This window comes from Micromys minutus, assembly GCF_963924665.1.
Source record: "Micromys minutus genome assembly, chromosome: 29".
Lineage (NCBI taxonomy): Eukaryota > Metazoa > Chordata > Mammalia > Rodentia > Muridae > Micromys > Micromys minutus.
In genome coordinates, this window is record NC_137964.1 from 7767718 (window position 1) to 7839806 (window position 72089).

The following is a 72089-nucleotide window of genomic DNA, read 5'->3' on the forward strand; positions in this document are numbered from 1 at the left end:
TATTTCTTTGTAAAAACAATAAACCAAATCAGTATTAGCCTCCAGGAAACCACAGCCCCATGACCTTGATAATATAATGATTAACAAGAGATTTTCCCATCTTACATTGAAACATTTTTATCTGGGTCATGGCTGCTGAGAACGGATGTTTATCTGAGTCACTAAATTCTGACTAAGGGCAGCAAGTGGAAATACCATGTTACACCTTCACAATACCTACCCAAGTGTGTGGATGATATATGTTTACCCCTCACGCCCCAAGCCTGTCTCTACCCAGGTACCTGGAATGCAAATCCTACAGTGTCTAGACAGGAGTTTGAGGCCAAGGACAGCACAGCAGCAAGACAGAAAGGTCTGTTTCCCTGACATTATTTGGTACAGTAACAGGTTTATATCACATCAAACCCAGTCTTATGTGGTCAGAGAAACAGATTTCCAGCTTGGAAAGGGGCTACCCAGAACTGTATCCATTTCTAATCTACCTACGTTCCAAGCTCCACTGTAGCTGGTTTGTCACAAACGTCTAACAACCACCTCAAAGCAGATACACTTTCATGGGACGAGCAACTGTCCAGACAGACAAGATCGAGGTCCAGTGAGAGAAGAGTTACTAGCACTTAGGTTTTAAATGGTGCCACCTTATTGTATCTGGCCCTAACGCTGGCTACCTTTTATTTTGAGGGTTGGAGGCTGAACCTGTGGTCTCAGGATGTGGGCTCATCTGTGTTATCCCAGTGAGTTTCATCTGCAGCCCACTTTTGGTTCATAATGACTAGAGAAGCACTTCATGAAATGTGGCTGAAATGAATCCTCCGTATTTTTATTATACATTCCACACTGTCTCATACTTCAAGCGGTCCTCTCTGCCTGACACTGCCCCATCCTTCCCTCTTTCCTTGTTTTGTGTTTGTTTGTAATAAATAGGATATCATGCTATGTTAGCCAAGTTTGCTCCAACTTTCCCAGGCTGGCCTTAAAACCATAATCCAGCCCAACAAGTGATAGACTACGTACATGGGCCACCACAGACAGACCCTTCCTTCTTTTAATTTATACTCTGAGGTAGGAGAGTGTTCTTTATTTATGCTCTTATAATACAACACACACTTCTAGGCACACCAAGCCTACCTGGTTTAGCCTCAATTTAAAATAACTAGCTTTTAATTAAAAAAAAAAAACAAAAACAAAAACAAAAAAACAACTTAGATTTAGGGTCAAGAGTTCAAACTGAGAAACCTGCCCACTGTTGGTTGTTGTTGTTATTGTTTTGAGACAGGGTTTCTCTGTGTAGCCTTGGCTGTCTGGAACTTACTCTGTAGAGGGGCTGGCCTTGAACTCAGAGATCAGCCTGTCTCTGCTTCCCAAGTGCTGGTACTGAAGGTGTATGTCATCACTGACCAGCAAAACCTGTTCTTTCATTTATGGCTTAACAGATTTACAGAAAGTCAAATTTTCTAAATCGGCATTTCCTCATTTCTAAGATAGGGATTCCAGCTGCCTGGTAACACTGTTTACTTTGTACCTAGTGCTGTGGTTCAGTAAGCTACAAGCTCATCATCCAAGCCAAAACTGTGCATTAGAAACATTCAGCTTTCTAAATTTAATTATTTAATTAACTAATTATTACTGGATGCATGTGGGTGATGTGTATGTCAGGGCATGCATGTTCCCTGGCTTGTATGTGGAGATCAGGGTACAATCTCTGTGGGGTCAGTGAGCAACAGGCCCTTTTACCCTCTGTGATGGTTTGAATATCCGTGACCCAGGGAGTGGCACTATTAGGATGTGTGGCCTTGCTAGAGTAGGTATGTCACTGTGGCTTTAAAACCCTCATCCTGGGTTGGAGAGGTGGCTCGGTAGTTGAGAGCACTGACTGCTCTTCAAGAGGTCCTGAGTTCAAATCCCAGCAACCACATGGTGGCTCACAACCATCTGTAATAGGATCGATGGCTTCTTCTGGTGTGTCTGAAGACAGCTACAGTGTGCTCATACACATGAAATAAATAAATCTACTTTAAAAAAAATAAAAATAAAACCCTCATCCTAGTTGCCTGGAAGCCAGTCTTCTCCTGGTTGCCTTCAGAATCAGTTGTAGAACTCTGAGCTTCTCCTGCCCCATGTTTGCCTGGACACTGCCATGCCTCACCTTCATGATAATGAACTGAACCAATGAACTAGTAAGCCAGCCCCAATTAAATGCTGTCATTTATAAGAGTTGCCTTGGTTATGGTTCCCGTTCACAGCAGTAAAACCCTAAGACACCCTCTGAGTCCTCTTGCTGACCCAGCCTTCCAATTTCTTATTATATCAGACTGTTGCGATCCTCAAATAAATTCACACTATTCTTAGTCATTTATTAAATCAGTGGACTTACAGTTCCCAGAATGTTCTTTGGGATGTAGGTTTATCTTTTACATCTCCTAATAGAGTTAATTATAATGGTGATAATAGGAAATGATGCTGTATGCCATAGACAGACAGAAAAGCCCAAACCCTCTATTTATCCATATAGAGCTATTAAAGTATCAGCTCTTATATCACTCAGTCATAGAACAAAATGAAAGAACTTCCCTTTACCTTGAAGAGTCTAGAAAAATACTAACGGAAAGATATTTCTGAGGAATAAACTGACGAGAGCTATCCAGAGCCCAGTACTACACCCTTCCCGGAAGTACAGGAAGTATGGCTCATCTCTCAAAAGCAAGAGTGAGTGAGTGCGAGGTTAGTCCCAAACCATGCGAAGCAAACCAACCGGCAGAGACTATCAGCTACGAGCAAACCAAAGGCCCCTGAAAAATCACCATTGTGTGCTACCATGCATGTCTGCCATTCTAGCCATCATAAATACTATTTAACAAACAAATATTCATTAAATATTTATCGTGTTCTCAGCACTGGCACAAAAAGAGGAAAGTTGTGTATCTATTATTACAAGATAACATTAGCACCAGTTAGAAAATGGAAAGTCAGAGACATATTTAAAATACACAGCAACACAAAGTATAACTGCAGATACATATTCAAGCAAAGACAATTCATAAATTATGAGGGATGAAAAGCTAGATTCTGGAAGCTAATATAGCCATATAATTTATTTATCACCATCACCATCGCTGTTGGCACTTCAATCCCATGGCCTTATGCTTGCAAGGTGAGTGTTCTACCATTGAGCTATAGCCCCACACCCAAGTCAGGCTTTAAGGGACAGAAAGGCAAAACATCTGTAAGAGAGGAAAGGAAGACAGGCTTGGCTGGTGGCTTATGTCTGTAATTCCAGTAATGGGGAGCTGTGGCAGGACACTGTGAGGTCAACCTGGGTTACATAGCAAGGCCCTGTCTCAAAAATGATCAAAGAAATTGAGAACTAATCTATTTTTGCGTGTCTGAGAGGTATTCGCATGTGTGTATGACTGTGGGTGTGTGGGTGCCAAAGTACACACGTGCAGGTCACAGGGTACTTTCAGGGGTTAGTTTTGTCCTTCCACTGTGGGTTCTAGGGACTGAACTCAGGTCAACAGGCTTGTGTGGCAAGTGCCTGTACCCACTGAGCCATCTCATGGACAGATAGTAGTTCAATACGGACTTTTAAAAAATAAATCAGAAGAAAAACTAGGTCTTATTCTTATGTATTTCTTCCCTTTGCTGCCTGTTTTGTCCTTTGTGTCTGGCATATGTGTGTGCTCCTGCTCTTGTGTGCAGAGGTCAGAGGTGGAGTTAGAAGTCTTCCTCTGCTCCTCTCAACATTGTTTTCTTAAGACAAGGTCTCTCACGGGACCTTCAGCTCACTGGCCGACATACTGGCCACTGAGCTCTCAGGACCTTTCTGTCTCTGCTTCCAGTGCTGTGGCTACAGGATCATGCAGCCATATCCAGCTTTTATATGGGTGACACTCATTCTCACACAGCAAGCACTTTATCCACTGAGTCTTCTCCCCAGCTCCCAACCCATAGCTTAAAAAAAATGTTGCTCATTGGTAATTAGAGGAATCTGACCAATGACATATTAGAAAACTAAGGCTTATCAACACTAAAGCTGTCTGGAGTAATAAAGACAGTAAGAGGAGGGACCAGAATTCAAACTATTCCTGCATCCTTTTTGTCTGTGTTTGAGACAGGGTCTCTCTCTATAGCCCAGACTGGCCTGAAACTTGCTATGTAGACCAAGCTGGCTGTGAACTCCCAGAGATCCACCTACCTCTGCTTTTTAAGTACTGGTAGTAAAGGTCTGTGTCACCATGCCAGGTTGGTATTTTTGAATCTTAAGTTGTCCTATTTCTTTTATATGTAGAGGAAAGTGGTTGGCAGAAGGTAGCAGAAAGTGTCCTGTCTCAAAGTTAGATAGACATCAACCTAAATCTTCACATAAGATCAATAATGAAAGTTCAAAACTGCTATGGTTAGGGTGTTTGTGTTTCCCCAAGTTCCTGTGTTGAATTTCTCATCATTGATAGTTCTGGGCCGTCCTGAGGAGGGATGGCCCGCACAAGAGGCCAGAGGAACTGGTTTGTCCTTTTACCACAGGGTATGATAGCATCAGAAGCAGATGAGGCCTAATGAAATCTGCTGGTGTTTTTGTTTGTCTAGGATTTATATCTAGTGACTTAACAATATAAAAACTATTTCCTATCTTTGACTAAATTCATGGTTCCTTTTAAATTCCTTTAGGGTATCTTAGAGCCTTTTAAACTCATAGTTCTGAAGACATAAACCACAGCTTCACACAGAACCTGCCCAGCATGTGTAAGCTTGGGATCAATCTCTAACACTATTTTTAAAAATCAAAGCTGATTTGTTCAGGTAATGTATTTAGATCTAGTTACTGTGTTAAGAGAATAGTAAACATCTTTAACCCCAACACTTAGTGGGGTAGAGGCAGATGGAACGCCATGAGTTTGAATTCAGCTTGGTCTACATAGCAAGTTCCAGGCCAGGGAGGGATTCAAAGTAAGACCCTATCTTCAAAACATGAAAGTAAAAATAAAATATACAATATAAAGTTTAGACAGGTAACTATTACATCTTCTCTATTCTTATATTGAGAATGCCATGAAACATATCAATATTTCCAGCCAATACAATTTTATTTGAAGATTAACAAATAGTTATTCTGTACTCCTTTGGTGATGCTATGCTTACAGAGACACATAGATTTTAGCTGTATTCTTCTCAGCATATTATTAGTTTCTTAAGCCCAGCCTAAGTTTTAGTATTTTCAGAAGCAGTGATATTCCCAGCAGGAATCAGTCTCATGAGGGAATGGAGGATGAAATGAACTCTGCAAGACCCTGCCACATGGAAGAATCTAGAATAAAATCATCAACGCATCAGAGGTTGCCAGATGGCTGGAGGGGTGGCTAGTACTTAAGAGTTTTTGCTTCTCTTGCAGAGGACCAGGATTTAGTTCCTAGCACCACCGTGGTGACTCAGGACCATCAGTTCTAGAGATCTGACACCATCTTCAGGTCCTGTGGGCCCAGGCTTGTGCATACTGCATACATACACGTGTGCAGGCAAAAACTCATTCACATAAAATAAGTAAATCTTCAAACTGAGTTAGTTTCTTCCCTTCCTCCCTCCCTCCTTCCCTTCCTCCTTTCTTTCTTTCTGTTGCCTAGTGCTCAGATTTAAATTTTTGAGACCAGAGAGATGGCTCAATGTCTCCAACCGAGCCTCCTAACTTTCGTTTGACTGCCAGGACTGTAGAACGAGAGGTTCAACTCCTGCAAGCTGTCCTCTGGCCTCCAAACATGTACACACAAAATAAATAGGAATGCGATTTAAAACTGTTTCCTATCTTAAAATAACATTTACACACTGATCCAGGACACTATTGGGAAAGGCGAATAAGTAAATAGACAAACTCAAATTCATGGCTGCTATTTCTCTTTTAAAAGTGAATCCCCTGGGCAGATCATTTTGTACAAAAATAAGTGCAAAAGCTCAAACCTTCAAGAACTAGGAGAAATCCATTGCATGCACCATCTCTGAGAAAGACTGCCACACTAAAGAGTACTCAGTGTGGTTTAGTCATTTTTAATGCACCAGACCAGGAAAAATGCCAAGTCCACATTTTTCTTACAGATGGATGTTCCTCTTATAGCAACCACGGGGACAGCCTTCTTTGGCTGGAAAGGCATTTAGGCCATTTCCCCCAACAGCATAGCTGCAGAGCATCCTCAGTGGAAACGCCTGTGTTCTGTGGCATGTCCGCCACTCTGACTGCCTTTACTATAGACTGTGGAATCCAGAGTCTGTTGTATACTCCGCTGTATTCTCAGTGCCCACCCGGTGTCTGGCAGATAATGTGAACTTTTGTTTGTTGAATACGTTCAGCAAAGTTGGAAGCAAACCTCCTACTGTTTTCTCAGGAAGGTACTGATGGCTTTCTGGGAAGCAGAGTTCATGATGAAGCTAAATAGAACCAGTTAAGGTCACATAAATGCCATGAATTTCCGTGATTTTTTTAAAAAACATTCAGGTGCTGAATCAAACATGTATAATAATTGGAAAGAGTGAATATCTCTGCATTCTAAATATTTTCTTGGAAGTTGATCTATAGCACATTTTTATTTCTCATTTCAACTTGTACTAATTTTCTCAACTTTGCTTGACCTGAATTTTATTTAAATTGGTCTTTTAGATAGGATACTATTTTCACATTTCTAGAACATTTAGAGGAATGTTTTTAGACCATATAATTCTACCCTCGTTGCAAGGAAACAAATCCGAATTATATTTAAAAGGAGGAAGAAGTATGTCCCTGTTCTTCCAAGAATAGCAGGACTGTGGAAGTCAGAGAGAGGCTGTAGTCTAGAGCATCTTAGGGAAGGGACCCATGCAGGAGCCTGTGCTAGAAGAAGGAAGATGGCCCAAAGGTCATCTCTGGATCTGCTGACAAAGTTGGATAATAAAAAGTGAAGGTTCAGTATTGAATACTGAGCTCAGCCATGGCACACCTGAGGATTTAGGGGTATGAGGGTATAATATATTGGAATTATGCTCAGACTGAAGGTCTTACATAGGAACACATATTATAGGTATATATGCATGCACTGAAGGAGCAAGTACGTGTTCTCACAAGCCTAGGGCATAAGGCAACTAAGCCTGAGTGACACGGGAATCTGGGCAGAAGATGTATAGTGTTCCTTGCACGTTTTCCTTTCTCTCTTATGTTTTAAAATGTATTTGTATTTTATATCCATTGTGTTTTGCCTACATGTATGTCCATGTGAAAGTCAGAAGCACTGGAATTGGAGTTATAGACAGGTGTGAGCTCCCATGTAGAACCTAGGGATTGAAATCAGGTCCACTGGAAATGCAGCCAGTGCTCTTAGCCACTGAGCTATCTTTCCAGCAGCTTCTCAAAATGATTTTTCAAACTTGAAGGTGTTAAGTTATTTCTAAGTAGAACAAAAAATTAAACAAAACTTGTCCAATTTTCCTGATTCTACTATACATATGTTAAGATTCATATTAATTTTTGTTTCATTTACATAATACAAATACTCAAATTTATCTTAATGAAAGTCACTAAAAATTCTGATTCTCCTGGTTCCTCTGCAGATGGTGCCTATGGCCTCTGTGTGTATGCAGCCAAGCACACACCAGAACATGTCTTAGGTTGCATGAGCTATAGGAAGTCTTTCACAGATGCTTACATAATTCCTTAAAAACACAAAAACCATTTGTAGCCCTGGGGATACATGAACACAGATATTCCCCCACATCCAACTCACATGAACCCCATGCTCAGAGGTTAACTAGCCCTCAGGCTCTTTCCTCAGCATTCCAATCCAAGGAACTAGCCTAGCGCCTTTAAAGTTACCTCCAAACTGCCCCCAAGTTTTCTTTAGACTCTTCACTGAGGGGCACGTCTATGCAAATGACTCTCAGGAGCCCCTCCCTGTACTCCTTGCTGCTCCTAGAGCTACTCTGGTAGATGTAGGACTCTTCAAGTCTCAGAAGGTGATTAGCACCTAGAGAGTTAAGTCTTCTACCAAGTACTGCTGATCTCAACAGCAGGTTACATAGAAGGGCCACAGCCAGAGACTGAAAGTTCTAAGGAGAAGCTACAAGCCTAAGGAACCTACTTTGTGTAGCATCGTTGTGAGGTGTAAGGAGTAAATCTGTCTGTAATCATCACAGTGCAGCAGAATACAGCAGAACTGATGTGTTTCAGACAAGGCTCCGAGGCCTTGGAGCTTTTACCTTTGCCCTCTTGGAATGTTCATTTGGCTGCCATATTTGAAAATCCTGGGAGGGGCTGCAAATCTGGCTCAGAAATGGAATGTCTGCCTAGAGCATGAGGCTGTAGGTTCAATTCCAAGCACCACAAACAACAAACAACAAAACCCAACCCAACCCAGGAGAGCATGAACAGAGATGATGTTAGGGAGAGGCAGAGTGGGAGGAACGTGCTGACTCACACCCTGCAGGTTCACACAGCCCTATCCAGTTCACCCTGGCTCCAGGCCTAGAGCTGACTGAGATGGGTTTCATGAACAAGTTGTGAGGACAACTTGACAGTCTCCCACAGGGCCGTGACAAAGCATCTTTTTAGCCATAGAAGTTTGTGGAGGTTTGCTGCACTACAGATGGCTACCACAGTTAGCTACAAGCCTATTCATACACAACCCCAAATTAAGAGCAAAGAATGAGGGAAAACACTTCCTAATCCTTTTCTCCAAGGACCTCCAATTATGAAAACTATTTTTTCCTACAGCATAAAAACTGAAACAGCTTTAGGACATAACTGAGTACGCATAGCTGGCAGCTTCATTTGTTTGGTATAATCAACAATTTAATAATCCCTAAGGAAGAATAGCTACTTAGCATAAAACAGACTAGCATAAGGAAGTACTTTAACCCTGGTTGACCAAGTAACTTTATGTGTTCTCTCACTCTTTCCTTTTTATGTGTACAACTGTTTTGCCTACATGTATACACACACACACACACACACACACACACACACACACACACAATTTGTGTGCCTAATCCCACAGAGACCAGAAAAGGGCATTGGATCCCCTGGTACTGGAGTTATAGGTGGTTGTGAGCCACCACGTAGGTACTGGGAAAGGGAACCAGACCCTCTGCAAGAGCTAGCAGTGTTCCAAACAGCTGAGCCACCTCTCTATCCCTCTTTATTCCTCTTGGATTTCGTGCCTTAGAGAAACCAGCAGGCTCCCATCCTTTTCATTTTCCATACACTCTTCTCTCTGTACTTGCATAGCTGATGGAATCTCAGGGGTTCCTTTCAGTTCCAACATGCAAAGTGTTCTCCTATTTCTGTGAGAACTAGTCTCACATCTGCAGTTACTGTCCATGTGCCTGTCCTCTCATGGGTACTTGGCAGGACTGGAGAGTCAATTCCAAAGCAAACCTATTGTTTGGTATTCTCTTTGCTTGGTTAACACTCCTCCTCTCCGTCTGCACCATCAGACTGTATACCAGTAATCCTGTCCTCTGGGGTTTCCTACAAACTCTTGGAGAGGGATGCTAAGCCTTCTTGATATTCTCAGACTGGGTTAGGAATCATTCAGTCACTTAGAAACTCTGTACTTCTTGCCTTAACATTCAATAAAACTATTCAACATGAGAAGAGGTGAAGGACAATACAAGGGAAAAGTGAAGCTCAGGATGGGGCAGTGTTTACCTAGTACTGGAAAGGGATTTGTACAAGAAGAAAAGACTGCTGTTCAATTGTGTGTATGTGTGTGTTGTGTGTCTACATATATCTGTATGCTTCCTGCATATGTGTATGTGTGTGTCTACGTGTGCATGTGGTTCACTGGTGAGGAAAGTGTCTGTTGACATTACAGATTGAACTTTGTGAGTTAGTAAGGCACAGGAGTGTTCTAGACCTGTTCTGTTTTGGACGACAGAAGAGTTGTTGTATAAGGAATGAATGCAAGGCAAGAAAAGTACCAGGGAGGGTGTGAATATATGGAGCACTGTATCTAACTCACTGGTCTGCAGCTGGGGGCACCTCTGCCTTCAAAGAACATGCTGGTAGAGTTGTAACTGTGGGGACAAGTTGCCCTTTGCACCAAATGGAAAATCACTACTGGACTTAGCAACAGGGAAGCCAATGCTGATGTGAAAATGGCTGTCCTGACTGACCTGGGTCCAAATCACCTGAGAGCAGAAGGGGCCTCAGGGATTATAAACAATGCCACATTATCATGAATAGCTACAAAACAAGCTTACTTTTTTCTCTCTGAATTTTAATATATTCAAGCATACAGAAAAGCTGAAAGAAGACATAACTACTCTTACATATGCCCAGTGCTTAACTGAATGTCATATCTGTTGTACCATATGTACTTAGCTGTATGTAACACTATTTGAAGGTAACTGTCCATGTAAGCACACTTTGGATATCCTAAATCTAGTCCACAATTACAAAAGCGTAACCACCATTAATACATCTATAAAAATTAAAATGTATTTTGTGTTATATTCTGTAACTGGGCACAGTCAAGTTTTCCTACCATGTTTTGTTTTGTCTTTTTTGTTTGTTTGTTTGTTTTGGTTTTGTTTTTTTAAGACAGGGTTTCTCTGTAGTTCTGTAAAACCAGGCTGGCCTCAAACTCACAGAGATCTACCTGCCTCTGCCTCCCAAGTGCTGGGATTAAAGGTGTGTGTGCCACCTCCTCCCTGCTTCCTAATATATTTTGCAAACCAGGGTGTAATCAAAGTCCCTACAGGCATTTGTCTATTATGTTTTTTCCTTTGGTCTCTTAAGATGTTGAAAAGATCTTCCCTATAGAATAGAATCAGACCAGCTCATTAATATACATACAACTGAACTTACTCTACTCTGGAAAAAGGTTTTGAAAGTAGTGAATAGCTTTACCCTTTTAGCACAATATTCTAAAGTTGCAATTTCTGAACTTTTCTGTATCATTTCCCTTTTTTGCTTTCAGAAAAACCTTAACTTATTCTGTTTGTTTTGCTTTATTTTGATTTTTTTAAAAAATGTAACCACTATTTAGGAGCTCAGAAAACTCCAGTGAGGAAACCCTGGGGTTTATATGCCCTGCATACATTCAGTGTATGTGTCAACCCTTCTTGTTTACCAGAATAGCTTGCTGTAAGACCTGCCATCTTAAGTCCAATCAGTATGAAACCAAGCAACATTTTATCGATCAATCACAACAAATCACACTTAGGAAGTAAAATGAATTTCCCAAAGGTTTTCTTGATTAGCAAACTAGGCCCTCCTAATACCTGCAGGTGAAGCAGGCTGTCAGAGCTGCCTATGTGACTGGAAATGAGCATATCCAAGTGGGCTAAGTCTGTGCTGTCTACTCGCCTTCCACTGTGCAGTGAGCAGACTGCATGCAGATACAAACACTACAGTAAGTGTCCAAGTTTCTATTATTGCTCGTTCAGAGCCTTGTCCTTCAGGCCAAGCCCTGGTCTAGGGATCCTCTTACCGCAGTGCAGAGTGCTGGAGTACAGGCCTGCACTCAGTCTCTAGAAGCAATGCCAGTGGGATCAGCAATGCTTATTTATGGTCACAGGAACATTTTGTCACTGTTAGTTCTTCTTAGGCTATGAAAATGGAGGGTAAATGAATGTTTCAAGTTTGTTCTCATACGGTTTTTTTTTTTTTTTTGCTATATTACAGTTCTTAAAATTATTTAGTGTGCTATATCCAAGTGAGTTATGTTCTTACCTATTTTATTTCACTAGCTTCAACTTCTTTAATGGACATTTGAATTTTAATCAAACCACAGACCCTTATGAGTGATCATTTTCAACTCCTTTAGGCCTAAGGATAATCTGAATAAGGTAAAGGGCCTCCATCAGCCAGCTACATTCACACACCTCCTTCTGAACACTATTGAAAAAAACATAAAAAAACCCAACAAAACAAAGGGCCCTTACCTGAAAAAATCAGAGCCCAGGACTCAAACTTTATGGGAAACCTCTTAGGGAGACCACAATTATTAATTTGTACTAAAACTATTGTAGTTTTATATAGATCATCCGAACTTCCACACCATGCAAACTGAGCAAGATACTGGTTGAATGAATGCTACAGATCTAGACACTCAGCTAGACAGGAAGGAGATGCCCTATAGACAGACACTGTCAAGTTACTTGTCAACTACATTACTCTACGGAATATATACAAAATAAAACTATCTCAGGAAACTGCCATTAATATTTTAATAAGCTTATAATGAGATTGAATTACTTGTTCTTTCAAGTACAAAACATGCGATATAATTGTGGCTGCCAGCCCACACTGAATGCCTCCTGGTATTCATACCTTTAAGAGGTCCCTCCCACACTCTAGCAGGGGAGGGTGGTGTAATCTACAGAATACAGGGATGATGGACCACTTCTGGGCAAGGTTTCAAAAGGAGCTATGGTTTCTGCCTGTCTCTCAGATCGTTTGCTCTCTAGAGGGACTTCTGGTGCTATGTTGGAAGGACACAAAAGTAGGCTTCTGGTGTCTAGATCTGCACAAGACTGAACCAGAACTATCCATTTCCAGATGCCCATCAGAAACTGTAATCAGTGCCTTTGTTTTAGGCTACTTGGAAGTCATCTGTTACCTGGCAGAGGATACTACTAGAATATACTTCACTTAACTCAAGTTGTATAACTTTTTGAAAAACAGTAAGTTTTTTTTTTTTTTTTTTATGGCTATGGGTGTTTTGTCTGCATGTGTGTCTGTACATCATTCATCATTTGCATGTTGTGTCTGCAGAGGCCTAAAAAAGGTATCGGTTCTGCTGGAACTGGAACTACAGATGGTTATGAACAGCTAAGTGGGTTCTAGGAACCAAACCCAGGCCTTCTGCAAGACTGGCCAATGCTCTTAACTACTGAGCAATTTCTCCAGTCCCAACTATCTAACTCTTAATGTGAGTATCTTAAAAATTATAATATTCTGATATAAAGCCTTTAATAAAATCCATAACCAGGAATAGGAGGATGATTTCTCATGCTATAGTGCCTAGGGTAACTATGACTGACCACAAATGAAAACTTCCTAACAGCTAGCAGACAAGATGCTAAGAAACATGTCTGAGGTAACAGTCACAAGTTATCTTAATCTGATCTATACATGCATTAGAATGTGCTGCTGTATATATACAAAGTGCTAAGGGCGGAAAAGGCCTTTCATACTGCACATGTTAATATTCATGCTGACATGAACTTTGCTCACCTGAACTTTCCTAGAGCAAGTTTCTTAGGCAAGTGTGGTAGAAAGAATCCAGAGGCTCAGCTCTTTATTCTGTTTCCTTGGATCTGGAAGACTGAAGGGAGTCATTTATTGAAGGTTGCTCTCTGCCTGGAGTCCTCTTGAGAATCAATGAAACCTGCATGTTCTGAAGTGTGGTGTGAATCAACTCATTGCTGTTGTAAACCTCAGCCACATTTTCAAAAACATTTTTTTCGGGAGGGTGTGTGTGTCAACTTACATTTTATCTTAACTAATGTAATTGGATTCAAATGTATGCAGAGAAACTAAAAAGAGAAGTAGTCTTAAGCAGCTTCTTAAATGAGTATTTGTTGAGGGCTGGTCTCTGGCATCCTGCAACTGTAGGGGATAAACCATGTTCTTGCCCCATGAAATCTATAGTATTTCTGGGGTAAAACTCAAAACACCTGAAGGGCTGTACAATGAGAATCACACAACAAACAGTAAGTACACATGTTTATTAACAGTTAGGCGGGAAACCAGAACCTTTAGCAAGCAGTAGGGAATGTGAAGAGGAAAAAATGCAGATGCTCAGAACCCATCCAAACCCTGTGGTCAGGAGAGGACTATGCAATTACAATTTTAACAAATCCCCAAATATAAAGCTGACTTACCATAACTTGAGAACCCATTCATCGTAGCTGGGCAAGTGAACTGTGGGCGGGAGACTGCAGCCCTAGCAGAGGAAGGTTCGATGATAGAACTAGAACAATCCTTAAAGGGCCTGTAGAGTGTGGAGCGCGTGGAATGACTGCCATGTGTCCTGAGGGCTTCCTAATTGCCAGCTGCTTTTTTGCATATTACCTTATTTAAGATAAGTTTATTTCTTATATGGGAACTTGGGCTCAGGGATGTGAAGTTTTCCTGAGGTCACAAAACTCGTTAAATGACAGAACTGGGATTAGCAGATATTTTCATTTTCTAGATGAAATTGAGCCATGGAGAAGTTTAATATTTGGTCTGGAGTGTGGGCCAGGTGAATGCAGGCTGATTCTCTGCCTGTGCATCCCTGCCTACCTCTTATTCTAAGAGCAGGAGGAATCTACGTTGCATAGAAAAAGAGGCAGTACAGCACAAGTAGAGAAATTGAGTACTCCACTGAAGAGCAGGCCAGGTCTAAAACTTAAGATTTTTTTAAAAGCCATCTTTCCAGCCCCTGCAGTTCTGTTTTTCACTTGTAATACAGTTCAGGGAATCACACAATAAAGATGGTAATGACTTAAATTTAATGATTTTAAATTACTTTCTATTATAAAAAGAGACAATTTCTTCCTGTTCCAGTTTTAATTCATTTATTGAACAATTACTAGCCTCCAAATTATAGAAAGTTATAATTCAGTCATAAGAGTAAACTATGATCTTGCTATTTGTCTATTACCAACCTAGTTTAAATAAAATTGATTTTATGGTAAGTTTCAATTTTATTTTATTTATTCATTTACTGTTACATTTTTTTTTTCTTGGCGATTTCCTGTTTTAAGTTTCCTGGCTAAACCAAATGATGGCATGAACTCTTGGAAAGTAAGACTATCTGCTTCTAAATAGCCCTAAACTTAGTCCAGTACTTCTGATTGATAAATTCATCTTGAATGACAACTGTGTCCCAATTAGGAAAGTGTTTCTCTATATGATTTTTTTTTTTAAATGTAGAGCACTCTTGATTGCTAATCAGCATCCTGCGTGATTATTTTCAGTAAGGACCTGTAGAATGCTGTTTTCTCACTGGAAGTATGCAGTGCTCATTTCTGAAGCCCAGGCTGCTTCAGTCTAAGCTTCTCAGTCCTCCTACAATGGGAGCTACTACATGCTCAGTTCAGCTCTGGAGATGGATAGAAGCTGAAAAAAAAGCTCCAGATTTGAAATTAGATGATGCAGCCTTTAATCTCTGGTCTGACATTTCATAAGCAAACTTAGGTACACTGCTTCCTTCTGGCTTAATTTTCTGTCTTAAAGTGGAAATACTCAGGGGAGGTGGCTCAGTGGTTAAGAACATGTACTGCTCTGACAGAGGACAATAGTTCCGTTAATAACACCCATGTCAGCTGCTTTACAACTTCCTGTAACTCCCAGTAATTCTAGCTCCAGAGAATCCAAAACCTGTCCAATCCTCAGGCATCTGCACGCTCAGTTTCCCCCACCCCTGCACCAACACACATAATTAAAATAATTAAAAATAAATCTTTAGGGGCTGGAGAGATGGCTCAGTGGTTAAGAGCACTGGCTGCTCTTCCAGAGGTCCTGAGTTCAAATCCCAGCAACCACATGGTGGCTCACAACCATCTGTAATGGGATCTGATGCCCTCTTCTGCTGTGTCTGAAGACAGGGCCAGTTTACTCGTATACATAAAATAAATCTTAAAAAAAAAAAAATTTAATAAAGTGGCAATACAAAAAAAGTTGCATTCTAAATCCAACCTGACGTGTGGAATGAAGCTGTTAAAAGAAAAGTGAAGTTTAAATAGCATTTGATGAGTACGCTCTTGAAAGCGGAGGTCGGCTGCTAGCTCATCTCCACCCTCCCCATTCTCACTGTTAACCTTGCAGTGCTGCCTGACTGTGCCGTTCATAGATATGGAAGTTGTCTGGGTCAAGGTCCTTAAACACAGCTCACCCTTTCTTCCTCTAATTTCAAATGAAAAAGCCACTCAGGTGATGTGATTAATCCATTTTGTTTAGAATTAAGTATGATATTAACGCCACTATCTAACTCCCACGACACAGGCACAGGGGATATATGAACCATAGCAGACAGAGCTGTGCTACTGTGTAGGACAAATTATTTTTATTCTGTTTTAATTTATCTGCTTAGCTCTTTGCTTCCTGATTGTGCAGGCAATGCGACCAGCACTTTCAAGCTCCTGCTGCAGTGACTTCCCCACTAGATGTACTAACCTTACACTATGAGCCACAATAAACCCTTTCTTCCTTACACTGCTATTAGCAAGGTATTTTGTTACAGCAACATAACCAAGACAGATTCTGAAAGAAACCTAAGCATCCCACATCAGTAGCAGACTGACACAATGACAGAAAGTCACCTCTAAGACAAGTGAACAGATAAGGTAAACGGGCATATTATGCAACACTGTCATTAAAAGAGGGACACGAACCACATTCTGATAGTACTTTACTTGCTTATATGTGCATACATCACCCCCTCAGCTTTTATTGATTGTAAACATCGAACTGGGTGACTGAGAGACAGATACAGTGTGAAGACTTTCATTGTGTGAAGTCTGAGCTATGTACTACTCAATTTAAGCAGTAACTTTTGACCAGCAAGACAGCAGTGTACGTTGAGCTGGACGATGTTCTTAGCGGTCGTCTCAGGAGTAAGTATCTGCAGGTGACGTCAGAACTAAAGGACTTTCCTTGAGCTATTTATCTGCTCCAAATCTGTCACTGTATTGATGTTCCCAGGACACAAAAATTAAATAACGTGTATAAAGTACACAGCAAAAGAGACAGAATTAGACATCAGATACTCCAGTAGCTACTCCGTGAATCTTATTTTATCTGCTCACTTGGGGAAAAAAGAACCTGGTAAGTGTGGATGAATTATGAGAGAATCATGTAAGTTTACTTAAAAGTTGTAAGAGTACAAAACAATACCTTGGGACAACTAATGCAATCTTTGGCCTACTTTATGGATGAGCTGACAAGCTCTGTATATCCTTACAATTATACGTGAGTAGACTGTATCTCACTTGTGAGTAACTCACTTGAACTGACTGAGAACAAACAATGCCTCAAATTAATTATTTAAACAAATGCCTTGCACAAGAGGACTTGCCAAATATAAGCTGATAGTTCTTTTACTAAAACCTAAGAGTTAGGAATTTAAAAAGTTACAGTAGGGCCTGGTAGAACAGGACTATCATCTCACTTACTCAGGAGACTGAGGCATGAATACACCAACTCTAGGTTGACCTGGCCTACACAGTGAGTTTGAGTTCAAGGCCAGCCAGGTCTGGGAAAATGGGTGGGTGGTAAGGTACATGCCCACTGGTGTGATACCATGGATTCATTTCCCAGTACTGGCAAAATAAGGAAGAAAAAAGTTACAAAGCGCACGAACCATTATAGAAAACCCCTCCTGCCAGTGGCCAAGAGAGCATACAGCGATCAAACCTATTCATGTTGTTTCAATAAAATACACAGGATAAAGCTCACTTATTTCATTGGTTTGTACCAGTTTTTACTACCGAAGAGCTTTTGGTTTGTCTAGCTTTCTGAAGATAAGATTCAGAGAAGGGATTACAGACTCTATACTCCTTGGGTGCACCCTGGTGTGTTGTGAGTGCACAGGCAGAGGACAGAGTTCAGTGCTAAGGATCTTCATTTCTCTCTGCCCCGTTTTTTGAGAGTCTTTAACTGAATCTGGGCTGACTGGCTAGTGTGCCCCCCCGAGATCCACATATCTGCGCCTTCCCAGCCTGGGATAATAGGTGCATACAGCTGGGCCAAGCCTTATTACTGCAGGCCAAGTAACTTACCGATGTCATTTCTGCAGTAAGTTTTTAATGATCCCAGAATACACCACAGCGGGGTTTGATTTTAAGACGTCTGTACAGACTCGTTTGTTATATAGCCCAAGCTGGCCTCTACTCAAGGTCCTCCTGAGTACTGGGATCACAGAGGTGTTCCACCACAGCTTAGAGGGAGCATTTATATCCCAGGTGCTAAAGATTTGTTTTCACTTAAGGAATACAACATAGAAAAGAACAAGAGCTCACAAAATGATTTACAGAGCACTGTATTCCTATTGCAGCTTAATTATTAACTAAATAAAAGCTTCCTTTTATTGAATGTGAATTTCTAAGTGAAAATAGGCAAACCTACTTTAATCTACTGAGGGTAACTATGCTCTCTTTGGGATAGGCACTCTGAATACAATGGAAGGAATATGCAGAAGTGTGTGGTATCTTCTCAGATGGCAATTATTTACCTTAAGTGAATAGGGAATTTTCTTTTTTTTCCCCCTCCACAGTCCATCTTCATTTTGTTTGTCACTATTATATTTTTATGGTCAAAAATTTGTTTTAATAGAATTTTCATTAAAGACAGCAATAATCAATTTTTATATTAATTCTAGTCATTTGTGAATGTTGCTTTACATCTCAAAAGTCTGGTTACATTTTAACTGAATTATTAGATCGTTCAATTTATGAGCTGACATTCAGCAAGTGTTTATTGGGAGAGGAAGTGTACTCCACTCTAAAAATGGAAATAGCATGTTGAATAAGAAAACAATCCTATTAATCTTGGCTACTGTTTCAGGAAGAAATACTTTCTCAAAACTTCATAATCCACACAAAAAGAAAGCTAGTTTGATCTTACAACACATATACCCGTACATTATGTAGTGTAAATGCAAAAATTAACTAAATTAAAAAAGCAAAACCTAACTTGTCTATTTTCGTCTTGAGAGAGAAAAAACTCTAACAATGTCTCTGTTGGACCGCTCTGCGATTTCCATTCCTAAGTGCCACAAACTGAAATTCTTTAATTGAATAATTTCTTCCTACAGCATACTTGATTCCCCCAACCACGCTACCAAAATTATCAGTATTCTGCCAGAACATAGTCGTTTAAGACCACTAATGAAACCCCACACAACCGCAATCCAAAATGCCAGTCATGATTCCTGTAAGGTCCAGAAAATTCCCAATTGTAGTCCCAGGCCATGGAAACAAGTCTTTCCAAAGGACTCCAATAGGATGTCCTCATGAACGCGATCAGTCACGACCTCCCTGACACATGACCTTTATACGAAGGCAGTTCTTAAAACTTAGCAACTGAGATCTCCCCTCTCACTGAAGTTAAAGGAGGCAGGGCTACTGAGATGCGCAGGTCGGCTGCTCGGTGCCACCCCGGGTCAAGTGCTTGTCTTTCGCTACTCCCCTTACCGTGAGCAGATCAGAGAGGGAAGAAAAGAAAAGTGGCCTCCAAGGATGGGTTTAGGGAGAAGGGAGGGGCAGCTCCGTGTGTAGTGACCATTTGTGAACACGTTCGGTGGCGCGCGGGCCGAAAGGACGAACCATGGGAGCTCAACGCGCCAGCAGCCATGATGGCCTGACAGTGAGGCCCATTACTGGGTCTGCGCGCCAGGCAGCCGACCAGCGACCACTCCTTCCTCAGCAGCGTAATCCCTCCGCTGAAGGCCGCGCACTAATTTTAATCACGCCCCGCCCCCTAGTCGCTGGCGTCACCTCCGTCACTCCAGCGCTTTCCAGCAGCTTCCAGAAACGTCCCCTCCCCCCAGTCTTCCCCACACACACTTTGCAGACTCTGTAGCTATGGGCCCCGCCCTGTCGCCGCAGTTCGCACTGCGCCTGCGCATGCAGGGCGGGCAAACCACGCCTCTGCGGAGCCTTGCCGGAAGTGCTCTGGTCTTCCCCTTCCCCCGCCCTTGCCCGCGTGCTTTTAAGCAGGGCGCTCTGCAGGAAAGTGTTTGTGGGGTAGCTCTTTGGCGGCGGACTCCCAAGCGGAAGTTGCTTTCCTTGCCGAGACGGCTGTGGGGGAGGAGCCGTCCGAGGGAACGTGGGTTGAACGTTACGGGTGGATGGTGTGGACCTCAAGCTGGAACAGGAGTTCGGACTCACTGTATACGAAAGAGTGTGCTTCGGGCCGGTAAGAGAGACAGTTATTTCCTCGGGAAGTAGAAATTGGAACGGCTGGAGTGTCCGGGGGTGGGTCGTCATGTTGAAACGATGGGGTAGGAACAAGGTTTGGGTGGGAAAGGTGGAGGATGGAGGTGTAGACTGAGTCCCTTTAGGCTCAAAGAGGTAAACGCTGAACAGAAACCAGAGTGTGTGCCCGCCCCACGAAGAGCGTGGATATATTTGGCTGGGTAACGGAACGCCGCGCCTCTTGAACTTCCTTGGTTGGCTTTTGAAGCTCACCTCGCTTGGCCCTGTCCGTTTCAAATTCGGGAAGCTGCATTGGGTACCAAACAGAACTGTGCTCTGAAAAGCCTACCTTGCCTGGGGTTTAAGTGTGTCTTTGACAGTTCCTATACAGAGCTAAGATGCAAAGCTCCTACTGGTACCAGGCTCTTCTTCGAAAACCTGTATTAAGTTTCTACACATGCAGTGAATTAAATTTAAATTCCTCTCCTGATTGGCTGTTAAATGGACCTACTTTGGGCTGATACCTCCCATTAGGGTCCCTGGAATGTTAGTGACGTTAATGGCGGGGTGGGGGAGTAGGTAAGAGGAAAGTGTTGGAGATGAACACTGAAAAAAGTTGGTTGTTCTCCTTAAAACACGTTTATGTCATAATCTTTAGGATGTATTGAGCTGTTTGGGTAGACTTTCCTATAATCAGATTGGATTAAATAGGTGATTTGAAGCGGAGATGTCATTGTGACTGTTGTGAATGGAGAAACAGGTTCGAAACATTTCCAAAGCACTGTCCACAGTTTAGATGATGCCTACTGTGCAAACATGAGAGAGATGAGAGTAGAGGACACAAACTTCTAGTCTGTATTTGGAAGCCCTAAGATACCAAAATTTAGGTACTTACTGTACAGGGAAGGAGCAGGTTACACTTAGAGAAAAGATAGTGAAGGTAATTTATTCCTAGACAAATTGAAATTTGAGAATCACCCCAAATTTCTTTCAAGCACTGAAAAGACCTGGAGTGTGTACTTCCAGTATTTTAAACATAAATATTCTTTGGGGAGGGGGAGTTTCTTAACATTGTTTGGTGTTTCCCTCCTTCTCTTTCCTTTCCTTCCTTCCATAGACAGGGTCTCACTGTATAGCTCTGCCTGGCTTGGAACTCACAGAAATCAGCAATAGATCTACTCAGAGACATCCATGCACTGGAATTAAAGGCATGCCCCATCCTGCTTGAATGTGCCTTGACTTCTTTATTGACCTAGTGGATGATAGGATCAGGAAAGCAGACCTGAAGAATTCACATTTGTACTCCCATATTGAGAAAGAACTATTTCAGACAGTTTTCAAGATCTTCAGGCAGTTAAAAAATTTTATCAACACCCTTTTCAGGAGCCTGCAGGTTTCTCTTCTGAGAATGAATGCAGAATGACAAAAGGAACACATTTATTTCCCTCAAAGCAAAGTAGACCTGATGGTAACTGTAACTTCAGTGTTAGCATTTTGGCAACTTGGCTTCATTTTCTTGTTAGAACAAATTCAGGTGCATAGCTTAGGCTTTTACCATTCGAGCACACTGACCTTCCTGTGTCCTGTAATTCTCTAGGTTATGAGTGGAACTGGCTAACAGTTGTGGTTTCTTCTTCAGCTTCTGGAAATTGAGATTCACTAATACTGACCTCTTTCTGTCTGTCTTCCTCCCCCACCCTCCAGGTAGACTTTGAGGTCACTTGTCATTTGTAGCTGAGGCTGGTCTTAAATTGTACCTGCTTCTTCCTACTAAGGGGGTACAGATATTTTTTCAAATTGCATGTATGTTTTTGGAATTATTTCTTCTCAAGAAAGGTGTTTTAGACTTTTCAGCTAGGAGAGAAAAGCATAACTAGTTTTTTTTTTTTTTTTGAGGCAGGATTTCTTTGTATACTAGTCTGGCTTCGAACCCATGGAGAACTATCTGCTTTTGTTCCCTAGTACCTGGGATTTAAAGGCATGGGCCACAGTCACCCAGTAAAAGTGAATCTATGAGCCAGAGATGGTTGTTCTAGAGTTATGGATTCATAGGTTTTGAAAAGATTTTTGCCTAAAGTTTCAACTCCTTAGCTAAATGATAATAATTTGCCTTTGCCTAAATATCTTTTAGGTCTGCTTTTGTTGTATTTTAAGTCCATATTTTTTTCCTTTTATTGAGCTGTGCCTCAGGTTTTTTGCTATCCTGTCTTGGGAGTGGGGTCTGTTTTGTAGAAATACACTCAAGTCATGCATATTAATGTATTTGTCTTACAGGAATACTTATACTTTTGCTCTGATTCAGATCACTTACAAAGAACATGATATTTTTGTGGGTGACTTTTTAAATGTAGTATTTTGCTGGTTGTGAGCCTTTAATACCAGAGTTTGGGAGGGAAAAATAGGTGGAGTTCAAGGTCAGACTCGGCTACATACATAGTAAGTTTCAGGCTAGCCAGGACTATTTAGTGAGACCCTGTCTTCAGACTAACAAAATGTATTTCCAAACAGTGGACAGTTTTGTGGTTGAAGCCAGAAGGAAGGTTGTATAAAATATGTGGTTCCTCTGTTCCTTTATTTCTTTGGTAGAATAGTGGGTCTGAAGGGTTGGGTACTTTCTCATTGTAACACTGGCATGGTTGTGTCATACTGCACATACAGAGACTGGAAAGCTTAGGTTCTCCAGCTTAGGTGACTGCCTTGCTCTGACCAGTAGCTACCTGTAGAGAAAGTTCTGTGTACCTTTCTGTGATAGGAAGCTGCATCCTGGGATCACTCGTCTCATTCATTTACACATATCTACATGCATGGAGGCATTCTGAAGACTACAGCTTAGAATATGCTTATCCAAGGACATGCAGCTCACAAACATACTTAATATCTCTTGTCTTATAAAATAGCAAACTCTCTTTTAGAGTAAATAGGATTTTTATTTAATTGTCTGTTGACTTTTTTTTTCCAGGGTTCATTGAAAAATCCTTAGTGATTTTGACATGTTCAAGTGACATAAATTAGCCAATGACTCGGAATGACGGATGATTCTCTGAAGATTGGAAATGGTTTGCCACTGGTTGGACCAGGGACTGATATAGGGGTATCTTCACTCCCCATGCTGGGGTACTTGGGAAAAGTTAGTGAACTTATTTTTTGCCTCAGTGCAAAACTGGTTATTTTCCTCCTATGTTTGAAATTTAAGTGAAATTTAAAATTTTATTTTATGAATGAAATCCTAAAAAATTCTGTCTTCCACGGAAATCTTACAGCAATGGCGAAAGATTATTATAATTTGTTTACCTCTCTGTTATTGATATGTGAAAGTAGAAATTAATACCTAGACTTTAGGGTTTGCTATTATATATTTTCCCTGGCAGTTGTTATTTCTTTTTTCTTATGAATGAAACTAAGTCAAATTTTAATATTTAAACTAAACATCTTGTTTGGATAATAGCTGTTTAAGATAGTACATTTCTTTTTTTTGTTTGCTGTGTTTAGTCTTGGCAGAATACTTACAGTGGAAAATTACACATTATTTTCTGATCACTCTTTTGCAACTTAATAGGAATGTCTCTATTAATTTACTTTATTTCTCTTTTAGAATTATGCTTCAGCTAAAGTTACAACAGATGGGCATTGCCCTGCTTGTAGAGCAAAAGGAAAGCTAAACGCCTTAAAAACTTACCGAATTAGCTTCCAGGAATCTATCTCTCTGTGTGAGGATCTTCAGGTAAGTACTAATATTATTTGGTATATAGGTACACCCTTTTTCCTCATTGTTTAAGTTTTAACGATTTTGTGTTTTGCAGACTATAGCCTTTGAATGCATAGACAATGTGCATTTCTAAATCTCTCTGCCAGATAATTTTAATTACTATTTTCCAAGTCCTGAGTTATTTCTCTTTGCTGTTAACCTTGTTAAGCTTTTAGCACACAGTAAGTTATTTCTTCTTCACCGTTCAGGGCATAGTCTCACCGTGTAGCCTGGCTGTCCCGGAACTCACTATATAGACCAGTGTCTATATATGTCTCCTGAGTGCTGGGATTAAAGTATACCTGGCTATATAGTAGTTATTAAACTTCATTTTTACCTGGAGAGGTATTTTGGTAATTGATTATATCAAAAACAGTGTACATAACTTATGTAATTAAAAGCTTTTAAGACAGCCAGGCATAGTGGTGCATGCACATAATTTCAGCCTTTGGAAGGCTGAGTGGACTTGCCACAATTTTGAAGCTAGCCTGGGCTATGTAATAGATCTTATCTCAAAAAAAGAGGTTTGTCATTTAGAATGAATTGTAGTTTATATCCACCAGTACAGCTCTTATGTGGAATGGATTTCATTTCATAATTAATATCTTTAGTGCCCACAATCTGCTAAGTAAAAGCAGCAATAAGACCTCTCACAAACATTCAGTTTACATTGTATAAATTGAAAAAGTTCTTCATCAGACTTTTAGCACTAAAAATAATCCTTTTTGTTTTTATTTTATTTTACAATAAGAAGTTTGTGGTGTTACAAATACACACAAAATAATTTGGCATTTAAGAAAGAAACACATCCCTGCAAAGACCCAAGACAACACTCTCAGGTCCATTTTTTATTTTTTTTCCCCTCCTCACATATAGAACTTCGAACATATTTCTTGTCAACATAAAACTGCCATCCCTAAAATGTTGTCAAATAAATAAAAAGTGAGGGCTGGAGAAGTGGCTCGGTGATTAATTCTCTTGCTGAGGACCCAGATTCTGTTCCCAGCACTCACGTGGTGGCTCACAACCATCTATAATCCTAGTTCCTGTGTTCAGGTCCATTACGTGGAGGCAAAATTCGGACATTAAATTAAATCTAAAAATAGAAGCAGTTTACCAATGTGCAGCCCATAGAATATGTATAGAGTATAACATTAAGCTTTAGTAATTTGGTCACTAATCCACATAACTCAGACAGGCCATCACTTCACATGCTTCACAGGTCCCTGTCTGACCCTAGGAGGCATTAAGCAGTGACTTTATAGAGGACACTGAACTCAGCAAAGCTACCCCAATGCTGTGTGCCACACTGCCTTTTCCAGGGGCGGCTCCTAATTATATAATGGCTTTGCTTTGATACTGGTTTTTGTGTTATTCAGGATTGAGGGTCCTGTGCATGAACAGTTTATGAATGGTTAATTCTCAAAATAGTTATATTGTAAAATAGATACTCCCTTTTTTAAAATAACAAAACAGAGCCATAGGTTCTAGAAATAGGGCTTTTCATAGATCTGCAAAGTTGTGATTGTGGGCTTCTAATTTCAGATATGCTATTCCAGATAAACTCAACATATTTTGGGATCTAACTTCCAGGTGCTGACTTAGTAGAGTTTGCCCAGAATTCTGTCATTTGTGTTTAGTTAGGAAAATACTAGACTAAATCACATGTTGGTGTGAGAGAGAGAGAAAGAGGGAGAAGGAGAGGGAGAGATGTACATACCTGTCTGTTGAAGTCAGAAGAGGGCATCAGATTCTATGGAACTGGAGGCAGTTCTGAGCTTCCACGTAGGTGCTAGGAGTCAAACCCGGGTCTTCTATAAGAGGCAGTGCTGGTCCAACCATTGAGCCATTGCTCTACCCCCAAGTTTGGAATTTTAAATAGAGTAGTGAGAGGAACACTTTATTAAGAAAGTGAAATTTGAACAAAGGGCCAAGAGGAAGAAGATGGAATCTTCTGATCATGGAAGAAAAAGGCACAACTAGGGCTCTGGGAGACTTGAAGCAGCTAGTTGGTTATTTGTGCTGCTATATTGAAAGCTTTTGAACTGTGCTTGAGTAGAGGCAGGGTGATAGCAGACAGAGAAGAACAATGATTGGAAAGCAGGAGGGAATAGTCTAACTGTCTAAGGCCTGGTGAGCTGAGGAATCTAGAGGGATCTGATGGAAGAGTGGCATATTTCTTGTCATTATGATCACTATGCCTCTGGATTGATAGACTGGGTAATGGGCAGGGCTCTGGCTATCTTGTTCTTCATTTTCTGACACAGTTAACAGCTGTGGGTCCTCAGTGATAGCACTGTCTGGTCATGCATCCTCTGACTTCCCAGGGGGTGGCTTAGGGTGGTGCCCCTAGGTAGCTTCATGATGCCCCAGAAAGACCCACTGGTTAGACATTTGACACTCATAATAAGTTCATCCACTGACCCACAGGAAAGGGGGGAAGGTTACAGACCAGGCACTGTGGGGACCAGAGTATTCCATTAATTTGAAGGTTGTTGTGACCAGATGGGGCAGAGGTGCCACACCACTTCCTTCCCTGCCCACATTGTGTCCTGCGTATCACTTTACCTGTGTTCTTCTGGTCTCTAGGATATACCAGTAAGCACATTTTTCTGACTTTTTTTTGAGATATCTTGATACACAGGGGTTTTAGGAAACAGTTTGTACACAGTCCATTAGGTACAAGTGCCTGGAGTTACTAGTTAGCTTTTCTAGAGGGACATTTGCTTACTTGGTATCCATTGCAGAAATGTGTGTCCCAGGGTATTTGAACCTCTGTCTAGTTAGGGTATGGCTCAGCCTTAGCATTCACCTTTAATCCCTCTAACTGGAATCCCTTAGTACTCACCTTTAATCCCAGACAGTGAAGGGAGAGTTCATTTGCTGAAGGAAGCAAGGAAACACCCAGGTTCGAAAGTAATGTCTAATAATGGCAGAAAAAGTGATGAATCAGAAAGATTTTACAAAATAGGATATGCTCAACTCTTCCTAGGAAAAGGAAGCTACTTAAGGGAGAGAGACATAGACTACAGGAGAGAACAGTACAATAAAGTTGAGAGGGAGAGAAGAACAGCCCAGAGATAGAATGAGCAAAAGAATGAGAAGGAGCCAGAAGATAGAAAAGGTTGCTAGAATTAGTTTGAGGCCAAGCAGAGCAATTCAGTGAGAAACTGAAAGAAGCCAGATTCAATCAGCTTGAAGAGGAGCTTGAGCCAGAACAGCTCGGTTGAGTCAGCCAACCAGAGTTCAGTAAAAACTGAGCTTTCTGAAAGAGTGAGTTTATTCAGCAGTAAGTCTCAGAAGCTGATAACATTCTAGGCCTAAATTAGATTGTATGGTGGCTAGACGCTTCCAGAACTAGGCCTAAGTTAACAGATGGAGGAGGTAGTAAGCCTCAGAGATAATTACTGCAGGAGAGTAAAAGTTACTTTTACACATGTGGTGTCCAGTTAAATTATGTGACAAGTAGTTGGTACAGGACTGAGTGCTTGTGTAGAGATAAACCCCTGAGCATCTGCCTACAGATGTTGCAAGTTTCTGAGAGCAGTACAGAAAGCAAATAAGCTGACCCCCTCCTCCCCCTTTGCCTAGTGGAAAGGCAGCTGCAGTATTCTAGAGAGAGTGGATAAAAGCTGAGGTGACAGGTTATGGATGGATCCCATTTACACAGTCTCTGCAGACAAGACACTCAAGTCCCTTTTAGAAAACAGCAGAGTGTTTTTGCATATGGCCCATCTGCATCCTCCTGAATCACTTTAAAACATTTCCAGATTATTTATAACACCTACCACAATGTAAATGGAATGTTGTGTTGTATTATCTAAGGATTTGACAAGGAAGTCTGTATGTGTTCAGTACAGACACAGCATAGGCCCAAATATGTAGCTGTGAATACTGAGGGCCAACAATTCTTTGAAGGTAAAACAAACAGGATTTGCTAAAGGTTTGGGAAACAGCTTGGGAGTGAGAGCAAGGGTGATTCCTACATGTTCCTCCTCATCAGTTGGACAAATTGAGTTGATGGTTAGTGAGCTGGAAAGATGTTGGGAAAAACAAGATTTGGGGGCAGACTAAGTCAGATAAACTTGAGACAGGTAGAGTAAGTGGTTGGAGCTTTACATCCAACAACTAACTGGTGGACATTTTGAGCTTGGAGATAAAGATGTGGTCATCATGAGTACAGCGTGTCTAACTGAAGCATATATGTGAGTGGTGAGTTAAAGTAGGATTGGGGTTGGAGACTTTAGGAAGACTCCAAGAATCAGAGTTTGATAGGAATAAAACCAAAAAGAAACATTATTCAGAAAGTCAAATGAAGAGAAGCTCAAGGAAAGTGAGGACTCACTCTGCCCAGCTGGGAAAAGGAGTTGTGATTAATGTGAATGGGAATTTGGGAACTGTGGCACAAGAAGGAAGAAGTTGGGTGGTTATTTTGTTTTTGTTTTTGTTTTTTAAGCTTGGCTGTTTATATGCTAATCCTACCAGTTAGGAACGGGGAAACTGGCAAAGGCTACTCCTAGAGCAGAGGGTAGGCTCTAATGCCCAAGCGAAGGATTGGATTGATCCAGGACTGTGGTTCTCAGCCTTCCTAATGCTGCAACTCTTAAATACAGTTCCTTGTGTTGTGGTGACCCCAACCATAAAGTTTATTTTCATTGCTCTTTCATAACTACTTTTTGCTATGGTTATGAGTCATAAATGTATGTGTTTTCTGATGATCTTAAGGACCCCTGTGAAAGTGTTGACAACCCAAAGCGGGTCATGGCCCACAGGTTGAGAATCACATTGAGAGCAACCAATGCATTTGAAGCACCCGTTAGCCTAATAGTGTGGGTATGGAAGCTTTTTAGACAAAGCATCTACCTGCCCTTGAACAAATACATTTATATTTAGCTAGATTTTCTAGCCAGGATCTTTAAATCCAACCCTCAGGGGGGGAGACTTTGGCTGTTAGACATGGATTTAACACTTTCTTAGTTCTATGTATCCCTTTTTAAGTGATAAGGAATGCTCTAGAACTCAACTCTATATACAGTTGTTTACTTATGTTTTGAGATAGGCTGTTTTTTGTTTTTGAGACAGGCCATATATAGTTCAAACTGATCTGAAGTTACAATCCCACTTCCGTCTCCAGATCCTGGATTGTAGGCATAGTCCACTACTCTGGACTATCACCTCTGGTTGTTACTTGTTTTCATTCCTAGGCACAGCTGGAGTCAGGAACTCTGAGGGCATGAGGGTTACTACTGACCTCACTGTACAGGAGGGGAATTCAGTGCATGCCACATACCTGTAGCTGTGAGGTAAATCACCTAGAACATGCTAGCTTCCTAGGTGTAATGGCTTGATTTAGTATTGTGGTTCTTTAGGTTGACCAGGCAAGCCTTCTGCTGTGTATAGAAGTATTTGCTAGACAGCTGAGCACTAGCCGTTAGTGCTCACTGCTGCTTAGGAGCTTGGTGCAGACAATCAGTTGGGAATCTTAGTTCTTCATGAGGCTGATATGACTCTATTTTGATAAATTACTGGAAGGTGTGGCTCTTTAGTTATCTGGAGGACACCAGTCTACCATACTGGTGTTGAAGACATGTTTTAAATGAGACATTTAGTGTGCAAGTCCTTGAACTTTTTTCAGATGCAGGATATAGGGACTGGAGCAGTGACTCAGCCTAAGAGCAAGTACTGTTCTTGCAGAGGACTTGAGTTCAATCCTAGTACCCACATTAGGTAGTTGCCAGTTGCCTGCCTGTGACTTTCGCCTCCTACCCGCTTCTGGCCTCTGGGTATCTGCATATACTACATTTACTCAGAGATACATACATGTAAGTAAGGCTAATTACAGTAGATCTTAGGACATAATATGACACATAGAAAGGACCTGGTAAAATTTTTATTTAAAAATACTTTCCCAGTTTTTAATGCCATACGTTGCATCTCTCTTCCAAATAGCACTTGTAGTCTTTCTTCACATAGTTGAATGTTTTTATTTGCTAGTTTGTTTATTGCTTTGTTTATTTTTGTTTTGTTTTTTAAAATGGTTTCTTGGTGTAGTCTTGGCTGTCCTAAACTTGCTCTATAGACCAGACTGGCCTCAAACTCAGAGATCTGCCTGCCTCTGCCTTCTGAGTGCTGGGGTTAAAGGTGTGCACCACCACTGCCTAACAATATGCTTTTTTGTCTATTAAAGCAAAGCTAGTGTTTTCCTTTAATTTAGTCTATTCTTAACTTAAAGCCTCTTCCCCAGTTTTTTGTTGAGACAGGGCTTTTTCTATCTTAGAGACCCATAACGTCTCAACTTTTCAAGTGCTGACATTAACAGCCTTTGCCACTATGCCGGACTTCCATGACTGGATGATAGGACTTAACTGGGGAAACTATTCTTTGGAGAGGGGCATACTTTCATTAGTTACCTCTGTTTCTTTCAAATTTAGGTTTATAGAGCTACTCTTATGTCATGAATGCTAAAATTTTTCATGACACAGGAATCTAAGGTAAAATTTGAACTGATTTGAATTACCAAGGTTGTTGGCTTTTTATTTATTTTTTTGTAACAAATTTATTTTTTTGTAACAATTTTATTTTTTCTTTCTAGTGCATTTATCCTTTGGGCTCCGAATTACTTACTAACTTAATTTCTCCTGATTCAGAAGATTGTCATACTCCAAATAAGCCTCAAAAAAGAAAAAGATTGGAAAGCAACAGTAAGAATTCATCTCTTCCAGTACATTCTAAAAAGACTAGAAGTGACATTGTCACTGATAGTGAACAGATTGTGAATGGTAAATACAATGAAGAAGTATGTGGTGACTTCTCAACAAGCTTCCCAGATAACTGTGGTCACCAGAATCCAATCAGGACAGCTGCTTCTGTGGAGCGGGATGAGACCGTGGAGCGGGATGAGACTTTGGAAGCTGATAATGTGGTCGTGGCTGCTACAGAAGATCCTGCTACAGTTACTGTCACATCTGAGCTGGAAATGCCATCTAAGAACAGATGTTTATCGCTTTGTCAACCTCTCTGTGTCCAGTGGAAAAACACTCAGGCACTCTGCTGGTTAGACTGTATCCTTTCGGCCCTGGTGCACTTGGAGGTATTGAGGAATACTGTGCTGGAGGTGTGCTCCAGAGAGGAGTGTGTATTTGGGAGGCTGTTTGAAACATACCATCAAGCAGATAAACTTCTAAACACCCATCACCTGCATGACGTCACAGGTGTGTGCTACTTACTCTTCTTAAGTTTGGTCTCACAGCCTATGGAAAAAAACCATGGGTAGTAACCTAAGCAGGGAACCTAGAGATAGTGCCAGTTACAGCTCATGACTGTCCCCAAAGCTGTGATAGTCCTCACCTATAGATAGGATTCTGTAATCCCTCAAAGTTAGATCTGAAGTCTGTAAAAGTGAAACAACTAGAATGAACTTGTAATATTTAATCTCAGTAGGGTTTCTACTCCGCCTGAGTTCAGTTCCTGGATAAAAGAGACACACAACTTTTTATTTATAATAAGCCTTTAAAGCGTTAGTGCTGGGCAGGTATCTGCCCTTTGTGCTATTGGAATCCATCGATAGCCCTGAGTTATAACTTGCCATGTTCTATCTGGGCCACTCTTACTCCAATTAGCCAGCCCTCATGGCCATGTTTTCATGACTCACCTACCACATGGTGTCTTCTCTTTCCCCCTTCTTTTTTTCTCTGTTATGGTCCTCCCTAGACCCAAGCCTGTGAACTAAAAGCCCCGCCTACCTCTCTTCTGCCCAGCTGTCGGCTGTTGGCATCAACTATTGGTTATTCAACCAAACGTTTTAAGTTAAGGAGCAAGGTTGCAGCATCACTTGGTGTATGTGAAGATTCTCTCATCCCTGAGGCAACCAGGGCCAGTATTTAGCATATAATTATATAGCAACAGACCAAACCTCAACAGAAGTAAATAAGTCACCTGTCATCCCCAACACCCTGCCCATGATGACTAGGGATATGCAAGACTTGGGCAGCCTTGATTTTGGTATCTGTTTCTATATATGTACATACACATGTATAAGTGCTCTATATATTTATATAAATGGTCTGTTTTGCCTTGATTTTGAGACAGTGTCTTTCTATGTTGCTTAAGCCACCTTAGAAATTGTATTCCTTTTGCCTTAGCCTCTTGGCATGCTGTTTAATTCTTCCAAAATAGGATACCCAGGAATCTTAATTTCCAACCCAAGAAGAATGAAAACATTCTCAGGCCAGTGAGATGGCTTTGTGGGTACAAGGGCTTGCCACCAAGTTTGATGATCAGGTGTCAGTTCCCGAGAACCCATACAGTAGAAGAAGAAAGTCTCTGATGAAAGCATGGAGTCCACATCTAGCACATGTGAATGAATGAATGAATGAATGAACGAACGAACAAATGAATGAGTAGTAGAAACACATCAGTGCAATGTTCTCTCAGTGTCTGTGGAAGCTTATCTCTAGGATGCCCTGCAGATACCAGGGTCCTCTGAGAGGAATAGCATAATACTTGGATAATACCAGTGCACATTTATCGTATTCTTGATATTTTAACAAACTGAGGGTTGATCTACTTAGGCCTGTTGCCCATGTTAAAATCACACACAACTTTATTCTACTCTGTGAAGCTGAGATCAGTCTCAGGACTTTGCATATATGCAAAGCCAGAGCTCTACCCTAAGCCCTTCCCATGAATTTTTTAATCGTCTCTAGGATACTTATTCCTAATGCAATGTAAATGTTATGCAAATACTGATGATAGTGTGTAGATTATACTGATAAGGAGGCTGGCTTGTTTAGTTCAAGTGCTGTTTCTCTTGTATTTACAGTCTTGTTGGTTGGGAATGGGATGTTGGAACCTGCTGGTGTGGAGCCAGTTGTGTGTTTACTCACCTGCAAGTGGGCAGTGTCAGTAGTATTCCAGCAGTGTAGATGACACCTTCCCAATCCATGTAGTCTCAGGGATACTTTCACACTGAAAGTTGCTGTGCATAAAACGGGTCTTCAGACTTTCCTTGTGTCTCTCAGAATTGGAAGAGTGATCTGTTGTTTATGTGTACATATTTTTTTCATTTCCTTCCCCTTTCTGTGGAATTCCTGTTCTATTGATTATCATGTTCTTATTTGGGTGCATTCTCTAATATTCTTCTTGCTCTTTGATGTCTGATACATACTGCTGGCTCTTCTCTGATTACAGTTTGTATTTTTACTTTAGGAATATTTTATTACATTTATTTAATTTGTTAGTTATTTTGTATACGTATGTGTGTAAGTCACAGGTTAACTTGCAGCTGTTCTCTTGCAGGAGTCTGTTCTCTCCACCGTGTGGGACCCTAGGGTAAAATTCAGACCATAAGTCTGATTGCAAGTGCCTTTACTCTCTGAGCCATTGTGCTGACCCTTTTTTATTTACAAGAAAGTATTTTTTTAGAATATAGTAATGTGGCTTTTTAAGGATATTTTTCCTTTTCTTTATTTAGAAAGCCCTTCACTATGTTCTTTGAAAAGTCATAGTTTACTTTCTAGCATTGAAATCCTTTTTATACATTTTTAAAATGACATTTGTGTTCATGTATGCATGTGAAGGCAGGAGAGTAACTTAATAGGAGGTCTCCCCTTTCCTCTGTGATCCTAGGAACTGAGATGAGGGCTCTCAGCCTGTAAGGCTTGGCCTGCTTGCTGGGCCCTGGTACTGAAATTGATAATTGTGTGCGGCATGAGATCACGTCCATATTCTCTTTGTCTTCAGACACTTTCAGTTGCCACTTTGTCTGCGGTCAGCATTGTTGTCCATGCTCCTTTTCAGGTTTTTTTGTGATCACTTGGTCTTTCCCTGCACTCACAATTAGATTATGGCCCATGAAGTATTGTATCTGTCAAGCCAAAGTGCCTCACCTTTTTTGAAAATTTTCCAAAGTCTCAGCTGTGTGTTTTTACCTGATTTTGTTTGCACTTAGGTTTGTTTGGTTTTGTTTTGACTTAGAATTGTTGCAAGCTTTTTTTTGCTGAGCATTGTTAACGTACTAAATGGTGTAATGGGGGATTGGGGGAGGCCATTTGTGTAGCTGCCCTGCATTGCTTCCCTGTTGTGTTTGCCACTGTGGGTTTATATCATGACCGTAGCCGTGTGGCTTTTGAATGCCTTACAGATTAGTACCTACGATGGTATTGAATGTGCATATTAAGGTCTTTTGCTGAGTAGCTTTTTTCAACAGAATTATTAAAATAGCGTCTTAGGGCTGGAGAGCTGCACAGAGTATGGAGCACTGGCTGCTCCTGCAGGATTCAGTTTCCAATACACGTGGTGGCTCTCCTCCGCCTGTCATTCCCATGTTATTACCGTAACTCCCAGGGTTCTGACACCCTCCCTCTCTGGTCTCCATTTACCTGCACACATGTGATGGACATATATGCAGTGAAGAACACACATACAGATAAATCTTGAAGAATTAAATAAATAGGCTGCTCTTTTTATTACATGAAAGAGTATTGTAACGTATATATTACTTCATCTGTTGTTTTTATTCTAAATCGAGATTTCATCCAGGTAGTAAGTAAGGGCAAATGGTACTCTGCCAGTGATTAGTGTCAACAGAATATATGGCATATCACTGAATAAGATATGTATTTTGTTTTTTGTCTCAGCAGAATGTACTGATAAACTTTCATACAGTCTTAGTATTTTTCTGGAAAGATGTATTGATAAAAAATGATGTTGGTTTTTTTTTAGGTGAAGATTGTAAAAAATTGATGCCAGAAATATGTACAGAGATAGATACCTGTTTGAATAAAATTAGAGATGAAATTTTTGCTAAACTTCAGCCTAAGCTTAGATGCACATTAGGTAAGTAGTTGTGCAGATTGACTGTACTGCAGAGATGCATTGTTTTAGTGATTGGGATCTGACCTTTGACTGGGGTTGGGAGAGGTGGGGGGTGGGAGGTGGGGGTGGTGTGGAGGGGTGGGGGACTCTGGGTGGTTTTCTTAGGAATCTATCACTGGTTAAGTCATTGTTAGCCACACCTGTTCCGTATAAGTGTGTGTGCCAGTGTTCACTTGAGTTCTCAAAGCCTAGTGAACATTTTGAACTTTGAAAGCAAATCTACTGCACAACATAAGACTAAATTGTGGTGCGGTTTTAGCTCAGGGTATGTTAGGATCTCATGTGTATGTTAACCAGAATTGTTAGGACCCAAGCCTGGTCCTAGGATCCCTGATAGGTTGGCTTAGCCACCATGCTCAGTAAGCCATTTAGACAGGAAATAGTGAGCAGCTAGGAAGAGACATTTGTTCAATATTGCCCACATTCAGAAGAGGAATAAGTAAGGTAGTGCAGTTACCCTAAGGCCAAGTCCACCTTCAGGGTCCTATCATGAGTTTTAGATTTTATTAGAGGGCAGAACCACCTCCCTTTGATCCAACCTTGTTTGGAGTTGAGTTTCTCCTGCAGGGTGAGCTAGCAAGTTGTCATATGATGTGAAATCTCTCCCTGAGACACCACAAGCTTCTGTCTGTCGGGCATCAGAGCTTCTTCAGCCTTTCCCTTCCCTAGCACAAGGTTCCTGAAGGATTTCAGTTCCCTGGAAACCATGGATTCAATGTTCTGATAGCAGGAAAAGAGGGTATATGTGCCTTTATTCTACCATCTAGGGTCTTTTTGTCCTTATAAAGGAGCACAGGGATGGATTTCCACTGAATTGAATTTGGCTTATGGGTGTGGGTTGATGTCAAGGTGATAGATACATGATTGGACAGTAGAAAGGTGCGGGGGGGGGGGGGGGATTCTAGGAAATCGGAACTGGAGGAGTAGGCGGGAGATTCGGGAGGAGGGATGGAAGCAGACACAGCTGTTTCTCTCTGCGCATCTCTGTGAATAAGATTGTTATACGTGTTTTTAAGGAATGGAATTGTACAAGATCATTTAACTTATCTAGGTGGGCAAATTATACCAATTGGATCAGAGTATTTTGGTGTGTTCTTTGATATGACGACTTAATTGAGTTCAAAGGGTGTAGCGGCCACAAAGCCCACATGGGTCAAAAGAACCCAGTGTCTGTGAGTACTTAGAGGCTGCAAGGAGCCACTAAGTTAGAGATACCCTGCAGGGCTGTGTGGCCCCATGGGAGGTAGCCCTAGCACAGGTTAAAAGGTTGATAACATTTTAACCATTACTGTAACAGGTGGCACCCATTGTGGGGCACAAACCCTCGGCCCTGAGATTAAGTCTCTTGCTCTACCAACTGAGCAGAACATAGTGAGGCAGGAACCAGAGTCTCTGTCCAGGCCTCTCCAAGGTTTATAATGCCAGGAAAAGGAAAACTAGTATTTTGTACCTTGGTTTGGTTTTGTTTATTGAGCTGAAATCCTACTGATTGCTCAGGCTTTTCTCTGAACTCAACAGTCTTTTTACCTGGCCCTGAAGTAGCTGGACTTAAAAGTGTGCTGCATAAACCCAGAGGACAGAGGTTGATATTTTTCCACATCTTAAAATTTGTATTAGAAGCCAGGTATGGTATCACATGTTTTTAATCCCAGCACTTGGGAGACAGATGCAGGTGGATCTCTGGAAGTTCGAGGCCAACCTGGTCTACAGAGTGAGTTCAGGATAGTCACTGGCAATAAAGTGAGACCTTGCCTCAAAATAAAATTTATATGTATGTGGTCTGAAGATTTTATGCTGTTACTGAATTATAAATTGTTTGTCTTCTTAGTTACTATTTTGTTACAGTAGAATTGGAACTTAAAGACTGGTAACTTAATCACAAATGTGTACTAAATGTCTACAACTCTTGCCCTTGTTATTTTTGGAGACTGATTTTTATCTTTCTTTGTAAGAAAGACATTGTTCTGACTTATAATAAAAATAGCAGTGGCTGGATGTTGTGGTGCACATCTTTAATCCTAGAATTTGGGAAGCAGAGGCAAGTGGATCTCTGATTTCAAGGCCAGCCTGGTTTCCATAGTGAGTTCTAGGGCAAGTAGGGCTACCTAGTGAGACTGTGTCTCTCCACCTCTCCAAATAAAAATATACATGTGGGAGTATATCACAAGCAATTATTAAAATGTCCTTTGTAATTGCAGGTATTTACAGCTAGTGTAATGAATCCTGCTATCTATTTCCTGGCCCTGCCATCACAACAGTTGCTGGCCATGTTCTGGCAAATGTAGTTCCAGGATAGGGAAGACTAGTACCCTGAGAATGAGGTCTAGGGAGGAAGTAGAACACACTCTGTCTCCCGGGCCTTGTAAGCTCCCCTGAGGATGAGAAGGACAGGAACCAACTGGAGTGGGACTATCAAGATGTGCTTGCCTATTAAACCGCCATCTTGAAAGGTATCACTCATGGTTCCATCTTTGTTTGAAGGACAGCAAAATGTATACCTTCTCTAGTTTTAAAGTGGCAGAAGTTTAATTAGTCAAGAATTGGACTAACAGTTGGGGAGGTTCAGAATAAATTCTTTACCCTTGTATATTCAACCTGTTCTACTGTAGAGTAGGTGGGTCCAAATAGAAGTGGTGTTTTAATGCTTATGACCAATTCTGGCATGATTCTCTAATATTCCACTAACTTTTTGTTCGTGTTTGTAGCAAGCCATTTCCATGATTTTTGTTGTACTTTAGCAGTGTTACAGTTCTGAAGACTTTCTCCTGAGGAGGAGGACAGTATGTGTCTCACACATGGCATTCTTGCCTTATGTTTTCAGAACGTGTCAAATAAGAGACTAGCATGGGGACGAGGTTTGTGCTGCTGTGTTTGCAGATGCAGTTAACCTTCCTCCAGGCTCACCCTGACTTGCTCTGCCAGGCTGTGTTTCCATACAGGAAATGTATGGAAGGAGACTGCGGACCATATGGCTTCCTTTTGTTCTTGCAGGTTCTGACTGCTAATCTTTACTTTGCTCTTTTCTCTTTTGCAGGTGACATGGAAAGTCCTGTGTTTGCACTCCCTGTACTGTTAAAGCTTGAACCCCATGTTGAAAACCTCTTTACATATTCTTTTTCTTGGAATTTTGAATGTTCCCATTGTGGACACCAGTACCAAAACAGGTCAGTTTTGCTTGTTAATGGATTCTTTGTGTTATAATTGTTTTCAACAGTGTATTTTAAATAACAGATTTGGACATACAGTATACTGTGTCTTAACACCTCCACCCTTGCTTACACCCCCGCCCCCATCCCTCTTGGAGACGAGGTTGCAATGTAGCTCAGGCAGAACTTGCTGTGTAGCCCAGGTTGGTCAAGACTTTAGGTTTTCTGCCTCAGGATCCAGAATGTTAGAGGTATAAGCATCATGTATTATCATTTTTGGACCCCAACACATATTTTATTTTTCCTAAGAGTAGCAGAATAGCTGGAACTGACCTCAGATTTGCCATCTTCTTGCCTCAGCCTTCTGAGTTCTGAAAATGGAGGTATGGATCACAGTGACGCCTGCATCTTAAATTTCTCACCAGTGAGGGTAAAGGAACAGTTTGCAACAGAAGAGGCTAGAGTCACTTGTTGCTTTAAATTAGCTAAAAAAGAAAACAAAGAAAATGTATGGCTTGAAGAATGGCTAAAAGGAGTTAAATCTATCTGTCTGTCTGTCTGTCTATCTATCTGTCTGTCTGTCTGTCTGTCTATCTATCTATCTGGAAGTAAGGAACGAGTGAGAATAGCACCCTTCACTCTGTTCTTTGCTGGGTGTCTGCTCTGAATTTCTTAGCATTGTTTTATTTGCCCTGTTAGAGATGAGGTTTTTGTTTCTTTGCTTTATGGAGCTGCTTTTAGTGTTTGATGGCATTTAGCAGTCTTACCTCTGCTTCCAGGTTCAGGAGAACTGTCAGAGGATGGGTACTTTTCTGACATGCCCTCTGCCGAGGCTGACCAGGGAAGCTGCTGCTGGCTTTAAAAGATGGTCATTGCTCAGAATGTTACAGCAGGAATTAGTTTTCCCACTGCAGCTCACCTGTCAGCAAGCCTCAACAGTTAGCAAGAAAAATGATAAGCATTGTACATCAGCTCAGTGGGATCTGGACAGTAGGGAGCAATCAAAGCTGCTCTGAACTGCTGGGAAACAGTGCGAATTCACACTAGGATTCGAAATACTTGTCTAGGCCAGTGAGGATTCCACTCCCAGATTTCCATTGATTTGTACAAGGAGTCAGGTTTTCTGTTCATAGTAATGAGTCAGGAAGAGATTCAGGAGACCTCTTGTCTCTGTGGCTCCTTTGCTCTCTGTGCTAAACTTCCTAATCACTATGTGTGTTTTTAATAATATAAACAGGGCTGCTGATTAGAATCAGCTTAATTACAGCTTTTCTAGAATTCACAGGCTAGTGGTTTGACAGCTTTTTATTGAATATGTTGTGTGTGCCAGGAGTCACCTAGCCACTGGGAGTGATTTTTGTGGTTGCAATTCAGATGAGTAGCTGCTTAGCAAAGTAGTATGAAGTTACTAGTGAGGCCAGTGACTTAGCGCTCTGATCTTTGGGCAGCTCTGTATAAGAAGGTAAGTGGGCTCCAGCAGTGTTTGCACAGAGATCAGTGAGAGCTCCAGCAAGAGCTGGCAGCCACTGTGATTAGCATCTTGTCTTTATTTCTTTAAAACCTGAAACTTCTTTAAACTTTCTTTAATCTTTCATTCTAAAAGTAAAAGCAAATGCAAAGTCAAAGCTAAGACACGATGGCCTTTAATCGGTGTGCATTAGGGTCACAACTTCTGGCTTCTTGCTCCTCTTCCAGAAGCTATTCAACTAGTCCTTTCATTTTAGTGCCTCTAGTTTTTGTGCCAGTATAAGGACTTTTATTAGGTTCAGTAGTTATTTTTTGGAGAGGATAAAAAAGCCTGGCCTATGGAAGCTGGTGATCCTGACTCAGACCTGGTTTGTCTGCCACTTGCCTGCACAGAGGTCAGAGCACTTGACATCTGAGAGTTGGTTGACAGGGGAGTGTAATATGATACTTGCTTTAATTAAAATCTTTTTATTAGAGTTGATGCAACTAAGATTAGTATATTTGTTTGAAGGTTGAAGACCGTCTTTTAACTGTTGCTGTCAGGTATGCAGACTAAGGTGAATTCCTTACTTGTGAACAGCCTGTGAAAAGGCAGAAGTGGTTTTCAAGTGATTTTTTTTTCCCTAGCAGATGAAAAGTTTAAGTTGTGTCTATTTGAAAATAGCACCCTCTTTGTTTGCTTAGCCACTTTAATCACTGGGCTTTAAGTCTCATAGCTTTGGCCAGCCTTATTCATCCAGGGCCTCTGCCTCCTCACTGGGTAGCTGGCGGTACACTGGCTGCTGCAGCTGGGGACTGATTGTGCTAAGTAGAGACCAGGAGTGGCCCTGAATAGCCAGTGTGCACAGTTGGGCCTCAGAAGTCATTCTCTGGGGGGCTGGAGAGATGGCTCAGTGGTTAAGAGCACTGACTGTTCTTCCAAAGGTCCTGAGTTCAATTCCCAGCAACCACATGGTAGCTCACAACCATCTGTAATGGGATCCAACGCCCTCTTCTGGTGTGTCTGAAGACAGCTACAGTGTACTCATATATGTAAAGTAAATATTAAAGAAAAAAAGTCATTCTCTGGAGCATTAATGGTGGGAGGTTCTGCTGTTCACCCTTTTGTGCTTCTCAGTTCATGTGGAGTCTCCCAATCTCCAGCTTGGGGGCGGGGGCATCACTGTACTAATAATCTATGACTGGGAGACAAGCATGAGCAAGCATTTGAATGTGCTAAAATAACTCAGTTTAACCGATGGATTCACATTGTGCCTGTTTCTAGGTGTGTGAAGAGTCTGGTCACCTTTACAAATGTTGTTCCTGAGTGGCATCCACTCAATGCTGCCCATTTCGGTCCTTGTAACAGTTGCAACAGTAAATCACAAATAAGAAAAATGGTGTTGGAAAGGTGAGTTTAAATTATCTTAAACATTTCTCGGAGACTATGAAGATTCATGTACATTTTTTCATGTCTTGGAAAGGGAAATAGCACAATTTACCTTTCAGAAGTTTGAGTGACGGCCACCAGTTGCTTATCACTGTGAGAACTCTTAAGCGTAGGCTGGCTGTGCCGGGTGAAGACCACAGTAGGGCTGCAGTAGGTACTTGCTCTGTCTCCTGTAGTCTTTCTTCATCCTCTTCCCACCCCTATTGAGTATATTTTTCATTCATATGCATTTGTGTTTTACCTGGATGCATGTCTGTGTGAGGGTGTTGGAAGCCTGGAACTGGAATCATAGACAGGTGTGAGCTGCCATGTGGGTGCTGGGAACTGAACCCAGGACCTCAGCAAGAACAGTAAGTGCTCTTAACTGCTGAGCCATTTTTCCAGCCCCACCTGTGTGTCTTAATGTCTATCTTCTCCTGAATATATGCTTGGTGATAACTCATCGTCTTACAAGCTTCTTGCTGCTGGCCTAAGGTAGGCTCAGAGTTGCCATCCCTCTGTTTCCCTTGGCAAGGGCTGGTTCAGCTCTCTGTCTGTATGTTCTAGGACTGGTGCCACTGAGTATGTACCTGGTCCCATCTGCTCAGGTGCTTTCATGTAAGTCTAAACGAGAATTCTGTCCATCTCCCCTTGTCCTTTCCCTCTCTGGTCACATAGTGTGCATAGTAATAGAAGGTTTTGCTTTTCCATTTGCTTTGTTCACTGAATGCTTAATAATGCAAATGCTTCAGGTCTGTGGGTCCACCTCTCTGAATTAAAAACTTTGCTGCTGACCTCCATTCTCCCTCCAATTTCCTTTCTGTTGCTCCTCTCTGGGCCTGCTACCTAGGCATGTTCTCCAGACACGATCTCAGTTCCTAGCCTTGGCCTCATCCCCACACTGCTCAGCATCTGTTGCATGTAAATACTGAATCTTGGAGGCTCTGCAGATGAGCTTTCCACACAGTATGCCAGGTCACTGTTTCCTCTGTTCTGCCATGCAGGCTAAAGCTTCTCTTCTGTCTGTCTTCTGTGCTCTACTGCTTTTAGGGTTGTTCCTATCCTCAGCCTTGTCAGCTGTTAGCTTGTTTTGTCCTTCACTGTGAGTGAAGTGCTGCCTTACCCACAAGTCCATGTGCTTGGTCACCTGGGCCCAGGGTTTGAGATCTGAGTGTGTCAGCTTACCTTCCTCAGTACTGACAGGAAAAGGCAGCCTCGTGGCTGGCTGTTGTCCTGCACCCACCTGTGCAACTGCCTGAGCCTCCTGGTGTTTCTAACACAGCTGACGACTCTGCCTTCTCTCAAGGTTGGGGGTTGAATCTCTGCTAGATTTTATTAGGTTGTTTGATCTGCTAATTGGCAGCATTGCAACATATTTTTTTTAATTATATAAAGTTGTTTCTTTTGCTTACATAAAAGATTCATGCTCTGATCAGCAAGTGTTTTCATTAGACAGATATGTTTTTATATTTCAGTAGACTTGAAAATAAGCCAGTTTTATAATTTGGACATTTCCTATTTTCATCAAAAGTAAATTGAATTCATGTAAAATTACACTTAAATTTTAAATTGCAAGGGATTTGTATAAGACTCTTATAGTTTTTACTCTGAAATTGATACAACTTGACTTGCTAGTATTTAGTAGAACTTAGAAACAAATTTAGTATGATTTTAGGGATAATATAAGAGAAAATGTATCAACTGGATGTGGTGGAGCATGCCTTTATCCCAGTACCTAGGAAGCAGAGGTGGGCAGAACTTGTAGATTAAGAGTAGTTTGGTCTACATAGTGAGTTCAGACCAGCCAGCATGGTGGGTGGGTGGGTGGATGGATGGATGGATGGATGGATGGATGGATGGATGGATGGATGGATGGATGGTGGGTGATAGATCTATTATGAAACCCTAAACAAATAAATTCATCAGGAGGCTGTGAGAAATTCAACCGTATATCATTCTAAGATCTCACAGTGTTCTGAGTTCCTCCCAGGATTGTCTCAGATTACCACATGTGTAATGCATCCCATTGGGAAAATCTAGTGGTAAGTCATGCCTTGCATTCAACTTCGCCAGTTCTCTCTAAGAGTTGTTTCGGAATTCTGCTCTAAGGGTGATGATGTGGGCACTAACTGCCCACAGTCAGCTTTGAGTTATCGAAATGAGCCTGCAGTGCTTGCCACAACCTCAGGAGGTCATATACAGTCTAGGCTGGCATTTGAAAAGATTATTATATTTTAACTTTAGTTTTAGCAGCTTTCACTGTTCTGCTTGTTTGGTTTGCTTTCCTGATTGTTTTTGTTGTGTTTCAAGATAGTCTCATTATATAGTCTAGCTAACCTTGGAACTTAGAGTCTCTTGGCCTCAAACTCTGAGGGCTGAGATAGTGGGTGAGAACCATTCTGATAGGCACTGACAGTGAGTGCTTGTTGGTTGTTGTTTGCTTTGCTTTTGTTTCTGGTGGTTTGGATTTCTAGTATAGACTCATGAGATTTTAGGTAAGTAGATGTCACATGTGTGAGAGCCAGAAAGTTAAATATAAGACTTTAGTATTCAAATGTCTTATTAGTAATAGAAAGGCCACAGCCTAAGTCCTGCCTTTTAAACTGTGAGAACCTATGTTTTACTGTGGACCACAGATCTGTCATATCGTAACAGTTGGAAGTGTGTATCCTGGCACATCTCATGAACAGTGACATCTTGGAATTGGTAAATTAAGTCAAGATTTTTAAACCAGGACCAAAAATGTGGTGATTTAAACAGTTTACAGAAGTTTTAGGACTTAATTACTGTTTAATAAGAAATTGACAGGGTGTGATTTATACACCACTTCTTGTCAGTCTGAATAATCTTACTGTCTGGACATTGATTTAAGTTCATTTTCAACTGTGTAAATTTTGATAAGCTAAGTAAGTTTTGACTCTGTTTAAATATTAAGAGAAGGGATAACCACCATTTCTTAAACCCCAAAAGCTTAGTTACTTGAGGCCTATCTGTGGGTTTGTTTCTAGTTTGACATGTTACTGTAACAGTGAAATGTAATTTTTAAATTATGAGCATCTCATAATAAATCCACTAGTGCATTTTATTTATTAAGTTTTTCTTAAGCGCAAATTTGAATTTAATGGGTCCCCTAATTTCTTGAGATGAGTTCAGTGTCTGAATATCTTAGGCATAAGGTTTGCTCTTTCTTTTCCCACTTAATAGGAGTGAGTGATGTGGGCACCTGACACCAGAGGAACTCCTCAAGGAGCCGGGCTCTCTCCAGAGCTCTGCAGCACTGTTCTACGGCAGAGCAAGTTTTGTTTAAAGGTCTTTGTCAGTCTTATTGCACAGTGACTCCCAGCTGCTGGTCATCCATTTCAAAGGCATTAGTGTCACATGCTCCTTAGAGCCACTTTTCCCTTTCTAATTAAGGCACACAGCTGGAGGTGTCCCTGAACCGGAGCTTTGGCATGAAATTGGTTTGACTTCTGCCTCCTTTCCTTCCACAGAGCATCACCCATACTCATGCTGCACTTCGTGGAAGGCTTACCCAGGAAGGATTTGCAGCACTATGCGTTTCACTTTGAAGGTAGTCTTTATCAAGTCACATCAGTAATACAGTACCAAGCGAATAACCATTTTATAACATGGATTTTAGATGCTGATGGTAAGTGTCTAAACATTTTCTTTTTATGATACTGAACATGAGAAATAGAGCCTTGTGGATTTTGCTTTGGTTTAAAGACAGACTTCATCTGGACACACTCCCTCCCCCTTTTTCTTCTGTATTCTTACTTTTGCCTTTAATTTTTCTGCCCCCTCTCCTTACTCTTAAAAATGTGGTGTTTCAGGCAGATATGCTTCCTGATTCTGTGCTGTGTCTGTAGGGTTTGTATATTTACTCCTTTGTTGTATTTCTTAATATTGTTTGTTTTTGTAGACAATTTCTCACTATGCTTTCCAGCCTGTTTTTTTCCCCCAACTTACCCATTAACAGATTTGTTCCTTATTATATACCTACTATGCAAGACTGGAGGATTTGTTAATTCAGCAAACCTAGCATAGTTTATGTTACCCAAAGGCCATAGCTCATAATTCACATGAACTATACAATCTGTGTCCGTTGATAAGTGTGTGGAGGAGCCAACATTTATCTGCCATTCTAGCACCATGCAGAGTAGTTTTGCTACCCTAAAAACACTACTGTCCTCTACCACACCTTTCTTCGGTTCCATTGCCTTAAGTACTCCAGTAGTCCAGCTCTTTAGCTTGAATCATACACAAGGGAGCCTTTTCAAATGCACTGGTTTTGCTTAGGAATGTGAACTTAGTATTCTTCCACATCTTTTCAGAGATTAACACAGCATTTTCCAAGTGACAATCCATTGTCTCTGAATGCTGATTCACCACCTAAGATGTCTTGGGGGCTAGGGAAATGGCAAATTGTTTTGCATGTCACAGGAGGACCTAATTTATTCCCAAAGACTACATACAAAAAGTTGGACATGGTGCACAGTTGTAATCCCAGCGATCCCTGCAGCTTGCTGGTTATCTAGCCTATCATCATTGGCAAATGAGAGACCCTTTCATCGAAATAAAGGTGGACTGTGCCTAAGGAATGTAACCCAAGGTTGTCTTCTGGTCTGTACTCTCCTAAACACACAAAACAAAAACCATCTTGATTGTTTCCCTGTTTAGGCAGAAATGAGGAACAATGCTCCAATTTACATATAAACTTTGCAGCCCATTTGTTATAAATACCAAGGAGTTTGGTTGCTAGATCAAATGGCTGAATTTTAGTTTTGTGACAAACTATTATGCTATTATATAAAGGGGGAAGATTTGCCATCTTATGTTCACACATGCGATGAAGAATTGCTATCGTTCCCATTATTGCTAACATTTAGTGGTACTAGAGACTTTGGCTGTTCCAATAAATGTGTGTCTCTTTGTACAAGCATGCATGTGTACCTGCACTACATTAATTATGCAGAACTGGTTTTCTTTGTACATTTTTGCTTGTATACAACATGCTTTGACTGTGGTTATCCCTATTCATGACCCCAATGTTGGCTCACCTCTCTATCCCTTGCTAGTCATGGTCCACTTCACTAGTAGTATTTTAATCTTGTTTTAATTTTTTGTCTTTAAGGGATTAAAAAAAAAATTGTTGCCTTAGACCTCTGTTTGTCCTTAGTCACTAGTGTGTATGATACCTTAGATATTGACCAGTACGTACATATAGCATCTAAAGTGATCTGAAGCCCAGCTGCAGAAAGGATTTATTTCCTAACCTCCCTGATTCCCAGAATTATCTCTTAATGGGGCCTTTCAGTTTTAAGGGACAGTGTTTTCTACGGTGCTGTTTTGAAGGTGTCTCTAAGAGCACTGGAATACTGTGAGAGAGTGCTGTGGGTTGTGATATCCACTGCTTGCTGCAAACCTGGTGTCTAAAATGGAGACAGAAAATGTTTGTGCAGTGGGCATGTTAATACTGGGCACTATGCTTCCTCCGTTCACCACATCTGACTCCATAGACAGCTGCCTGTCTGCTTTGCCACAATTCCCATGTTAATTATTGAAAAGCCATTATTTATCTAGATTTGTAGTTATTAGGTTCTCTCAGATTCTCATGTGGCATAAATAAAATGTAAGGAAACATAAGACTCCACCTTCCTCTAATCCCTGCTGTCTTTCAGCATCAGGCCAATTTCTTTTTAGCATGGTTTTTGTTTGCTTAATTTTTTTTTATTGTAACAAAATGGACATAGTATAATTTCTCCATTTCAGCATTTTAAGCTTATAGTTTATTGCCACTCACTACATTTACAGTCCTATAAATCCATCACCAGCATCTGTATCTAGAGCTCTCTGATTACTCAAAATAAATTATGCTCAGTAGACATCAGGCCCCCTTCGTGACTGTTGGAGCCACTGTCCTACCTTGTGTCTCTCCGCCCCTTGTGCAGGTAGAACCAGCTGCTTGCCTTTTTGTGTCCGGCTTATTTAATTTAGCACATGTTCAAGGTTTATCCATGTTACACTGCATCTGACTCTGAGTAATGACCCCCATTGATCTGATGGGCAGACTCTTACACCCTCTGTTGTTGTTTCTCTGTTGTTGAGTGTGTACTTAAGAGTGGGGTCATCACCTCTCAAGTGGCTAGATTATTTCAGAGCCATTTTATATTTCCACCAGCAATACATGGCATTCCAACTTTTTCACCCCCTTCCAGAATCATTATTTCCTTTTTTCTTAAAGCTATCTTTCTAAGGTGTCCTTTTCTTCTTCTCTTTCTCCCCTCCTTCTTCTCCCCGTCCTCCCCCCTCCTTCCTTCTTAAGCTATCTTTCTAACCTTAGAAAGATACCTTTCTTCTTTTCCTCCCCCTCCTTCCCCTCCTCCTACTCCTCCTTAAGCTGTCTTTCTAAGGTGTCCCTTTTCTTCTTTTAAGGAATAGTTTGTTCTACTTCCTCCTCCTACTGTGTCCACTTCCTATGACCCTTCCGCTATTCACCTAACACATCCTTGAAACTATGCACACAGAAGGACTCCCAAGTGATCATGCTGCTGGATGATGTGTCCCCTGAGGCTACTCCCAGTGCTGCAGTATCTGATCTGCAGCCTTTTAGTCCCTAGACTCCCTCCTCCTTCGCCATACACATGGAACTCCTCCTCTTCTGAATTGAAGTTAAAAAAGATCTGTCGTGATCCAGTGTGTATTTAATGAGGAATGTAAACTACCTGGCAGATCTGCTTGTGTCTTAGAGCCTGTAACTTTTGTGATCAGAAGAAAAGTCTAAACATGTGATTGAGGACACACTTGCCAGTGCTTCCTTTTTGGTGTTGAGTGACACAGCAGCTGGGAAGGAAGAATGGTGTCAGGAAGGTCTAACCTATAGCTGTGTTTGTTTCCTAGGGAGTTGGCTGGAGTGTGATGACCTAAAGGGTCTGTGTGCTAAACGGCACGTGACCTGTGAAGTGCCAGCATCAGAGACACATATTGTTATTTGGGAAAGAAAATCCCAGGTGCCAGTTGAAGAAGCTGCCTGCCTTCCATGCATGAAGCCAAATGTTCAGCCTGTGTCAGGTGAGGAGCAGCTGACTTCTCCAGTGCTGTGTTCTCTAGCTGGGACTGCCACCTCAGAACCCTCAGTTGCCCATCCCACACCGATCACAGTCGCTCCTCAGACTCTTCCTACAATCCAAGCTATAGCTCATGGAGATAGTGTACTTTCAGGAACAAATGGCTTGGTCGACAGCATTTTACCCTCAGCACTTGAAGAGACTATCCAGGAAACTGCTTCTGTTTCTCAGATTGACTCCAAAGATTGCCTGTTGGAAGATAAACCTGTGGCAGAAAGTGCAGAACTTGTCAGAGCACTTGCCTTTCAGCCACAGGACTCTCTGGGTTCTTCCTTATTGTCTAACCTGTGTGAAGGAAAGCTAGTTACCCTGTGTGTGGATTCCAGTTTCCCATCCCAAGCTATAAGCACAGACCTGCAGGCAGTACCATCTCAGGCAGGGGACACAGTGGTTCCTAAACCTGTGACTGATGTCCCTGTTCCTGTTCTTGTTCAGGAATTGATGTCCATGGCAACTGAAAAGGACTCTCAACAGTTGCTGCCACTGAAAACTGAGAAGTTAAACCCTGAACAACCTGGTAAAACTCAGGCATCTAATTTGAGAAAAAAAGAAAATGCAGCGTCTTCTAAAACAGTAACAGCCAGGTCAGCACAGAATCAGCCTCGGAAGGATGATCAGAAGAAAGCCTTCGTAGGAAGTTGGGTGAAAGGGCTGTTGAGCAGGGGTGGGGCATTTATGCCACCCTGTGTTTTGGCTCAGAGTAGAGCAGTAACTGACCTGCAGCCCTCTGTTAAAGGAGCCAATAATTTTGATGGCTTTAAAACGAAAAGTGTAAACCGCAGGTCTAAAAAGATGTCCAGGAAAGCCAAGCATGTGGAGGAGCCATCTCCAGGGAGCGGCTCTCCACCATCGGGTAACACCACTGCTCTGCCGAGTGCTGCTGAGAATACCTCCTCAGCCCTGCTGAAGGAGCAGGAAGGCTCACATCCAGCTTCCCTCAGCCACAGATCCCCCAGTGATGAAAGCACCACCTTTTCAGCAAACCATGGAGATGCAGCTGAAGATCAGGTTCATAAGCTTCGGCTCAAACTGCTTAAAAAATTAAAGGCAAAAAAGAAGAAACTAGCTGCCCTCATGTCTTCCCCGCACCGTGAAACACCTGTAAGTGACCATTCAGAGCCTGTGTCCCATTGTGGCTCTCCAAATGACTGTGAGTCGATAGAAGATCTGTTAAAAGAGCTACAGAATCAAATTGACCTTGCAGACAACAAATCTGGGTGCATCTCTGCTCCCAGTGGCACCTCATGTAGTAACAGCCAGAATCACGAGGAGATTTTAGCAGAGTTGCTGTCACCTACAACCCTGTCAGAGCCCTCAGAAAGTGGAGAGCCTGAGTTGAGGTACTTGGAAATGGGGGACAATACCACCCCAACACCAGCATCTAGTGAATTCAGTGTTCTTTCCCAGAACTCATGTTTGAAACAGGACCATGACTACTGCAGCCCTGAGAAAGGCCAGTGTGAAGTCGATCCTCACTCAGCTGTAGACAGTGCGTGTATAAGAGCCTTGAACTTGGGGAGTCCCATGAAGACTGATATCTTTGATGATTTTTTTTCCACTTCAGCACTGAATTCTTTAACAAATGACACATTAGACATACCTCATTTTGATGACTCTCTGTTTGAAAATTGCTGAGTGCCTGCTAGTGTTTTAGTTTAATACCGACCACTGCTGCTAGGAGACTGACTTGTGGATAGTGTTGGCTAAAATGCACAGCCCTGTATTCTAGCCATGGGGAAGCTGGGAGCTGCCTGTGAGACATGGGATCTACTGAAAATTAAAAGTCCTCAGCCCAGTTTTTGTCCGTCGTTTTGTGATTGTAGAAGAATGGTAGGGTTCTGCCATTGATGTGTGGGTCTGGGGAGATGGTTGAGGTGCTGAAGGATGCTCAGCAAGCATGACTACCTGAGTTCAGTTCCCAAACCCGTGTGAGCAGGCGGGTGTGGCAGTGCACATGGGCGTGCCAGGAGCTTGATGACCATGGTCAGCCAGATCAGCTCCAGTTGCAATTGCAGTGGAGACTCCATCTCAAGGAGTGAGGTAGAGTGGACTAAGGGGGACACCCATCACTGCCCTGGCCTTTAAGCCATGCACATGTGCGTTCACACACATACACACACACACACACACACACACACACACACACACAACCTTTTAGCATTTAACACTGCTAAAAGTGACAGTGGGTTGGCCTCAGGATCCAGATGAAGCTGCTTTGTTCACAAAGGCATCTCTATGGATAGTTAATTTAAACATGGTCAGCAACTTTGTATTTAATTATTTATCTCCCCTAATATATGCCCATTACACTGTCTTCAGACAAGAGGTCATCAGATTTCAGAGCCACCATGTGGTTGGTGGGATTTGAACTCAGGACCTCTGGAAGAGCAGTCAGTGGTCTTAACCACTGAGCCATCTCTCCAGCCCTGGAAAGGATGCTGCTGGCCATGGTATTTGCAGAGACCCCCCACCCCACCCCCATATCCATACTGTTTTTACTTTTAAACAAAACGAACCGTAACTAGTGAAAACTGGCTCAGTTCCCATGAGTGTTGTCATTGAAAGAAGCCAGAAAGGAAGGGATGCAAATCTGTATCTGTGGATGTAAATCTCCACAGAAGTCACTGAAAGGGTCACTGTCAAAGCCCTTTTGAGCCACTCACTCCACAGTGTAACAAGGACACATTGTGTTAAGCTATCAAGACAGCTGTTACTGTCTCAGATCTTATTAACAGTTTTAGTTGAAAAAGGAGAGATCCAAATGGCTTCTTTTTATTCTATTCAGATTTTCGTGTTACTTTCCTTTCATATTAGTTATTTTCCAAACCTAAATGAGAGACACACTAAGTCTTCTGGGGAGCAAGGTGCCTCTTCCTTGGGACCTGCCTTACCTTCCTACAGAGTTGGGAAACTCCAGTACTACTTGAGGCAGCCAAACTGTCTTCTCAGATCAGGTGTGCTTTCACAAAAGCCTCTCAGATGAGATGTGAAAGACTATGAACCGAGCCTGTTTGGGCTGGAATGTTTGCAACCTTGGGTGAGCTCTCCTCTCAGCCATGAGTCTACTATGCCCCAGAAAACCACTTTACACTCTCATTTATAGAAGGCAATTCTTTAGGAAAAATCAGTAAAGTAGCTCCTATTATTTTTCTTAAAATTTTCGCCAAATTGTGATTGTTAGAAATGATGCCATCTGAGTGGCGTGGCAGCCCGAGTCATACGTAGTCATACAAATGCTTTAGCGGCATTTCAAAGTCCATCTCACGTCCAAAGGGTATGAACTACCCTGTCCTGGCTTTGTAAATATGTAATAAACTAACTTTGCTTCACTGACTCATGCTGACTTTGTTTCCTGCTGTGCAGTCAAGGATCCAACTCTCCTGAGTGAGAGCCCGCTTGGGGCTGTGGCGGTGTGGAGGCATTCAACACTTACAGATTTGCCATGCCTATGGCCTTTGTTAGAACTCTGAATACAGATTCAGTAAATAAAAGCCAAAACTTCAAGCTTTGGGGGCTCAGAAGTATGTTTCAAAAGTCTGCGATTCCCCTGGACATCCAGAATGCATTTGAAGGAAGTCTTTAGCCTCCCATTTGGAATTATTTTGGGGTTCCACAAAACCCTGTGATAGTCTTTCAGTAAACTTGGCTTAAATAAATGAAATTTAACTTAATGTTTAAAAGAAAAATGGAAAGGGGGCAGGGCTTGGAGGATAACTTAGTTGGCATACATATATATGTATAGCATGCATTATGTGTGTAGATGCTATGCATAAAGCTCTGGGCAACAGGAGATATTGTCTCAGAATGAAGGCTAAAGAGAGACTTTGATAAGTTCACACCCATGCTCTCAGTGTATCTTACTCTAAACCCTTGTATTTAAAAAGAAGACTTTCTGGAATTAGGATTTAAGTTTTAGTAGAACTTCATGACTAGGTTTTATGATGAACACCTATAACCTCAGCACTCAGAAGTGGAGGTAGGAGGGACAAGATCATAAATTACATAGTCCAAAGTTAGCCTGGGCTTTAAAAAGAACTCCAGGATGGGAGATCAGACACAGTAAGGTGTACCGAGGTAAGGACTATAACTTTTCATATTTATATGAAAACCCCGGTTCAGCCACTTTGGCAGATCACTGTAGTCCAGGGTATGAGATTGACCACAGCAACATCTGGAAATGGAGGCCGAGAGAATGAAGGCCCTCCACCCCACGGCACTGTGTTCCAAATTCTGAATGCCCCCTATGAGTGTCTGTGTCACCCATGAATGTTGGAATTCGGGCCCTACCCTGGCCTCTTTCATTCCTGTTTTGGCCCTACTAATCCAATCTTCTGGAGTCTCATCCATTTTTTAAATACTCTTCTGTGCCCTGAAGGTTGATGCCTTGAAGGTGTGCACTGCCATGACCAAGGAAGGCTGGGTGTCAATGAGTTTAGTCAAATGCATTTTTGTTTTTTAAGTGTGCCTTTTAATATTTTAGAATTTTGCTCTTGATATATAGTTGTCTCTCAGCCAGTCCCTGATCTCTCTTATTTCTTGGCATTATTGCCAAACTAGCCTAGTGTCTTAGGGTTTTACTGTTGTGACAAGACACCATGACCAAGGCAACTCATAAAGAACAACATTTAATTGGGGCTGGCTTACAGGTTCCGAGGTTCAGTCCATTGTCGTCATGGCAGGAAGCATGGTAGCCTCTAGGCAGACATGGCACTGGAGGAGCATATAGCTCTACATTTTGATTCAAAGACAGCCAGAAGACTGACTTCCAAGCAGCTAGGAAGAGGACCTCAAAGCCCATTCCCACAGTGACACACTTCCTCATAGTGCCATTTCTGGGCCAAGCATATTCAAATCACCACACTGAGTAATCTCACTTTTACCTCTTGTTCCTGAAGCAGAAACCTCTGGGAGTTAGTTCCTAGCTTCACTTGAAATGTGGCCTCATCCTGGGGTCTCCAGGGCCTGTCCTGCCAGCTGAGTGAAGGACATTTGTCCCCTGTGCTTCTTGCATTCACCCCCTACCTGCTCTCTTGACTTGAGTTTCCCAGTCTTAAATGCTCCTCCTCCTGTTTGGTCTTGAAGACTTGTTCCACATCCATCAGGAAGATACAGGTCTAGCCCCGATGATTGCCTCCTGTGGGCTTCATGCTTACCCCCAATCAGGTGTCATCATGTCTGTCTCCATCACCCAAACCCGAGCAGAGCACGATTGCTTCTGGAGTGATGGTGTGTCACGTGACAGGCCTGTGCTCCACGGACAATGGTGGAACTGAAGCTTTGGTGTCTGCTCGACTTTGTCTTCCAGAGCTAGGGACAAGCCAGCTTGCTGGTTTCAGGGTGGTATGGCAGTTTATTGAAGGAAACTGTTACTCTAGCAAAAGGGATCAAGGGGGCAAGGACATATTAAGGAAAGGACCCTGGAAACAGCCTATAGTCAGTGTATGTAACATGGAGAATTTTCACGGAGGAACACAGGACAAGGCTGTGCTTGCTCAACTTGGGTGTTGGAAGAAAGTCTACAGGCCTAAAAATGATCATTGGCACAGCAGCCAGGTCCCACTCTGTGGAGCTTGTAGCCAGCCTCTGGTAACTATGTTCAGTTTCAAGATGGGAGCCCTCCTAATTGTAGTTATAACAGATATGCTAGGTAAGACATGACAGTGTAAGCTGGGTGTGGTGGCTCATGCCTTTAACCCTAGCACTCCAGAAGCAGAGGCAGGCAGATCTTTGAGTTCGAGGTCAGCCTGGTCTACAAACGCCAGGAAAGCCAGGGCTCTGTTACACAGAGAAACCCTGTATCGTAAACGAACAAACACCCTACAGTGTAGACATGATCATGTGACCCAACTCTCTGTTGCCTCTTCTATGAGGCATATACCCACGGACAGTGAGGAGTTCTCTGTTACTCTGCCTAGCACCCCACCTTCTTTAGGATTTTAAAGTCAGCAGTTAGTAGAAGCATGCAAGTTCAAAGGTAGCCTAGTGAGTTCCCAGGCGGCCAGGGCCACACAGAAAAACAAAAACACCAGTAGATTTGGTGCCCTGTGAAGCGTCATCTGCTTCTGATGCTACCATACCCTGTGGTAAAAAGGACAAACCAGTTCCTCTGGGCTCTTGTGCGGGCCATCCTCCCTAAGGATGGCCCAGAACTATCAACGGTGAGAAATTGGGGGAACACAAACACATACAATTCTTGGAACTTCATCCTCTAATCCTGAGTTGTTTGTAATTTGCTTGCTCACAATTATTTAAATTTGCTTAAATTCAACCCAGTGAGATTGCTCAGCAGGTGAAGGTACTTCCTGCAGAGCCTAGAGACCCGAGTTCAGTCTCTGGTACCCAAGGGTGGAGAAGAGAACTCGTTTCCAAAAGTTCTCTGACCCGCATGCTGTACGAGTTCTGGGATTAAAAGCATGCACCGCCATGCCTGGCTCTCTTTTAAAACTTTTTCACACGAACTCATACAATTTCTGATTAAGTTAAATTTGAGGGGAAAATTGCCAGCAGTCTCAACCCCATTGCTCAAATCTGGGAGCCGTTTAGCTAAACTCAGCGAGGCCCGCTGTCCCCAAACTCACTCTGTCCACAATGTCATCTCCTGTTCATCAGCTTGGAAGTAGACACCGACTGTATTAGTAATTTCTGTGTTTGCGTGTGTGTCGTTGTTATTTTTGGTTTTCTGAGCCACGCAAATGGTGCTGCTTTGGGGTGGTCTGGGTTGCCGGTTTTCTGTGCAAACGCAGCTGTTCCGGAGCAGACTTGAACCAAGCTCCAGATATACACTTGCTTGTACCCTCACGAAAAATGGTGGAGACAGGGCTGCTGTAGCTTGAGCCTTGGAAAGTCAGTCAGTATATTGCTTGTCCCAGGAAGGCGAAAGCATTTCTAAAAGTGTTGTGCGAAAAGGAACGCTGTCGTCCCTGGGTGGGCTCGAACCACCAACCTTTCGGTTAACAGCCGAACGCGCTAACCGATTGCGCCACAGAGACCCAGCTGCCTGAACGGCCGCGCGCTTTGTACACATTACCGCGGCCGGCATGGGCTTTGCCGCCCGGACTCCTGGGAGGCGCCAGGCCCTGCTGCGCCCTGCGGGCTGCGGGCTGAGGCTGCGCGAGGGCGGGGCAGGGGGCGGGGCGGGGGCGGAGCCGCAGAGCCGGGCGGCGCCGGCTTAGGCTCCCGGAATCCGCGTGGGCCCTGCACTGTGGCGCCCTGCCCTTGTTCAAGGTTGTTTAACGTGGCTGACAAACTAGGCATCTTACGCGTTATACATTTAAAATACTACCGCGCCGCCCCTCCCCCGTCACCTCCTGGGAATAAATGTACAGATCTTTTAAAGGACTAGAGCCTCCTTTTGAGCACTCAAGGTTTGGCGGACAGCAGAAACGAACTAGTTAAATTAAAACTAGCTAATTAAAACGCTCTTTTAAATAGCTACTGACGACTAGGCCTTCCCCTGACTTCTGAATTTAACCCACTGACTTGGGGCTGCCTCGGGAGGGTTGGGGTAAGGAGCATTGTAATGAAGAGGAGGAGGTGGGAGGAGAAAGGGAAGGAGGGAGGGGGAGAGGAGAGAGGGGAAAGAATAATCAATCCTTAGGATAGACCTGCCAGAGCCCCAGTCACATCTCTCCGTTCTCCAACACCCACAGAAGAAGGGGGCGGGGCGGGGGACAACTCCACCCACCCCAGGTCACACTCTTCAAGCTTTCATACCCTTCCTCTTTCTTTTTTTTTTTTTAATTAATTATTTTATCTATTTACATCCCGAATGTTGTCCCCCACCCAGGCCCACCATCCCCCTCCTCTTTCTCTTGCTCCTCCTCTTTTTGGCTCTTCCCACTTAGCTATTGCTATTCTTTTGGTATAATTTGAACCATATTTCAAAGACTTATTTTAATCATGTGATAATGTGTATAGTGAGTTCAGTGCCCTCAGAGGTGAAATGGGGCGTCACATCTTCCTGGAGCCGGAGTTGGAGGCGTTTGTGAGGCCCTCAGTATGCAGTCCTCTGCAAGAGTGGAGCTCTTAACCACTTAGCCATCTCTCCAGCTCCATTTTAACCACTTTAAAGCATAGGGTTCAAACATGTATATGCAACCAACACTCCCATCGATTAAACAACTTCCCGCTCCCCAATTTTTTCTAATAAGCCTCATTCTGTCTTCTATCTTTCCTAATTGAATTATTTTAAAGTAACTCCCCTAGGCAGAATTATCCAGTCTTTGCCCATTTGTGACTGGCTGGTCTCAGTGTGATGTCCTAATGACTTTTCCATGCGGTAGCTCTGACCGTGATTTCTGTCTCTTCTATGCGAGTATTAGATCACTGCATGTCTGCGCTACACTTTGCTGATCATGCAGCTCTCTGTGGCTGACTTCTAGGAACATGGTTATACTGACATCTGTTTGAGTCTCTTAGTTTTGTTGAATCCAGAAGTTGAGTTTCAGTGTCTGCCTGATTTTATATTCTCACGAGCTATCAGCTTCTTAACATTGACAATTCAAACTGACAACTATCCTAGTAGATGAATTGGAGATTCTCCTATTTTTCTTCTGTGTGCTCTACCCAGTGAGAGCCTGGCTCTGCTGCAGTGGGAAGGTGTCTGGGCTTCTGGGGGTTAGCACCCACTATAAAAAGAGGAGACCAGAGGCTGGAGTTCTGAAGCCTGTGTCCTACCAAACACCCATAAGGCTGCCCTCCTTGGCTCTCTGCCCAGGCTTGGCACAGGGGAACTAGCACAGCCTTCGAGCGTCTGCTGTTTTCGTTCATGACACATGGTTCTGGTGAGAAAAGTGGCTGCTGGCTGCTGACTTTCAGGTCTGTCCTGCAGAGCTTGACATTTGTACCTGATGGGGGAACGTGAGTCTGAGCAAGAGCAGAGATTACACTGAGGATGTCACTTGGGGAACAGACTTCCAAGTCTAGTATAGGGAATGTAAGCTAAACTTTTTCCCATTATTTAAAGGTTTTTTTAAAAAAAAAATGTGTGTGTGTGCGCGTGCGCAAGCACGCACATGCATGTCTTTGTGCTTGGGTGTGCATACCCATGGAGATCCCAAGAAGATGCAGTTAGAACCAGTTGTGAGCTGCCTGCTATGGGTGATGGGAACCAAACTCAGGTTCTCTGGAGGAGCAGCAAGAACTCTTAACCTTAGAACCATTGCCACCCCAGCCCTGGAAGTAAGTTTTTGTTACCAATTTGATAAAATTAGAATCACCCCACACACACACCCAAGAACATTTCTGACAAATTAGAATAACCCTCCAAGAACATTTCTGACATGTATCTGTGGAAGTGTTTTAGAGAGGGTTAACTGAGCAGAGCCACCCTGGATATGAGAGCCACCATCCCATGGGTGACAGACTGAATAAAGAGGAGACAGCTGAGCACCGTCTCTCTCTCTCTCTCTCTCTCTCTCTCTCTCTCTCTCTCTCTCTCTCTCTCTGCTTCCTGACTGTGGAGGCCATGTGACCTGCCAGCCAGTACTCCTGTGATCTGGACACCTTCGGACTGTGAGCTATCCTCTATTAAGATGCTTATAGAGATTTGGGCTGGTTCTTCCTACCAGCCCTATGCTTCCAGAAATAAGACTCTGACTCAAAATATACTTTACAAATGCCTTGGCCATACAGCTAGACTCTTCTCTGACTAGAACCATAACTAAAATAACCCATTCTTTTTTTTTCTTTCTTTCTTTTTTTTTTTTTTTTTTTGCCATGTGGCTGATTACTTATGCTCAGGTACCATGTGACCGTCTCATCACCTCTACCCAGGCAACTCTTTGTGCACCTGGCTATATCCCAGAATCCTTTCTGCCTCCCGGATGTAACATCTCCTATCTCCTGCCTAGGCCATAGGCCATAGGCTTTTAAACTGACAGGTGATGCGTCCGCATGATACACAAGATTGTCTCTCTACAGATATTTCTGTCAGGTAAAAGTAACCAGCACAGGGCAAGGGTCCTCGAGCAGAGGGAGGTAAGGAAGGGCAATGACGGTGAGCTCCCTCCACACCGTGAAGGGAGGCTGTGGGAGCTAAGGGAGAAGAAGCCGGAGAGTGGGCGTGGAGAAGGGGACTGGCTGTTGGGATATCTGAATGCCAAGTGCAACACCCACATCCCAGAAACTGTCTCATTGTGTGTCCCTGGGTGGTGCCCCAAACAGCAGCCATATGTAACAGAAGGACTGTCGACCGTGATTACAGAGATAAGAACCGAGTTTACAGTATGAACTCTGGTACAGGTTTTACTTGGGAGCGAAGAGGGCTGATGCAAAGAGACAGAGCTGGCTGGCAGAGATTCTGGCTCGGGCTAGCTAGCAAGAGAGCGAGCGAGCGGTCGGATGGAGTGCTCTGAGGTCTGTTGTCGCCCAGGAAATGCACACATCACTCCTCCCTCGGAGTGTAAGGAGCAAGGAGCGGGGTGTTTTCGTGTATGATACAGATCAGCAGTCGTTTGCCTTCGGCCTTATCCGGAACTTGATGAGTAATAAGATAAGGGGACAAAGGACAGACACATTTTATAGACTGTTAACAGGGGAAGACAGAGGCTTTCAGTGGGCAGTTCGTGTTATGGATTAAGGACAGGAACGACTCTCCGTCTCATTCTCACAGAGATCTCTATTTCAACGGCATCTCCTTCCGCCCATGCTGTGTAAGCAGACTGCTTCCCCTACAATCACTCTGGCATGGCATTTTATCATTTTTATTGATTTTTCTTAATTTAATATACCCATAAGTGTATCTTCCATTAAAAAAAAAAAAACAATTGCATCTCTTTAATTGCTTTGGGGGCAGTGTTTTCTTTCTGCTGATTTACTCTCTCAATAAACACTCGGTACTACGGTGAGTCCGTTTTACTTGTATAATCAACTGACTTTTTTTTTTTTTTTAAATGAAAGGAACCCACTGTGGGCAGAGAGATGGGGTTCAGACTGCTGGTGATTTCAAAGCAATGCCTTGAGAAGATTAGGGGAAAGCAGAAGATTAGGGGAAACTGTGGCAGGGGTCAGCGTATGGGACAACTATGTACCCCTGGGTCATTGAGGCAGAGTTGTCCGCTCTTTTTCTTTTTTAAATATTTATTTACTTTTATATCATGTCTGTGCACCATGTGGATGGTTGGTCCCTATGAAGGCCATTAGGCAATTAAGAGTCACCATGCTGGGCATCCAACCCAGGTCCTCTGCAAGAACAGCTAGTGTGGAGCCAGCTCTTCAGAGCATAGCTTTAGGAGGTCAGTCTTGGCTGAAGAAACACCTCAGGGGTAGAACAGCACTTGCGCAGCATAGACGCACTCATAGCTTTGACTCCCAGCAGCACACACAAACAATAACAGAGGCCCATTTCCCAGGCAACGGTTCTACAGAAGCCTGGAGAACATGCTTCCCCCAAGACTCCTTAACTGTCTCCTTCACCAAAATGCCGCTTGTAGTCACACTTACAGGAGCCTGCAGAGGTTGGAAGAGGGCATCGATCCCCTTGGACTGCAGTTACAGTTAGGAGCTGCCACAGGGATGCTGGCTGTGGTCCTCTGCAAGAGTGGTCAGTGTTTTTAACCACTGGGGCATCTGTCCAGCCCCCCTATAGTTTGATTTCCCTTTTAGAGTATTTAGGATCTTGTTCCTTGTTCTTCAAGCTCCCTCAGGGCTAACTTATGTGTAGATGGCTGCTCTGTCTGCAGGCAAACACTCTGGAGGAAGCAATGCTAGCATGCAATAAAGGCTCAGTAAGGAGAAACTTCTGGTTAAGAGAACAGAATCTCTGGCCTGAGTGGGGCTCTAACAACATCAGTGACCTGGCTGAGAAACTCACCCCAAAAAGGCAGGTTCACCTTAATCCATGCTAAAGAGATGGATGAGATAATTGTTTCTGTACTTTTTCTTCCCAGAATCACACACACACACACACACACACACACACACACACACACACACACACAGTACAGTCTTTATGAATCGAGCCACCGGGAGGTTCAGCTTGGTCTGCCCATCTTGAGTCAGAAAGCTGTGCATTTTTCTTTTTCCTTATTATGCCTCTTTGAGAGGTTTGCCAGGATCTAAATGCACTTTTTCTGGTTCCTTGTGCTTTGTTGCTCTTTCTCTAGAGCTCCCTCCCCACCTGCTTTCCTGTTAGTCAGAGGATGCTAATAGTAGCTAACTCACAAGGGTGTTGGGAAGACCCAGCAGACAATATATGTGAAGTACTTGCAACAGGGCTGGCGCATCATAAATACCTAGAAAATAGTGAGTGCTTATTATTAATGATGAACTGATATACACTTCTCAAGCAGGTGGCAAATACATGGGTTTTCTTTTGATTAAGTTTTCAAGTGTGCATAGATCTTATGAACACTTTTTATGTGCATAATGTATATTCCGTGTGTGAAAACACATTAAAAATTAATGAGCGTGTTCGAGGATACTTCGGAAACCCAAAATAGGAAGTAAAACATCCCAGCCCATTATTGACCCCCTGTGGACTGGTGTCTTGCATCATGGCTCAAAAGTAAGGTTCCTATGGGGTGAGTATTGATGGTCTGTGAACTACAGAGCACGTTTTCGAGTCTCCTCTTCCTGGTGCTGGGGGTTGAACAGAGAGCCTGTGGCCTGCTAGGCAAGTGCTCTCCAGTTAAGCTATTTCTCCAGTCCTGTCTCGTAGTTTTTCTGAGGCTTCCCTGGAAGTATCTGTATAGCTCAGGTTGCCCTCAATTCATAATCTTCCTGCTGCCACCCCCCTGGGATTACAGGAATATGTTATCATGTTTGGTTTTCTTCCCATTAGATCCTCAGGGTGTGGATTCAAGGGAGTCACAAGGGTTCACCCGCCGGTGTTCCTGTGCTGTACTGGACAGCTGCCCAGTATAGGAGGAAGGGCAGCTACGGGGCACTTTCAGAGGGGAACTGGTTCATTTTGCGTCAACTTAAATGCCATATGCCACTACATAATGTTGAAACATCGCCTTTTCTTTTGTCCCACCCCAAACCCCAGCTACCTCCTTTGGTTTTCCAAGACAGGGTTTCCCTGTGTAGCCCTGAATGTCTTGAAACTTGCTCTGTAGACCGGGCTGGCCTCAAACTAGAGATTTGTATACCTCTGTATCCCGAGTGCTGGGACTAAAGGCATGTGCCACCACACCTAGGTCATTGCCTTTCCTAATTTTTTTTTTAAAAATTGTCTTCTTTTAATTTCCCTACATGGAAAGAGGGTAATGTCGGTGAGGTTGTTTAATCTGGGGGTTAAGAAGAGGGTCCAGCCACTTTCCTCTGTCTAGCAGCGCGGAGGCCTGCACAATGCCTGGAGTTATTGTAAAAGACATTAACCAGCAGGAGTTCGTCAGCTGGCAGCCTTCCTCAAAAAGTCCGGGAAGCTGAAAGTCCCCGAATGGGTGGGTGCTGTCAGGCTGGCCAAACATAAAGAACTTGCCCCATAGGACGAGAACTGGTTCTACATCCAAGGTGCTTCCACAGCGAGGCACCTGTACCTCTAAGGTGATGCAGGGGTTGGTTCCATGACCAAGATCTATGGAGGATGGCGGAGAAATGGTGTCAGGCCCTGCCACTTCAGCAGAGGCTCTAAGAGAGTGGCCTGCTGGGTCCTCCAAGCCCGGGAAAGGCTGAAAATGATGGAAAAGGACCAAGATAGAGGCCACAAGCTAATATCTCAGGGATACAGAGATCTGGACAGAATCGCTGGACAGGTGGCAGCTGCCAACGAGAAGCATTAGAACAAAGCATGCTGAGTAAATAAATTGCCTCATTCATCAAAAATTTAAAAATTAAAAAAGGAAGATAGTCCTGGTGAAACGGACATACCATATTCCATCCTCTGGTATTCTTTGCAGGGTAGCTGTTGCTCTCAAAGTCTGTTGCAGCAGAGTTAAGTTCCTGACCTGAAGACACCTCTTTTGTATCATCACTGATGCTATCCTGGCCCCTACCAAATGCCAGCTGCCGCCCAGCATCCATTTGTGAACCTGTTCACATCCTCCAACCAGCTGCAAGTGTCTTGCTCATCTTTGAAACACTGGTGACTGACTCGGCAACTGAATGCGGCTGGAAGGATGGGCTAACACTTGTAGCACCAGGCTGAAGAAGGCATAGCCACTTCCTTCCTGTCTGCTTGTGGGAAGCCAGATGCCCTGTCATGAGGATGCAGAAGGTCTTGGGAGAAACTAACATGGAGGAGGAAAGAAAGCCTCCTGTCAACAGCCAGATGCCACATGATCTATACACAACTGAGCTGTCTTAGCAGTGATTCTTCTAGAAAAAAATCAAAGTTAAGTATAGCTATGCCTACAGTCAATATATTGATCCCAGAGAGACCCTGAGCCAGAAAGCTCAGCTAAGATACATACCCCTGGAGTTCTGATCCATGGGAAAAATGAGATAGTACATTTGTTATTGTTTGTCTTCTGTCTTAATTTTTAGATTTAGTTATTTGTTTGTGCATGAGAGGTAATCTGCATATATGTATGTGCACCACGTTTGTGTCTGGTGCTCACAAAGGCAGAAAGCCTGGGCTGTTAGCCACCATGTGTGTGCTGGGAACTGAACTCTGGTCCTCTTCAAGATTGTTGGGTGCTCTTAACTGCTGAGCCAATCCCTCTAATTGGAAAGATAATATTTTATTGTTATGATAAGTCACCAACTTTTAGAAGTAATTTGTCACACAGCAATGTTTAGCAATAATAGAGACACCGAGGTGTCACACTGTTTGGTGGACAACGAGGCAATGTTTTCTAAGAGATGCAAAGCCAAAGCTAGTGCAAATTCTGTGCATGTCTGGGTCGCCAAGAGAGAAGGATGGAGGCAGAGACATAGCTTAAGAGTTTCCTGTAATAATGCAAAGACCATGGAAAGTCTGTTTAGTGAAAACGAAAGGAAATACTTCAGGGTGAAGACAAGAGCCGAGGGAATCTGAAGGCACAGTGAAAGATGCCGGTTAGGTTTCAAGTACTAGAAAAGTAGCTTTAGCTGAGTTTTGTTGCCCCTGTGTTGATAAAGCTCCAATAGTCTGGGTATGAAGAGTTAAGATGTTACCGATCAGAAGCTAAGATGACCTCGGCCTATCTTAGCCATTTAAAAAGTCAGTCTATTAGGAGCTGGAGAGATGGCTCAGTGGTTAAGAGCATTGACTGTTCTCCCAGAGGTCCTGAGTTCAATTCCCAGGAACCACATGGTGGCCATAACCATCTGTAATGGGATCTGATGCCCTCTGAAGAGAGTGACAATGTACTCACATACATGAAATAAATAAATCTTTAAAAAAATAAAAAGTCGATCTATTATCTTCCTGTGTATCTGACAACATTCTTGTCCAAGAGATCAAGTCCTGACTACTTACTCTACTCAGAAGACCCCTCCCTGATCCTGCAACACCCCACACTGAGCTCAGAAGAAGCTATACTTGAGATGACATCCATTACCCCTTGGGTCTTCCTCCTCTACCTCTCTTTTCTAAAATAACTATTCCCTCCCGTTTCATTTTTACATAAATAAAAAGTCTGCAAATGTAAGAGCTCAAGACCCAAAGCTGCTTGGGCTGCACCATCTGGAGCCTTCCACCTTCATAGTCGATTCTGATATTGCTATTGTCACAGGGGATGCCATAGGATGACCCTACCAACAGCCTGTGTGTGAATTACCCTCCCCCCTTTTTGAGACAGAGTGTCTTAGTTATGGTTTTACTGGTGTGAACAGACCATGGCCAAAGCAACTCTTATAAAAACAGCATGTAGTTGGGGCTGGCTTACAGGGTCAGAGGTTCAGTCCATTATCATCATGGCGGGACCATGGCAGCCTCCAGGCAGGCATGGTACAGGAGCTGAGAGTTCTACATCTTCATCTAAAGGCTGCCAGTGGAAGACTGACTTCCAGGCAGCTAGGGTGAATGTCTTAAGCCCACACCCACAGTGACACACTCACTCCAACAGAGCCCCCCACACCTCCTTATAGTGTCCCCTAGGCCAAGCATACACAAATCATCACACAGGGTTTCTTTGTGTATCCTGGTTGTCCTGGAACTCTCTCTGTACACCATACTGGCCTGCCTCTGTCTCCTGAGGGCTGGGAATAAAGGTGTTCACCCTCACTGTTCAGCTCCTGTCTGTGAATACTTAAATAGACTGCCCGGGCACCAAATGGTTACTGTTGATACCACAACACCATCACACAAGACAGGCATACCTCAACTAGAGTTTTATCAACACAGGCAACAAAATTCACCTAAAACTACAGCTTGACTTCTCCACATCCTCTGGGCTGCACATTCCTTCTCTCGAGTTCCTGCTCCTCTTCCTGTCATTGGTTCTAGGGCTGTGAGACATTCTTCCCGCCTTCACAGCTGTAAAAAGTCTGGAGATGGCTCAGCAGTCAAGAATGTGGTTGTCATCCATGTGGTTAGGTGGATGACAACCGCCTGTCACTTCAGCTCTGGGCGATCTGACACTCTCTCCCAGGCTCTGTGAGCACCTATACCCACACATGAACATACTCATGTACATATACATGTAATTAAAGAGAAATAGTCCTTTGTTTTGTTTTTGAGACAGGATTTCTCTGTGTAACAGCCCTGGCTGTCCCAGAAATCTCTTTGTATACCATACAGCTCTCAAACTCACACAGATCTGCTGGCCTCTGCCTCCCAAGTTCTGGGATTAAAGGCATGCATCACTACACCTGGAAAAGATAAATAATTTTTTAAAAAAATGTCCTCATGGGCCAGAATTCTCCTAAGAGCCCTGTTATGATGCTTTCTGCATGCTTATGATGTTAATAATTTATCTAATAAACTTATTTTAAGGCATCATTCACATTTGTGTGTGTGTGTGTGTGTGTGTGCGCGCGCGCGCGCGCGCGTGTTCTCAGAGGTCAAGAGTTAACTCTCTTAGAGCTGAAGTTTTTACATTAAGCTCTACTGGAATGGACTGCCTAATGCAGGTGCTGGGAATCGAACTCTGGTCCTCTGGGAGAAGAGCACATACTCTTCACTGCTGAGCTGTCTCTCCAGCCCACAATAAATTTCTTACCTGAAAAAAATGGTTTGCCCATTTACTCCCCCCTTGAGTCTCACACTTGAAACCTTTCAGTTTTCTGTCACCAAAGAGACCACCCGAGGCCCAAATCACTTGCTTATTTTGGTTGATTATTATGAAACTTGTCAAGTCCAAGATTGGGCAGCCATGTCTGCTTGGTGAAGGCTGCGTGTTGCCTCAAAGGAGGCTGCCTCTCTTTCTTACAACTTGATAGTCCAGAGACTAGTTTGGCACCATTAGAGTGAGAACTCACTTTCCTGAGAACTATCCAAAATACACAAAAAGACATTCATCCATTCTTTGAAATCTTCCCGTGTTCCAACACGTTGATTTGGGGGAGATACTCAACCCACAACTATGGGGTATCAAGATCTCATTTACCCAAAGAGTACATGTAGATCAGGAAGCAGATGAGGGAGCCCCTGTCATCCAGAGTAAGAAACCCCTCCCCGTTCTCAGAACTCACGCATGGCGGCGTTGGGGGGGGTTGGGGAGGTGAGGGGAAAGGGGGGTTGGGGGGACTGTGTTTGTTTACACCGGGCATCTGGGCGATCTTTCCCTGAAGGACAGGCTCCACTTCACAGAGCAGCCTGCTCACTGCCAAGAGCTCGTAGGGTGTCAGTCTCCGCCATCAGTATTTTTAGCATATGGCCTTTGGAGCTGAAAGAACAACATCCACCTCCCAGAACTGGTCCTCCCGCTGCCACATAGGACTGCATCAAAGAGGGCGCTTTAGGTAGGTCTGACAGGGGGGGAGCCTTTGCTGCCTATCAGTTGGAGGAGATGAAGTCAGACTGCCAGTGTTCTAGAAAGCCTGTCTCTTGCCTCTCTCTTTGGCAGCAGAGGCCAACCGACTCGGTGCAAATCAGATGCTAACGGTAACCCCTTCACCCAGAAATCCCAAGTGGAAGGAAGCCTCTCGTGAAATTGCCTCCAGCGACAGTTACAGACAGCCCGAAGGGAATACCTGTCCAGGTGATCCGGGAAAAGAAAAGCACCAGGATGTAAACATCATTTTTTACAGATCTCATAACAGGCCCCAAGCCAAACCCGTTGGGATTCACCTCATGCTTTGTTGCACCAGATGAAGTCTGATTTGGGACAGAGCCAGAAAACACGGAAGGAAGACACGAGAAAGGGTGAAGAGCTTCTAAATTAGATTCCGCTGGGGCTGGGAAAAACAGACACGACTGCAGTAGCTGAGGTCAATGCAAGCATTTAAAAACCTTCCTTTTAATGATAATCAAACATTAAAATGAGTGCATCCTCTGCTCTCTGGAAGATCCTGTCTAAACAGGAATATTATCTTGCTATCTCATTTCTGATACAGCGTGGGTCTTGACTACCAGCCTGCTGTTCCGATGGGAGGTGATGAATCCTCTAGGAGGTGGGGCTTAGCGGAGGAAGTTAGATTTGTAGGGACAGGCTTTTGAAGGAGATATTGGGACCATGCCCTCCCTCCTTTGCTTCCTGGATGCTGTGACTCCATTTAACAAGCAGTATTTGGCCCTAAGTATAAATATAGAGGTAGGGTGACTGGTTTATAGCCACGTAGACATTATCTGATTACTACCACCCAGGAAGCACAGATTAATGCATAACTTATTCCTATAGGAAAAAAATGTCCCATGTCCAATCTGGTAGGGATTAAGATAGTAAAATGAGATAGTTGCTGTCCCTCATTTTGACTCTCAGATCATTGAAACAATAGATCCCCAACAATGAGATCTCCTAGAAACCTCATGCAGGGAGAACAGAAAGCATAAAGCCTGGGCCAGTAAGTAGAAACATTTTTCATGAAAGAGATTTACACATTGTCAAATCACTGTAAAGGAGAGACAGTGTCTAATCAGTGATGGGCTGAACCACACCTTGACCATGACTGTGTAGATACACATAACCCCAACCCTCTACTTAAACATCCTAAAGATAAACTTGGGGTCACTAGATCTTCTCAGTGTGGCCACATTGAAGGGCATCTCCCTTTTCTGCTTTTCAGTCTTCATTTGGCTCTTTTCATTGACCTACTAATTAATTCTGGCTTGGGGTACAGGCTACGAATGGTAACTATGTGCTACCTAGGAACGTAAATATATTTGGATCATATGACTGTGTGGATGCAGTAAAACCATGTCATAAAATCTAGGGTGGAGAATTTGAAGCCACCAGATAGTCATAGGGTGCAGCACACTGGCCTGAATGCCATGGAGAGGAGGATATTTAACATTATAAGGCCCTACTGGTATTTTATCTGACCATACAGTGAGCCATCAAGGGACACACAGGTAGAGAACGCTCTGCTGTTCTGAGGACTTTACCTGAGCTCAGTGACCATTGCATTAGTTGAATTGCATCCATCCACCCATCCATCTACCCATTCACCCATCCATCTATCTACCCATGCATCCACCCATCGATCTACCCATCCACCCATCCAACTACCCATCCATCCATCTATCTACCCATCCACCCACCCATCCATCCATCCATCTATCCATCCATCCATCCATCTATCCATCCATCCATCCATCTATCCATCCATCCATCCAAACCCAGTCTTTTTCCTTACCTCTAGCTTTACCCAAGCTGGAAACCTGTCCCAACCTCCAGTGTCTCTAGCTTGTCACTATTGTAGCCCTGGCTGTCCTGAAACTCATTTGTAGACCAGGCTGGACTGGAATTCATAGAAACCCACCCCACTCTTCCTCCTGTGTGCTAGGATTAAGAAAGTGTACTACTGGGATAGGCCTAAATTTGCTAATATTGTAAATAAACACCTGTATTTGCCCAGGTTAAATGGATGAAAACGTAATGTCAGCATCCAGCTGTGCTTCTGCCTCCAGTGAGACCTCTTTGAACTTTGCTGTTGTGGCCTCCTCAACATCTACGGGTTCTACATATATTTAGGAATACTTCCTGTATGATGTGTGATCTGAGAGTTAATACTGAAGATCAGAATAAAAGAACTCATGCTTGCCTATAGCCAGCTATCAAAGGAAACGGGGATTACTTAGCAAACTGATACAGCTTGTGAACTTACTGTGATTCAATGCGTTCTGACATCGGGGAGAGACTCAAGCACAGTTGTCTGGTTTTTGCCTAGAAGACTTACAGCAAGGGCAGCGTATTCGGCAGGACCAATGTACTCCGGAAGCCTCCAGTACAGTCATGATGGCAGATGGTAATACCATTCCTGGAGAAAACGGCTTCGTCAGAGGAAAGGGCATAGCAGCCAGGCAATTCCAACAGTAATGCCATCATTGTTGGTCATCAGTGGCCCCTGTGTGGTTTGTGGGGGACTGGGGTTCCACACAGCCACATCTGTGAACTCTGAAATGATGTGGTTACCTGACATTTGGAAGTTTGCAGTTTTGCATGCCATTTTGCATCTTGCCACCTGTAGGAAAAGGCAGGTGAGATGGACAGTTAGGAACAAGTCAACTTGACCGTGGACCTGGGAGGGGGTGGAGCTGCACACCTGCAGGAGTGTGTTTGTGTGTGTGTTGTGTGTGTGTGTGTGTGTGTGTGTGTGTGTGTGTTTCCTCCACAGTTCCAGATTAGGTAAAGTGAACTTATCTTCCATAGGCTAGGGAGTGGGAAAAGCACTGTTCACTTTTGCTGAAAGATGAGGGTTTCTCTACTCCTAACTTAGGAGCCCACATTAAGAGTATACAGACGTGATGCTAGCATCCAGCTGCTGCACAACCTGCCTCGGCCCTTCTCCTCTCATAGGAACCAGCTGGCACCTGCTGAGACACTGACTGTGAATCTCTAGCTAAAAGAGTCCCAGGTACCAGGGAGATGTCATCCAAGTGTGTACTGATGGACACAAACCCTGCTTCACACCAGCCTGATTGCTTCCCTTTTGGGAACCAGAGAGCCTGGCTGCGTGTTTATGCTGTGGAGTCACCCCCGTCCTCAGAAAAAGAGAAGAAATGGCCACTTTTGCCGTGATCTCTCACTTCCTCTCTTCAGAGCCTCTGCTATGCCGTCATCTGCCTGTGGCAGTGATGACTCTCCTAATAAATTCATTGCCCTCCGTGTTGGCTATTTCTCCATTGCTGTGACAGGATATCATGACCAAGGCAACTTAGAGAAGGAAGAGTTTATTTTGGTTTGTGGTACCAGAGAGTCCATGATGTCAGGTGGGAGGTGGACATGGTAGCATGATATAGAACTCACATCTTAAGCCACAAGCATGAAGAAATAGGTGAGGGTTCAAGTTCTCAAAATCCACCCGTAGTGACATCCTTCCTCCAGCAGGTCTGCACCTTCAAAACGTCCCCAAACAGTACCACCAACTGGAAGGGAATGTTCAAAATGTCTGAGCCTATAGGGAAATTTTCTAATTTAAGCCACCACACATCCCCAATCCATCTCTCTTGAACTTGCAAGAGACCTTTCAAAGAGGTACTTCATAACCAAAGCTATGCAGTCCTCCCTGACCTCCTGAAACAGCAGCAGGATGAGACTGTTGTTTTTCCAGATTAGCAGCTCTCTCCCCAACAAACTCCCCCCCAATTAAGCTCACACCACTATGGGAAGTGTTTTTATTTGTCTGGTTGGCATTATTTTTTAATCAAAGTTAGTTATCTTGACATGGGCCCATATTCCCTGACCCTTCTTCCTCTTCCAGGTGGTTGTGAAGTTGATCTCCCCCACCAGTGGGATCAGATACAGTTTCTACATGTATTAGGGATAAGAGATGGAGGCCATCTTGGCCGTGTAAGCTTGATGATACAAATTTGGGTAACCACTTTATTCCAAAACAAAATTGCCCTGCACTTTGGTTTTGTTCATGCATTCCTTCAAGGGGTCTGAGAGTGTCACCTTTCTATGCCACCATTACTATCACAAGCACAACCATTACTGCCAGCAGCAGCAGCAGCATTTGCCTGGTGTCTTCCCAGCCAATGGGAGTGGGGATTAGGAATAGAATCCCTACACCCCTGTGGTGGTTTGAATACACTTGGCCCAGGGAGTGCCACTATTAGGGGGTATGGCCTTGTTGGAGTAGGCTTAGCCTTGTCAAAGAAAGTGAGTCCCTGTGAGGGTGGGCTTGGGACCCTCCTCCTGGCTGCATGGGAGACAATCTTCTCCTGGTTCCCTTTGGAATAATTTAGAACATTCAGCTCCTCCAGCACTATGTCTGCTTGCATGCTGCCATGCTTCCCTGCCTTGAAGGTGATAACAGACTGAACCTCTGAACCCATAAACTGGCCTCAATTAAATGCTGTCCTTTATGAGTGGCTTTGGTCACGGTGTCTCTTCACAGCAATGGTAACCTTAAGTACAACAACCCTCCCCGCACCCCCCAACTTGGTTTCCAAAAGGAGTCTGGAAGACATCTTGGGATTTGGACTTGATAGCTTGACATGTACATCCTCCATTAGAAGGCATGCAGCTTAGACAGACAGCTTCAGGTTTCTGCTCTCGGAGTCTCCACTAAGGCTATCTGAGTGAGGAGCACTATGAGGAGCTTGAGGGATGACCCGTCATATGAATTCCAATATGGTGGCTTCCTCTGAGGCAAGTGGCATGAATGGTGTCAGCAAAAACTAAATAAAGAGCAAGGGGGAAGGCCAATTTACAAAACATAATAAAAACCATGCATGCTGCTTTTAACTCATCTTTGAGTACTAATTTCGCACTTCCACTGCTAAATTAACAATAAGCCAGCCGTGGTCTTTTGTTGGCGATAAAGATCCACAAGAAACTTGAAATGAGCTGCAGCATTAAAGAGGAACCAAGAACATGGGTCTTAAAGTGGCTCAAAAACTAACAAAACTGGGAGGGGAGCCTGCAGCAATCGCTGCTTTTACTCATTCTCTCCTGGCCCAAAGTTACGGATCATCAGCAAAGCGGACAGCGGTGAGGGTGACCAGCGGTAAGATGCCTTCCTATCTTAGACCTGTCCTGAGTCTGAGGCTGCCCCGAGCAAGTTTTTAGCTGGCTGTGAGACTACCTTAAATAATATTAAGGTCAAGTACTTCCTCCTCTATTGACTTGAAAGGAAGGAGTTGCCGGTTTTGTGTTCAAGGCCCACATCACCCAGAGAAGAAAGCAACACTGTGTTCCTTTCTTCACACACTGAAGGACAAAGGGCTCCGAGCACCGCTCTTTCTCTTTTCCCTTTCCTGATTTTACCACCGTGTCCTCCGCAGAGTGTCTTTTCGTTGCCCTCTATGAAGACTTTGAGTTTCTATTTCTCCATCTTTTCATGTCCTCTTGGCAGTGGCCGGCGCCTCCCTGTTGCTTGGCATGTTGCTCCTTAGCTCGCTGACTCCAATAAATTGTCCTCCAGTTCCCTTCCGAGGCTATTTTTAAAATTCTCTTACCAGCCAGGCTAGGAACCTGCAGAGCAGACTCTTTGCCCCCTGTGGACAATGGATTTGGGTAGAGAGATGGGCAAAGGAAGGGCTCTTCCATAGGAGGGTCCTGTGTGGCTGCAAAAGCTGCTTTGAGCTAAAACCACTCCAAATTAGTCCAAAAGGGAGCCATGGGGAAAGGCAGGGACAGAGACACCAACTGGCTGCTGGTGGGAACCAAAGCATCAGGTGTGACATCCCTTTTTTTTCTTGCCAATCTAACTCAGATGTCATTTTGGGCCCTTCTGTGTGTCAACAGCTTAGGTGACTCTGGTTCAAACACCTGATTTCATGGCTCTGAGTTTCTAAAGCGTTCCCAGGTTACCTGTAAATACCTGAGTTTAGCTCTCCTGGCCTTTCAGTCTCCCCTTGGAACAAGCCTATATGGTCTCATTTGTGCCCTACAGGATTTGTCCCAAATCTTAGTCTTTTGGATAGTTTTATCACCCAACTGACCCAGAAGCCTGAAGAATGTGAGTAATGCAACCAGTACCCTTGCCTCTGAAGGCTTGAGGACCTGGTGGGCGGAGAATCCCAGATTCAACTCCCTCTCAGTTCCCCGATCTTACCTGTATCTTTTAATGAGTCAGGGCTTACAGCCAGTCACTGTCACAGAAACCCGACTCTCCAAGTGTCAGCAAATAGGGCATTTATTTTTAGAGATGTTGTTTGCCCATTGTAAATTCTGCACATTTTAAATGCACAGTTCAGTGAATTTTGACAAATATAATCTGGCTGTTTAAAATCATTCCAGGTACAGGATAGATGGCCCACTGGTTAAAGAACACTAACTGCTTTTACCAAAGACCTGGGTTCAGTTCCCAGCACCTACATGGTGGATCACAACTGCCTGTAACTCCAGTTCCGGGGGATCTGATGCCATCTTCTGGCCTCTGAGGGCACTGCATGCATGTAGCATGGAGGCATATGATCAGGCACATGTATAAGATATATGAATATGTATAAATATGGATATGAATATAGATGTGTGTGTGTATATATGTATGTATCTTCACACCACTACATGCATGTGGTATGGATGTGTATGTTCAAGTACACT

At 43.0% G+C, this 72089-nt stretch overlaps 1 protein-coding gene and 1 pseudogene across 4 annotated transcripts; both read left to right on the plus strand.

Annotated features, from left to right (window-relative positions):
• The first annotated feature begins 19747 nt into the window (after positions 1-19747).
• On the plus strand, positions 19748-50957 carry USPL1 (ubiquitin specific peptidase like 1). Of its 3 annotated transcripts, XM_080941218.1 has the most exons (10): positions 19748-19861; positions 22820-22987; positions 23453-23581; positions 30198-30816; positions 34328-34441; positions 37515-37644; positions 40358-40483; positions 43993-44150; positions 47402-47572; positions 48064-48199. In XM_080941218.1, the coding sequence occupies exons 2-10, from the start codon at positions 22886-22888 to the stop codon at positions 48084-48086; spliced, it is 1572 nt and encodes a 523-aa protein (XP_080797344.1). In that variant the 5' UTR covers positions 19748-19861; positions 22820-22885; the 3' UTR covers positions 48087-48199. The 3 variants fall into 3 exon arrangements, with proteins under 3 accessions (XP_080797344.1, XP_080797342.1, XP_080797343.1); XM_080941216.1 differs by having other exon boundaries at positions 47402-50957; XM_080941217.1 differs by having other exon boundaries at positions 22820-22951; positions 47402-50957.
• A 9961-nt stretch (positions 50958-60918) lies between these two features.
• LOC308439087 (small ribosomal subunit protein eS19-like) lies at positions 60919-61352 on the plus strand (annotated as a pseudogene). Its single transcript has one exon. The product of its transcript is annotated as a small ribosomal subunit protein eS19-like (transcript).
• Positions 61353-72089: the final 10737 nt, after the last annotated feature.

Excerpts from the sequence above, each read along its gene's own strand:
- USPL1 (XM_080941216.1), top strand. The coding sequence starts at position 22,886 with ATGACGGATGATTCTCTGAAGATTGGAAATGGTTTGCCACTGGTTGGA. Across the intron at positions 34,442-37,514 it reads TAAGCTTAGATGCACATTAG|GTGACATGGAAAGTCCTGTG; the intron begins GTAAGTAGTTGT and ends TCTCTTTTGCAG. Across the intron at positions 40,484-43,992 it reads AGAAAAATGGTGTTGGAAAG|AGCATCACCCATACTCATGC; the intron begins GTGAGTTTAAAT and ends TTCCTTCCACAG.